General features: G+C 45.0%; 2 protein-coding genes across 2 annotated transcripts in view; both read left to right on the forward strand.

The window, feature by feature from the left end:
• Positions 1–1,799: 1,799 nt before the first annotated feature.
• Positions 1,800–29,516, forward strand: LOC146207491 (uncharacterized). Its single transcript, XM_084576862.1, has 13 exons — positions 1,800–1,921; positions 7,645–7,769; positions 9,874–9,930; positions 11,135–11,272; positions 15,556–15,779; positions 16,304–16,416; positions 18,406–18,520; positions 19,947–20,099; positions 20,767–20,886; positions 22,964–23,081; positions 26,953–27,090; positions 28,391–28,587; positions 29,505–29,516. The coding sequence occupies exons 1-13, from the start codon at positions 1,800–1,802 to the stop codon at positions 29,514–29,516; spliced, it is 1,632 nt and encodes a 543-aa protein (XP_084432988.1).
• A 17,362-nt stretch (positions 29,517–46,878) lies between these two features.
• Positions 46,879–71,862, forward strand: part of LOC146207492 (uncharacterized) — a 61,351-nt gene continuing 36,367 nt past the window's right edge. Inside the window, exons 1-24 of the mRNA XM_084576874.1 lie at positions 46,879–46,985; positions 47,126–47,237; positions 47,578–47,715; positions 48,022–48,135; positions 49,160–49,280; positions 49,774–49,836; positions 49,969–50,001; positions 50,080–50,112; positions 51,369–51,554; positions 52,265–52,464; positions 52,541–52,650; positions 53,228–53,345; positions 55,366–55,506; positions 56,561–56,671; positions 57,514–57,652; positions 58,021–58,053; positions 58,114–58,149; positions 59,052–59,192; positions 60,896–61,253; positions 62,973–63,312; positions 64,205–64,333; positions 65,397–65,526; positions 66,847–66,879; positions 71,038–71,175. Coding sequence (XP_084433000.1) covers positions 46,879–46,985; positions 47,126–47,237; positions 47,578–47,715; positions 48,022–48,135; positions 49,160–49,280; positions 49,774–49,836; positions 49,969–50,001; positions 50,080–50,112; positions 51,369–51,554; positions 52,265–52,464; positions 52,541–52,650; positions 53,228–53,345; positions 55,366–55,506; positions 56,561–56,671; positions 57,514–57,652; positions 58,021–58,053; positions 58,114–58,149; positions 59,052–59,192; positions 60,896–61,253; positions 62,973–63,312; positions 64,205–64,333; positions 65,397–65,526; positions 66,847–66,879; positions 71,038–71,175 — 3,064 coding nt within the window. The remainder of the gene's footprint in view (positions 46,986–47,125; positions 47,238–47,577; positions 47,716–48,021; positions 48,136–49,159; positions 49,281–49,773; positions 49,837–49,968; positions 50,002–50,079; positions 50,113–51,368; positions 51,555–52,264; positions 52,465–52,540; positions 52,651–53,227; positions 53,346–55,365; positions 55,507–56,560; positions 56,672–57,513; positions 57,653–58,020; positions 58,054–58,113; positions 58,150–59,051; positions 59,193–60,895; positions 61,254–62,972; positions 63,313–64,204; positions 64,334–65,396; positions 65,527–66,846; positions 66,880–71,037; positions 71,176–71,862) is intronic.

The following is a 71,862-nucleotide window of genomic DNA, read 5'->3' on the forward strand; positions in this document are numbered from 1 at the left end:
ACGGGAATGCGATTAACGCAGGGAGGCGGAACCCAAGCCGGAAGCGGCCGAGTCCGAAGCCCCGTACAAGCCGCACTCGGTGACGCCACGTGACAAGCGGAGGTGGAGGGCGTTGCGCGCTACGGGGAATCCCATGAAACCCGTGTGCTTGGCTCTGATGGTGCTCTGCGTGCTGCTTCTGGTCGCCGTGCTGGCACGCATGCTGTTCGGGGAGTCCGGATACACTGGGATTGGCGGCGAGCAGCAGGCAGGACCCAACATCACCGCCGATCCACCCGTGACGACGGCAGGGTCACTGCTGACCACATGGCTCTCCACAGCAGCCGCTACTGAAACTAACTCTGTGAGCAGCGGCAACAAGGTCGGCGCCACGAGCAACACTGCGGCTGGCGCGACTTCCAGAAGAGCCGCGACCACCCTCGAAAGTGTCGTCGCTGCGGCTGAATCTATCGTAGAGTAGGAATGTTACCTACCTGGGTACTGTGTGTACTGTCGACGTTCTTGTTTTACGTGAGCTTCACCTATACAGTTCAACTGTAATATTCCTCTGCAACGCGGTCTTGCCCGTTAATTATCTCATTGTGTATGACTGTGCATTCCAATTCGATGGGCGCGCAGTGGCAAATATATACTTGTTTTTATTCTCTCGCTTTCCCTGCTCTTAAAGGAATAAAGATAAACCACAACTGGACAATACATTACTGCTTCTCCCGTAATCGAAAGTAAATGTACGTATGAAACCGTCACTGGTTCCGTGGTGGCCTTGTCACCTTCGTAACGGCCGCATAATCACAGCGTTACCCGCAGGGGCGAGCTGTCTTCTGATGTGGCCTATAACGTGCGATGTGATCGCTTTCCTCAAGATGCTTCCTAATTCTGTTTGGGGTGGCCCAACTAAATTTGCAAGTCGCCACTAAGTGGTCCATTGTGAAATAAGTTGGACACTAATTTTAGTCAAATTCGGAAGAAGTCAAATTTCGGGGGTTCGGGGTGGCCCTCCATGAAGGGCAGTGGCACGGATATATATATATATATATATATATATATATATATATATATATATATATATATATATATATATATATATATATATATATATATATATATATATATATATATATATATATATATGCCCCGCCGGGGTGGCGCAGTGGTTACGGCGCTCGACTACTGTTCCCAAGGACGCGGGATCGAATCCCGGCCTCGGCGGCCGCTTTTCGATGGAGGCGAAAAGCAAGGCGCCCGTGTGCTGTGCGATGTCAGTGCACGTTAAAGAACCCCAGGTGGTCGAAATTTCCGGAGTCCTCCACTACGGCGTCTCTCGTAGCCGGAGTCGCTTTGGGACGTTAAACCCCACAAACCAACCAACCATATATATATAAAAAAAAAAAAAGACATAAAGTACCATCCCCAACGCTTTCTTTGGCCTCGCCGACTGTTGGCTTCTTTCCTTCATGTATTATAACGAGCACCCTCATTTCCCCTTAATTGATCTGCTTATATATATATATATATATATATATATATATCCGTGCCGCACACACACACGTTCCAAAAGTAAATAAGCAGCGAAAACAGACAAAAGCTGATTTTAACGTTGTCTGCATATTCGTGCGCATCTTTCTTAATGTTTTCGTGAAGCTCATTGACAGTCGCAACATTGTCAAAGTTCAGAGTAAACAAAAAAAAAAAAAAAAATAGACACCTTTCAGCTGTAGCTGCGCGATGAGAACGCAAAAACATTTCCGAATCGCTCTAAGCAGTGAAAGCGAGAAGATCGAGGCGGATGACGCGTCGCTATGGCGACGGTGACCGCGGACGACCCTCTTCCGCGTTCGCCCTCGATTCAAGGGCGGCAGCGAGCCCTTGACCGCTCTTTGACACCATTCGCCTTGTGCGACCCGGTCAAGGCCACCACGAAGTGGGTCGCCCCGCAGCCGGGTCGGGGTCAGGACGCGTCCCTCGTCCACGGCCGAGCAGAACTGCTCACGAATGCGTCGCAATGGGAGTACGGAACGGAAGGAAATGGGGGCGCCTTCTTCTTTCACGAACTTCTTTCGTTTCATTATTATTATTTTTTTTTTTGCACTTGACACCTTTCTTGGTTGCGTTGCCTAAAAGCACGAACTACCGTTCGTTTTTAGGCAATAGCAGCAGGGTCTATGACTGAATGTAGGTACAGCCTTCATCAAAAGTGTAGAGCCTAGGGAGTCTGATTTTGCGCCGTGTAGTGGCGCTGATTTAGCATTAGTGGAGGTCCTTCCCTATGGAGAGGGTAGGACAAAAATCTTCTTACCAACGAGAGATTCGGAACACTGAAAATTGGAAATGCATTACAAGCAGCACGAAGTGGCTCAGAAACGGACCAACTGGGCTCTGCACTCTTTGACAAGCTGTTAAGTCTGTTTCCCCCTTGTGTAGAACGCTCTGCCAGTGCTTATCTCGCAACAAAATTCTGTTTACTCAGATAAGTGTTGGTTTATCAGCTTTTTATCCTTCTTATGGTGAATTACCGCCTGAACCGCATAAGCGCAACAAACGGCTACTACTACTGTCGAACACGTGACGGGTTACTAACTACATTTTTTTTATGCGGTAGCTATAGAGCTCGTTCGGGCGAAAAGCTGTAGTAGGTGTCTGCACCGCTTGTCGGATATATTCGGGAGCTGCGTAAAAAAATCGTACTAAGGTAATTTGAGGTTCTGGCAATTCATGATTGATTGGTGTGTGCTAGGCTATGAGGAGTGATTGAATTCATTACAAATAATTGATGAATAAATGAAAAAGAGAATGAAAAATTGCACAAAACGGGTTCAAAGGTGTCAAAATGCTCAGAATAAAAAGCCAATGCTTGATGATGGTAATTAAGAAAATTTAGAGAAATAATTGATCAGTTAATTGATATAACTAAAAAATGAGAACAAAATAAATAAAGGGGGTTCAAAGATGTCAATATGCTCAGAATACGTGCATTGCATAGGACGGACGGAATCCTCCCCCCCCCCCCCCCCCCCCCCCCGGAATGTTTTGTGGATTTACGGAAACCGTGGAGCATATATTCGTGGTGCTCTCTCTATGTGCGAGCGGAATGATAATGCTAGCCATTGCATTCAAGTGTTTCGACATCAGGCCTCTCTCGGAAGATTTACTACTAGGCGCTTGGCCGGACAAATGGAAACCTGTACAGGCAATGCTGACTTTTTGCCGTTTTTTTGAGCGACACGAGACTGGACACGCTCTTGTGAGACAAATTACTGTGCCTGTGTATTTATTTCATACCTCTTCTCACCCCATCGTCACCCACCACGACCCTCCTTCCTCTCCTTTTCCCCTTACCTGGTGCAGATTAGCACGTTATTTACTAACCTTTCCTGCAGACCTCTCTGCTTTTCCGTTCAATAAACACATCTTACCTACATTTTGAGGGGGGACCTCCTATAGATGTAATAACAGCACGTAAAAATTGAAACACCAGCAGTAATTGAGTGAGCTGAATTTTTCGAGGAAATAAAAAGAATTGAATAAAAAGCCATACGTGTAAATCATCAGACCATTAATACCAGAGAAACATTGGCTGGGAACATGGTGATGGTGATTATGGTACTGGCTGTACCCTTAACAGGGAGACTGCGACGTCAAACGCGCACGGTGAAGAAAAAAAAAGCTGTTCGTAAAATTTCAAACGATTAAAGAGTCACATGAGGTCAGACGGGATGAAATGTTCGCAACGAAGCCCCACGCCACCAACGTTCAAGACGGCGCTTCGTCACTACGAGTGTTGTCTCGCTTCTGTCTCAAGCATGGTACGTCTTGAACCCCTTCAAAGCCGATAACTGAACGAATGATGACGATGTTGTGACCGTGGTCATTATTATAGTTTTTTTAAACCATTGTACTATATAGGTTTCTTTGCTGTCTTGACTTCTTAAACTGCACCGAAAATTCAGTACACAGGCGTTCCAACATTTGGTTTGCACCTAAACGCGACCCTTATGGCCGGGATTAAACTCGCCAACTCACGCCACTGAGAATCCAGCGCGGCAGGTGAAAGAGGCAGAAGAAGAAGCAGTGCCGGTGAACGTTGACGCGGGGCTGCTCCGTCGCTCAAGGTTCTCATGGATCCCGCCGATGGACCCCGCGCCGACGGCCCAGGTGCATCTTATATTATTTCCCGCTTGTCGATGTACTGTAACTGCTCGTGGCCGGCAACTGCAGTGATACTTACGAAGCTGATACCATACCGCTAGCACTGAATACTGTGCCATATGTATATATACTAGCAATTAAGAGGAGAACTACAACAACGACGCGGGGCTGCTCCGCCGCCCAAGGTTCTCATGGATCCCGCCGATGGATCCCGAGCCGACGGTCCAGGTGCACCTTATATTATTTCCCGCTTGTCGATGCACTGTAGCTATTCGTGGCCGGGAACTGCAGTGATACTTACGAAGCTGATACCATACCGCTATTGAATACTGTGCCATATGTATATATACTAGCAATTAAGTGTTGCCGCGAACTGCGCGATACTATATTAATGCTAAGACATAGTAGGACGTAAACTGCACGAGAACAAGTGCGAACAAGTGCCGCGGGGGACGCCAGAAAAGGGACGACTTCAGCAGGTAATACCAAGATACTTTGTTGGGCGAGTTGGTACTTATTCATTATTAATATAAACAGCGCGAACACGAAGACAAATGACAAGATAAAAGAAAGCCTTGTACTGTGGCTTTCTTTTATCTTGTCCTTTTCTTCGTGTTCGCGCTGTTTATATTAATAATGAATTCAGCAGGTAATGTCTTTCGTGAACTGGAATGTGCAGTGATTAAGGGATACGATGCGGCCGTTCGATCAAATTTAAAAACCTCTCGTTTCTTTCTTTTTTAACCGATTAGTGCAAAACCGGAAGAGAACTTTAATTCATTTCGCCCTTTCATTTCACGCTTTCAGGTACTCAGCATTTGACTTAGTAGTATGCAAATTAGTGGGATAATCGGGGGTAGCTAGAAATGCTTAATCATTTGTTCCGTACTGCATGACGCTAGCTTTTGATAGTGGAAACATTAGGAGGCGTTTTCCTAGATCATTGAGGGGGGAGTTAGGCTTAATGGTATATCTTGCAGCGATGGAGAGTATGTGTCAATGAACTGACTGTAGCAGTTTGGGAGCTATCCACAGGCGCCTCGCATGAATCCGAATCCGGACATAACCTGGGCCAAATATGCAAGTTTGAAAGTTTCGCGCCACTTGCAGAATCCAAACAAATGGCTTGGAGGCAAAAATAACAACAGAAAAAGTTTCGTCAGAACGCCTTGATTCAGTGCATCGGAACTGGAGAGAATCCCGATATGCAATATTAGCCTCTCTCAACATAAATGGGAATAGGAATGGTTGCAGTGGCCACGTAGACCCAATACCCGCATCAAAAGGAGATTAAAGCATGCATACCTCTCGTGCTCTGTAGAATGACATTCTTAGTGTTTGAATGCTGATATGATATCTTCATGTAAGAAATAATGATTGATGTACAGCTGTCCAAATCGAAATCGATGACCGCCTTTTCGGTGGCCCTGCGCCTTAGAGCGGATTGAACTTGCTGAAAGGTCGGGATTTGCATTTGATTTTCTGCTGTACATGAAGCGTTTTTAAATCGCGCATTTCAATGAAATGTTTCCAAACTACAAGTATTTTCTACAACGTCACTTGAGAAAGACATGCAATTCTTTTAGAAAGTCCTAGTCATTAACTGTTACGACAGATATGTGTTCTACATTAGCATTACACCTTCAGGGACATTAGCGAACGTATAATATTCCATCGGCCTCCGCCGTCAGAAGTGGGCCTGTCGTTATCCTGCAGCTGTTTAGCTTGCATGCATTTGCGAACTTCCTTGAAGCGTTAGAATATAATCAATCCTGGCTCGTCAAAGGCTGAGTATATACGAAACTCCGCTACCACAAAGCAGAGGAAGGTATTTTCCAGCAGAAGGTTCGTGCAGTAGCCCCGTTCACGGAGATTTGGCAGTTCAGTTCTTTTGTAGAAATCCTGTACATATCCGCACTAATGAACGTTGTGTGCTTGTACTGCAAAAAACTTGCGAGGGATTTCAGCGACTATAGTAGTGAAAGGCGAAAGCCTCAGTGCCGCGTTCTGCTACGCAACTGGCACTATTTAGCAATTATTGGTCATAAGAAGTTATTCAGTAATTAAGTATGCAATTAGTTACTGAATAATTATTTAATAATTACTATTCAGTTAATGAAGTATTTAATCAGTCACCAATTAGCAATTAATCACACAATTAGTAATTAATTGGCAATTGATTATTGATTGACATGGCCATAGAAGGCACGCATTCGCCCATACTGTAGTGGTGCTCTGTAATTGGTCGAGACCTCTATGACGTCATCCCGCCTCGGCCAATCAGAGCCGCCGCAAAAGCGGTATACATTTTGTCCACGACAGCGTGAGCCATTAAAGGCTTTCGCCTTAACATAGCGAGACAAGTTGAGAACAGTCGTCCTCGTGTAACTTGTACGCTTTGGAACGGATACTAATTTATTTTTCTCGATTCCGCCTTCAGGAAACGGAGAATGGAAGTAAGTAGAAGCGGACTGCGTATGTTCTACATTTCTCGTGATACGCGCTTTCCCGATTGCAAATGTGTTTTTCGCTTACTTGTACTATTTTGGGGAAACGGATAAAAACATAACCGGGATTATTATTTTTTTTGTTCTATATAGTTAGTAAATAGTTAGACAAGCAGGACTGGAAAATACCCGTTTTTACACTTAGTATACAGTGAAGATAGGCTGACTGTGGCATTTTCCTACAGCTCATAGTACTCCCTCTCATGTCTATAGTCTATAGACTGGCTTCGCGACTTGGCATGTCGTTAAAACAATCAGCTTATGAAGATTTTCTGGACTGGAAGTAATGCACACAGAGATGTTGCCATTCTGCGTTGTGCCAGTATATCCGGCAAAAGAATAAGCTTACAAAAGTGGTTGGTGAAGAGAAATTGTCCGAAGTGCAAGCGTTTGCACTGTATGTCGAGTGACTCTCCTCAAGCGGAGGTCTTTTTTTGATTTGCTATGTGCCATGAAGCCCTTGACACGCACTTGACACGTGTATGTATATGAATTCCTCTCTCTTGTTCCGAAAGCTAAGCGTCCATTTTATAGCGAGCAAAAGAATCGATAAAAAATTCCTTACTGCTTGAGTTATAAATCTAAATTAACATTCGATTGTAGTACATAGCTCAGCTGTTACGCCTTGATTCTAGCGACAAAATTGCGAGAAATGAAGACAGTGAAAACGGAAGATTTGCAGATTTTTATGAAATAGAGTTCGATGTATTATTGTCAGACTTCATAACCATAACTACAAATGGACCATTTAACATATATGCTCATATGTCCAGTACACCGAATTGCTGCATAAAAATGCTCCTTTTGCTTGGCGCTCGTTCAGATAATAGACAAGCTTCATCACCGGGCTACGTATCAGTGTTCCGTTTGAATAATTAGTCCACGTTAATAGAAATTAGCAATGTATTATGAATATTACGTGCTGTATTATACTGGCGTGTATTGCAGCGCGGATATGTGCCCTTTGCATATCCCTGTACTGCCACTGCAGGCGTCCCTTCCGGAGCCCCGTCTCATGCAAAGCATTGACAGCCGTGCTTGGCGTCACCGCCGTGGTGTCATCAATAGCAGCCTTGCAAGCGCTAACTGAGGACGGAAAGAAAAGCGACGGATCCGGTGAGGGTGCTGCCTGCGCTGCAGCTCTGAAGCCTGCGGAGCAACGTACGAGCGTCATAACGCTTCGGATGAATGCGCAATACGCTGGTGCACACCGCGAGCTGTTACGGCTCTTCCTGTACACTTGAGAGTTGCTCTTCCGTGTAGTCCCATGGTCACTCTGGTCAGGTCAGGTCAGGTCAGGTCAGGTTAGGTTAGGTTAGGTTAGGTTAGGTTAGGTTGGTCAGGTCAGCTCAGTTCAGGTCAGGTCAGGTCAGGTTAGGTTTGGTGAAGTTACAATCTCCACTTGTGGATCCTCGTTCGCGTTAAGCCGCTTTACTGGCGTGCACTCTTCTACTCGCTTAATCATTATCGTGCAGTGCGCTCATTAGCATACAGTGAAAGCTACTACATTATGTTAAAGACCACCCAGCATAGATATAATGCTTCGCTTTAGCCAGGACGTGCAAAAGGCCCCGTGCAAGACGTATGGGCTTTGGGGTTGCATGTCTGATCCGGGATGAGTTCCACATATTTCTTTCACCGCAACTCGCTTACTTTATATACTTACATGTCCTAATCATGTTTGAGTCTTGTTTCAACCTTCTAATAAATATTTATTTAAATGTTTATTCATTATTAAAAAATAGGAAGCGCATGTTGGTTAAGAGTGCGCTTACGCTAACGAGGACCCGCAAGAGGCAGCTGACTGGAGCCATTTTCATGTCCTAAAGGCGAAGTTCAAATGTACCCAATTTTTTTACTTATGTGATGGCCGACACTGTAGTCTCAGAACACATGTCCCGCCGTTGAGCATGCGCCCTTGCTGCTCTTCGTACCATCACTACAGTCGGTCGGTTGTTGTCCTCTACTCCCGAGTCGTCATTCAAATCCCGTCGCACAATGATATGAAATCTCTCCCTCATCAGTGTTCGAACGAAGAGCTCCACGTATTTTTCTGTGGCCCAACAATTTTGGAATGGTTACCGCCACCCTTGGCAACCGCTAGGCGCTTCACTACGCTTAAGTGCGGGATTCTCACGGTTGAAGTAATTTAGGCGTACGTTGTTCCCCAGATGGTGCATTGCGTCAGGCTCGAGCACGCAGCCTACAGCCGCGTCTTTAAATAGGTGCCCCGCTGTTATGTAGTCTCCATAAGCAAGCGGAAGACTGCATCGGTGCACACCATCCCCGCTGGCGGGGAAGACGCACGCGCATCGTCTACCGCGACAAGAAACGTCACGTCACAAATAATAGGTTGTTTTAATTTGCTCGCTATTGCACTTCCCGTTACTAAATATTGGCTAGAAAGTGAGCCGAAAGAAAGGTTAGAAGTAGCTAGGAGGTAGCCAGGGTGACAAACTAATTTTCATCGCCAGACAGAGCCGCAAAGTAGCCAGTTTGGCGCAGAGTAGCCAACAACGGCAACCCTGCACAAACGTAACTGTAAGCCAAAGGTAAGCGATATAGGCATCTTTTCTTAATATGACCTTAATATGACTGTGGCTTCGATCAAGTGCCAGGCTGGCAGTGGCTGGGCGATGTCAGGTCACGGTATCACGGCCCACGCCCAATCTTGCCCCTAGCAGGTTCTGCAGTGTGCTGCTTCGGAGACCTTTGTTTATTTTGGGTTGAAAAATTACCGATGGGAAATTAATTCTGCATGCTCCATGCAATTCGGAAAATGGACGTTCGAGACGATGTGCAAAGCCGATTACTTCTTATTAATTTTTTTTTTTTGTCTTGAAGGGGGAGGGGGGATGAACTAGGACCTCCATGGAAGAGCGGTTGCGTCATAATTCTGATACGAAATCACCTGCGTGTAATCGAGTTCTATTCCGTGGATCAGCAAGACAATACATTTCTTTGTTTGTCCCTGACTTCCCATTACAATAAACAACGGCTTTTTCTGCAATACGGGACCCTTACGTTATTTCGTAAAATGACTCGAATGTACACGATGCCTCTAGGTAGCCCCACGTTCATGCGACGATGCGAGTACCAACTACGGAGAATGAAAGTTAGAAAAATCTCTTCCTTTAAGTGCTCCCTGTCACTAAATCAGCGGAGAGGGAAGTCTTATGACTTCGCATTTCCTCTGCCCTAAATCTTTTTTCTTTTTCAGACCCCGCAGCGTCAGCGGCATCGCGACGTGGTTTTGTAAGCCAGGCACAAATGGACTGTAAGTGTTTAAAAGAAGTACCAATTTCGTAATTAACCGATTCTAACGGACAACGCGGTTACTTGCTTCTCTTAATCCGAAAGTATAGGCATAGTAGTAGCAGAGGACTCTACTGAAGGGCAACACTTAGGCGCCTAATACATCGGGGGCCTGCTGGACGAGCAGGCGCGGTTCTTGCTCACCCTCAGCACCAATCCAGTCCAGCCAGGCTCAGATAGTATGGGAGGGGGTGGGAAAGAAACCCGATTGCAATGCAACCGGCCAGAAAAATAGGCAGTGGGAAAGGTTGGCATTAGGGAAAGGGCAATTAGGTCATGGAGGATAGCGGCGGAATTTGTACAGATATAGCCGTACAGATATTATGAGCGTATTCAGCTGCATCTGCCGAAGGACTTGAACCTCCCTCTGTATGGATAAAATAGGATGCGGGTCGGGGTAGAGCTTGCGGGCTAGATAAGCGGCACTAATATTCTCTGATAGTGGCACGATGAGTATCTTTACCTGTCCTCCAAGGACCTGGGCTGGGAGATGAACAGTGCCTGGTTACGAGTTTCAGGGGCGAGCTAGTTAGACGACTTATTGCCATCCATACCCGAGTGTCCAGGGATCGATCAGAAGAAGACCGGGCAGGGCTGTAGCGAAACCAGTGCACCTCGAATTCCGTGGACAGATGAGGTGTGAAGTTTTCAGATTGAATGGCACGGATAGCCGCCTAGGAGTCAGTGTAAATATTATACTGAGGCCCAGGTGGGAGAGAATGGAAAATTTGAACGGCATGAATAATGGAGAGGAGCTCGAGCGAGATAATATCCGGAAGATGGAGAAAGGGGATTTATAGGGTTAGGGACAGGGGTAGATAGAAGAGGATGAAGGAGGATATGGGGATAAAATTACTCTATGACATAGGGCTGCTCATCTCTTGAAAGTGGAAGAATGGTATTCTTGAGTGGACACACATTGTTTCAGTTTGTGACATTGGTATTATATATTAAGAGAAAATTATAGTTAGTGTCACTCTCATCGCTCCATCTTGAATATGCCTTAAAAAGGAGTGGGAAGGAGTAAAGAGTGCATATACGCAACCCACGTCGCTTATGCCAGGGGTTTTAATTCTCCTTCTTTGCCCTCCTTTCTGTTTGGTGTTTGGTGGCTTGCTTCGCACACTTGCGGCATGTGCAGTAAAGAGCATTTCTCTCCTCACCAGTGAACGCGAGGACGTTCCTGTGCGTGTCGTCGCTGAGGACGTCGTACGCTGCTCAGATTCCCACCAACATGTGCACGTACCTGGTCTACACTGACGTCTACTTCAATCAGAGAGCGGACTCATTCACTCCTGTGAACGGTAAGATCTCACACAGAGCAACCATAGACCTCGAGATCTCGAAAAAGAAAACACAGTACAAAGCACCTGACAACTATGACATGATTGACGCCACTCTGTCCAATTAAGGGAGACTGGTTAGCTTACACATAACTCAGTCTAACGTAACAGCTTAGTACATCTCCGGCTGTTGTCCTTTCTCTAAATACCCGCCGTGCCACTCTACCACCAGTAATTGCAAAATTATCCGAAGCCCTACTATCGATTTTCTCATAATCGGCGTTTAAGTGGTCCCGATAGGGGTGGGATGAGTTTTTATCGTCGGGTCGAAAATCGGTTTCTAGGTTCATGTAAACGGCGTCGGGTGAAGTCGTCGAATAAAGTCAACTCTGCTGCAAGGCGTGGGTCAACTCGCTCGACAGCTCGACCCCCTTGCAGAAAGCATGTAAACGCGGTCAAGTTGAGTTGGCTTCATCTCGACGCGAGGCGCCGCCGTAGTCGCCGCCGTAGTCGCCGCACATTGGGTCGGGTTCATGTAAACCCGGTAGCGTCGAGTCCACCAAAATGAAACCCTCGAATCGACCCCCGCACTCGGATCCATGTAGACAGGACTATAGTTTCAATAGCGTCAAGATGTTAAACCCTACAACACGATCAAACCACTTTTGCAAAGATGGGTCAACACAGATTGTTCAGTTACGTTGGAATATCGAGCGTTGACAGATATCACGTTCTGCTTAACAGAACCTTTCGTTGTTTCGGTCTATATGCTCTGTGCACATCGCACATCGCACTCCGAAGAAATATGCACGCCACAAGTGGCCTTTTCTGCGTCCTGGGTGGGATGACACCTCGTTCAAAAGGCATATTTTGAACAAACGTTCAAAAGGCATATTTTACGGTGCATCTATGATGACCATTCGTCAAGGAAAGCCGAAACCCTAGAAGAGGTTGCAAAAGCCTGAGACGTCATTTCAAAGGCGATGTATATTTAAAACAACGCGATAGGTGCCCGTGGGAGTCAGCCTGGCCGCAGCATCTGACGGGAGTTTCAATCGCAGAAACAAAGCATTTAATTTTTCTCGTTTCATTGCGTACACACGTACCGTCTTTGTCAAAAGTAACCAGGCTGCATGGTTTGATTCTCACTTGCATTATAAAGCCAATAAGAATCCCCAGAGGATACCAATTCATTAAGGTGTAAGGAGAGGTGCTCGCCTTTACCTTACAGAGATTTAAAACTTCAGATAGGGTATGAATGCATTACCACACGGCCGAGAAGCAGACCTTGCAGCCTGGTTACTTTTGGCAAAGACGATACGCAGCCCTTCGTTTACAGTTTGCGTATGCTCTGAAAAAGACTGCGACAAAGATGCACCGCAATGTCCAAGCTACTCTTTAAAACGACATTATAGATGTCTACTGGAAAGATTGGTTTGGTTTGTGGGGTTTAACGTCCTATAAAGCGACTCAGGATTTAAAAGACGCCGTAGTGTAGGACTCATGAAATTTCGACCACCTTTGGTTCTTTAACGTGCAATGACATCGCACAGCACACTAGTGCCTTGCTTTTCGCCTCCATCGAAAAGCGCCCGCAGAGGCCGGGATTCGATCCCGCATCCTTGGAAACAGAAGTTGAGCGCAGTAACCACTGCGCCACCCCGGCGGTGTTTACTGAGAGGAAGTTCAGATCCTTACCAGACCCTTGAAAAGACTTGTTGCTTTTCTAGTTGCTAACAGTTCATCTTAGGTAAAAGGTGCGAAAACACTCCCAAACGCAAGTACGGCTACAGGACAGCGCCTGTTAGGATCCCGTTGCCTTTCTTGTGTTCGTGCGTGTTTCCGCTCCTTTTACCTAAGTCGCGTTCTGTAAGATGGTGTTCGTCCGATTAGCGCAGACTTCTCTTAGAGTCCAACATACTGTCACGTGTTGTACACTAGATCAATAATACCGTTGTTGAAACTAAACAGCTTAGAATGCTCTACATGAAAAGGAGTATACTCAAATGACTTGACAAGCGAACAGAAATCAATTGATCGAACCACTCGATAGCCACCAGGAGTAAGTTCTTGTTGCATTCTTCTTTGCGTAATTTTCAGCATAGATGTGTGTTTGTTGTCTTAAAATAAATGTAAAAGGCTGCTTTCTTGTTACATGTGCTGTCTGGGGTGAAAAACTCAGTATAAATGCCCTGTTTGTTTTCTTTTTCCGCGTGTCGTCTGTAGGGGTGTGCGAATAGTACTTTTTCCAAACCGAATCGAATACGAATAATGTAGCTAAAAATCGAATCGAATACGAATCGAATAGTGAAAGCAGCGAATCGAATACGAATCGAATAGTGAAAGTAGCAAATCGAATACGAATCGAGCACTCTAGCACTCATATCATTTGTACGTTGATTACAAAACATTAAAAAGTGTCTGAAATTCAATTTTATTCAAAATGCTGCTTGATATATAGTTCACAACAATGTACAGCTGCGTCAACCTTGACTGCAGGCGAGATAAAGTCTAAATATTTAAATGCAAAAAGATTGCACAGAGCAATAAGCAAAAGAAAATAGCACTCAGTAAAGTCAAGTGGAGTTGGCAGGAGTTAATAAAATTACTAGATGCAACTTGGCTAGAAGTACAGCCTGGCACTACTAGAATGCACAACTAGAAATTGAGTACTGTCAACATGGTATCAGTCAAACAACATCACATCAACTAAGACAAGACTTTCTCAGACTAGTCATCAAAAATTTTAAAAATGCTTGACTAGATTAATGCTCTAACACTGCGGGGAAATCACACAGAAAATGCAGATACATGTCTAGATTAATCTGCAGTTTTTATTTGAACCTTTAATGACTAGGACTGAAACAATTGTTGCAACAGTTATGAGAAACGACCATTCACAAAGATAAAATTTGATATCCCAAAAGGTGGAACATTAGAAGTAGTGCAGATGCAGTGAAACAAAGCGCATTTCACAAAGCGCATTTCTCGGCAGATTAGAGACGTGTGAACTATGCCACGACTACGAGAAGTTGCCTCCGCGATTCGTGATATGTCCAATCTTTAAGATTGTTTCCATGCGAATGGACCGTGTCGCGGCCACGCTGAAGAGTAGGCTCCCTAAAACGGTGATCTCTGCTTCTCGCGTAGGTAATTCGTGCCAGTTACTCGAAAAGTACTCGAAAATTATTCGAAAATTTGTGAAGATATTCGAACAGTTTCGAATAATTTTCAATTTCCACTATTTGATTCGTTTAACGAATCGAATATTATGAAATTCGATTCGATATTCGAAAAGTTCGAATATTCGCACACCCCTAGTCGTTTGTAATTAGCCTGTTGTGACAGACGGTGCCTCTACTTGAATCCCATATTTAGTCACAAGTTACCTCGTCAGGGGACATGGCTGAATCCAAAAATCTGAACGCCTTTAGCTAAGATTTTGCCTCAAAACTTGTCAGGCCTGAAACCGGCCGGAACCCAGCTTCATTTAGAATCATGGGGACTCGTGTACAGACGGCGGAGGAGGCCGGGGTGTCGTCTATGCCATCGTCTGCAATGAAGCGCAGTTTGTTTTCGTTCCTTGACATTTTGTTTTATTTTCACGCAGAACATTTCGAGTGTCCAGTTTAAACGACCGAACTATTAGCCACTGCAAATCACGTGGCAGTACGTTGAACTCAATAAGCTTATAGAATTTGGAGAAAGACCAGTTCATAGGGCGCCTGTTAGGGGTATATCCGGCATCACAATACAAGATTATCGTGTGATTTAAACAACATAGCTCCGAAATGTTGCTGCAAACTTTCTCGTGTTTATCAAAGTACACGACAACTAAGAACTAAGTGCGTCGCGATTCCAGGCCGGATATAAAGACTCCGAGAACGGGAGGTGAGGTGAACAAAGTTGACAAAAGGCCACTCAGTTTTGGTCCCCGCAGACTAAGTGGCCATAGACTATGGGGGCCACTAACTAGGCCATGTTCAGCTTACCATACGCCGAGGCTTTCTCACAGTGCACCACTGCCATGCAGCGCAGCAGCGGGGCTTGCCAAGGGGCGTTTGTCGGAGAGCCTTCACGCCCGGCGCCTGTCGTCGACCGCTGGTGGAGCAGTGCCACCCTCGGCTAATACCCCGATCATAACGGCTGTCTACATGAGTAAACGACGAAACGAGCGTCCGTTTGTAGTGCGATGTCAGTGCACGTTAAGGAACCCTAGCCCTTCACCACGGCGTCTCTCATAGCAAAAGTTGCTTTGGGACTTTAAACCCCATAAACTAAACTAAACTATTCGTGTGGCGCAGAGGCTACCCTGTCGGCGTTCGAGAACGCCTCGCTGAGCGGCGCGCGCGTTCTGGCTGCCGTGGGAAGCCCATCGCTGCCCGAGCTGGCCAAGTCGGCGTCGCTGGTGCGTCGCTTTGGCGAGGCCGCTGTCCGCTGGCTCACCGCCCGGGCGTTTCGCGGACTAGCGTTCGTCAACTTCCGCACCACCACGGACAAGCTCGAGGAACTGGCCGGCATCGTGGAGGTGAACCAAATAACCTGTTTTAAGGGCGCTAGCTCTTAGCAGTTCCATTTGCCAATTTTTCGCCCGTTTCTCCGTCAGTCTCAGATTTCAGATGGCCGCCAAGTCACATGATCATAGCTACAGCACTGTAAATAATTTCTTAGCTACCACGTGACTACCCATGCAATGGGGTCCACCACCTGGTCCACCATGTGTGACGTGATTCCCTAAAACCACGTGACCGAGCCCCTCTAGGTGCCAAGCGATTGCGAACGTGACCTCGTAGAACCTGCAGACCTGCAGAAACATGAACGAGGAGAGATCACAGTTTATTGCCATCTAACGGCAACGCCTGGAGCAGGATACGGCTTACTGGAGATATGTAGAAGGCATCACTGTCCAGCAATCCACGTTGCTTCATTGATGATGATGATAATAATAATCATAGCTCAGCTAAGTTTGTTTCCGCAGTATTGTTTCATGAGCGTTATTAGTGGGCTATTAGTACAGGCATTCACCGCTTTCTATGAATCACCGCCACGCAGGAACTACAAAGCACGCTGAGTGCCTTCAGGCTAGAGATCGCACTCTCCGTGTCGCTGAAGGACTGGCAATCTCCAAGCGCCCTTATAGCTACGAGGCTGTACTCGGTAGCCCAGTAAGTATGCATTTGGATGTGGCCAACGCGAAGCTCCCTTAAAATTCGTACTGAGTGCATATAGATGCTCTGCGAAAATGCACTGTTTTCGTACCTCGTTGGGCTTGCGTACACATGTTTGTGTGTGCTTACGTATAGGTGTATGGTGAAGTATGCGCCAATAAATGGGCTGGAAGAATATGCACTGCTGTTATTGGAATTAGATATCAATGATTTAAAGTTCAAAACCTTACACGTCATATTTATTCACAAACCGTAATATCCTGAGTCATCGCCAACCATCACGCCACCTGAAATTCACAGAAGTAAATGGACTATATCTCGGATACCAAATGAAAACAAATTTGAAGAAAAGCTATAAAATATTTTTTTTTGTTTAAACATGGAGTGGCCTCACACGAGGTGTACTCAACTTTATTTACGGAAGTTGTTTTTCTCGCAAGACTCGAGAAACAATATTTCGTGGTCACTGCTTGCATCGCGTTAGGGCAGCTCAAGAAGAGCTCAGTTCGAAGCCTGAATACATAAGGTAGAACACTTCAAGTATTTTGGCATGATTATTGACTCCGATTTGCGATGGAACAAGCACGTGACACACATTACCTCAAAGGCGCAATCTGCTCTTTACACGATAAGACGTTCCCTTAGATTTGCTCCACCGGAAACAAAACTTTTGGCATACACCTCACTTGTCCGTTCTGTAATAGAATACGGTATTATTAGCTGGATGCCCTACACCATACAACAGATTGATAGATTGAAGAGCGTCTAGGAAAAGCTGCTCGATTTATCTTCAATAAATACAGTCGTCATGACTCACCCACCCTACTTCTGCAAAAAGCCGACCTTCTTACGATCCACACAGGAGCCAGATTGTTGAGGCTCAAGTTTATTTTCCTCCTTTAAAACAATAATGCTAAACTTGATAAGACCAGATATCTACTTGAGCCTAGAACACGTGTCACATGAACTAAACATGCAAATCATCTATCCGAATACAGGTACCATAGTGATACATTCAAATTTTCATTTTTTCCAAATGCGATTCATGAGCGGGATATGTAGCCCCCCGAAATTATAAACCAAGTGTGCCTTGCAACTTTTCTGTCGCAGTTGAAAAGCTATTTTGAATAATTGTAAACACATTGTCACCATGTACGTTTTATTTTCGTTTGTATAAGAGTGAAAAGGTTGCTTCTCTGCTGTGTGAATTTTTTGTTTCCCTACTCTTTCATATGCATGTAAACCCGATCCTGTTACGGTCTCAAAGTGAGGCCAACAGTAATAAATAAATAAATAAATAAATAAATAAATAAATAAATAAATAAATAAATAAATAAATAAATAAATAAATAAATAAATAAATAAATAAATAAATAAATAAATAAATAAATAAATAAATAAATAAATAAATAAATAAATAAATAAATAAATAAATAAATAAATAAATAAATAAATAAATAAATAAATAAATAAATAAATAAATAAATAAATAAATAAATAAATAAATAAATAAATAAATAAATAAATAAATAAATAAATAAATAAATAAATAAATAAATAAATAAATAAATAAATAAATAAATAAATAAATAAATAAATAAATAAATAAATAAATAAATAAATAAATAAATAAATAAATAAATAAATAAATAAATAAATAAATAAATAAATAAATAAATAAATAAATAAATAAATAAATAAATAAATAAATAAATAAATAAATAAATAAATAAATACCCCGTCTCTGAGACAATGGCGTCAACCTTTGCCACGAATTTGCTTTCAACCGCCTTTTATATGCTTGCGTGGTATCGCCGGTCGCTGCAAGACAATTTGCTCAATTTGCGTCGACCTGCTGCACTGATACTTAGTAAGTCGATGCCATTGGTGGACGACGCCATTTGAAGAGATTTTGTTGCTACTTCGTTCAATTGTATCCGAGTTCAGCAGCGGAATTTTACTCATGTCATGTTATGCTGCTTACAGGCACGTGAATCTGCTCGTCCTTCAGACGCACTACTTCATGGAGGAACCGAAATGCAAGACCGGTTTCCCCACCATTTACTCTGCCACCAGGGATGACAATCAGACTGTGCCAATAGTAAGAATGAACGATGTCAAACAAGACGAACACACGTGGCGCGTCGTGTGAAGAGATGCGCCGTCATGTTAAATTTGTACCATGAACACAATGCAGACAAGAGAAGCCGCTGAGGCACATTATATTCTTTCCGAAAGTGTAGCACTTCCTTGATTCTACACGCGTCGGTTTTGTTTTCGTTTCTGAAGCGATAGCTTCACTACGCGAGGTAAAGCCAAGGCCACCGTGTACTTCCGATTATAACTTCAAACAGCTTCGATGTCAAGTTGGAACTTAAGCCACAACCACTTTGGACAGCTATCTTCTCACCAAAGGTCAAAGTCAAATATCAAGGTCATGATCAAGGTAAAAGTTTCAAGGTCAGAGGTCAGCTGACGTGGGAAGTAGCTTAACGATTGAGCAGCTGCGTGACGAGACGCATGATCGTTGATATCAGAGCTATCTCTTCACGCTAGGTTTTACTGAAGCTAAACCGAAGCCAATTTTTTATTTATTATTATTTTTTTTTGCAAAATGCCCAAGACATAACTGAGCACTGTAAAAAACAGTCACGTTTTCATTTCATTTTCTGTTTGGGTATCCTTGCGGTTGATGTCTGACGCGCTGTTAAAATGACAGCGAAAGGTCTGATACACCGTTCCAAATGTATATGACGCCACGCTCCTATACTGACTGCGCCTCACACTCAGAGAATTGGAATGTCAAGACTTCCACCTCCCGAGGCACAGATACCGTTTTCGATGAGGGTGACAGTGTTCACCAAATACGCACCTGCTTACAGAAGCTAGGTTAATAAGTTTTAGGGCATATTTTGGTGGGATTTAAGCAGTGTGAATTCCTGCAGTGGCAGTGCCTCAATAGAAAGTATGGATAAATCTTCGCTGCAAGACGTTGTAAACCTTATGATAAAATCAATTGCAGCTGTAACTGAAGTCCTTGCGAAGCTGGTAGACATCTTTAAGCGCCAGTTGTTCCAGAGAGAGTAAGATTCACTACAGACTCACACTGAGACCTCAATGACCTACTTGCCTGACATGTGCGTGACGAGAACATTAGGCCATGTTTGACAGCGAGGACCATTGTTCTTGCGAAGTTTTCGACATAACGAAGTAGACTGAATTTCTCTTGGGCTGCATGAAATCTTACTGCACCGCGGAAGCAAGTTCAGCAAGAAACAAATCATGATGCATTTCTAGTTTATATCAGCCCCCGGGCAAACCGGTTATAACAATTTCGCATGACGCGGGGCATCGAAGTACAAGCAACCGCCACATCTATGTGGGAGTACCTAGAAAGAATGCAAAGGAAAGAATAAGGGCTGCAGAAGGTATTCTCACAAGTAAAAAGAACATTTCATAACAAATCCTTGAGCGCTACTGCAATTCCACGTTTAAGTTGACAGAGAGGACACCTTTCATGATTCCAGACAAACGCTCTCGGCTGGATCAACGCGCTGAAGGAAGACTTCAGGGTGCGCTCCAACGTCTGCTTCTCCGTCAGCCTGGGCGTATACGTCTTCGCGGGAGCAGCGACGATACCATCGGAGTGCAAGAGCGTTCACGAGAGAGCGTACGACATGGTGCGTGTACATGAAGTAGTCACAAAGCTTATTTTCCCTGTTAGATTCTACCATTTACTGCTGGTCATTTGTGAGTCTTCCGTAACCTTTGAAGCGCGCTTTGAGACGACAACGCACAACGTCACAACTCAAAAGAAGCTGTGTGCAGTCCGCACCTCCGTGCAGAAATCTTTCATGTGTTTGTGGCAGCACAGTAGCTAATCTATATATATATGAATTTAATAGTCCGCTGTGTAAAAAAAAGACACTTCTACGAGCAGAGAATTGTCGTTGAGATTACTGTGTATATGGAATCTGTTGTCGCGATATGAACCAGTATTTCCTTAATCCTGGGTTCATATTAAGTGCCCCCGTGGACGTAGGTAAATGAAACGGGATGGTTGCTTTGTGCCTTTTGTACATCCTACCTGCATATCCTTCTATGCTCACCGTGCTTTTATTAGACAATATAGACGAACTGCATCAGCTCAAAGAATTCAGTGTACTTTGCTGCATACTTGGTTACATCCTGCATCAATATACCGTTCATTCTCGATTCTTCAGTCTAAATAATAGAACGATCGCTGTACTTTGCTGCATACTTGGTTACATCCTGCATCAATATACCGTTCATTCTCGATTCTTCAGTCTAAATAATAGAACGATCGCTTGCTCTGTCATCTTTTAGGTGTGCGATGGCAAGCAATGGAAGAAGATTCTTCCGTTCAGCCCGCACGGCAGCGCCGCCATCAACAGGGCCACTGACGAGTTGCTGTCGTACGAGGACGCCGCCGTCGGGGCCAAAAAGGTATACGCCGTGACGATCATAGGTTCCTAATTGAAATGCGCTGTCAGGCTTATTTCGAACGCAAGTGCCAATATATCAGCGTCCAGTGATTTAAACAAGGGTATAACGCATAATTGTCTCGTAAATTCGAGTTCCTTGTGTGTGTTTTTTATATTATTGTAACGCAGTGAAGTCTTTTTCGCTGCTAATAATGATTTCTTGGCTAATGAGTGACGTGGACAGAGCCTCATCGAACCACTACCCGTCATCAGAGATTCATTGGCCCGGTCATAAAATCACTAAACTATACTATCGCCGCAGCCTGTCACGCCTCGTGACACACCGCCGTCTTCATCAAGTTCCAATATCAAAACAATCTCGCGCTATGCACCCATGCAGTCGCGCTGTGCAGTCCATTTGCGCCGCTCCTTCATTTAGCCTAGGTAAATACGCCATACACATACACCGGCTAGCCGAGTGCTGCCAAGGTTCTTTAGCGTAGTGCCGGGCAAATCTACCAGGTGGCGCGATAGAAGACGCAATGCTAACAGATGGGCAGTAACAGTAACAGATGGGCAGCTAAAGTATTTAAATACCTGTACTTAAAAAGCGTTGACTCACAATGGAGGAAAAGAACTAGGAAACTAACTAGTAAGTATGCTAGTCACAAGGACGGAGAAATAAAGAGCATTAAGCAACAGGTGAAAAACACAGAAGGTAAAAATTGGATAAATTCGATGGAAAAGAAACAGAGTGTCGAATTATACCGAAAGTGGAAAATGCAGATCAGGAAGGAAGATTTCTTTGATAAGTCAAGAGGCAGTGACCTACTTTTTGAAGCTAGATCAGGGTGCCTTAGAACACGCAGCTACAAAAAGAAATTTAACAATGGAGATGACGCATGTGGTAACTCCAGTGAAACAATTGACCATATTATACTCGAATGTAATGGTATCCATCCGGAAGTTGATGCAGGCGCAATCACTGTTCCTGAAGCTCTGGGGTTTAGAGATAACAGTGGCCGGGTGAATAAACCGGCGGTGGAAACAAGCAAAAAACGACTGGAAGGTTGGTGGCTTAAAAGCAGAGAAGTGACATAATGTTAGTAATGTAGGAACAAAAATTTAATAAATAGAATGATGGTTTAGTTAACCATTCTAAATCAATAATTAAGATATAGGGAGAAAAATGAGCATGATAGCTACTGCTACCACCCCGTTTCAAAGGGGACGCTCCTATATTCCATCGATCCATCCATCCATGCTTTCGCATTACTGTACCTAAGCAGACTTATATGCACCCCTGAAAATTTTCCTTGCCTATACATTAGCTAGGCAAGGCAAATGAAGCATCAGAATGTTTCAAACTTCGAAAATAAAATAGTCTGCGCACTCCTATTTCTATTAGTTTAAAATTTATTTCCGTTAATATCCGCTGATCGCCGAAACCTCGAGCGAATTATAAGCATTCATGTTGTGGTATTGCGATGCCACATTAGCGCGTAACATGCCGAACTGCTACAGCACATTCCGTAGTGTGTGCATACCTTAGAGCCACAAGTGACATATATGCATGATCGTTCACTTTCTGCTTGCTCATGTGCATATCAGCATCACATGTTGTGAATGAAGCATACATCTACCGCTGATATGCGCCCATGACCTCTCCGCCACTATCCGTCACTGTATTGCGGCGTCAGCTCATGGCGTTTTCTTCGACGCACGGGGACATCTTTAATGCGCTGCTCCCTTACATTCCTGTTAGGCCAGCGCATCTTTGTGGCCATGTAGGCTTCTGCATCGTTCTATACTTCAATGTCGTCACCGTCACAGCTGCTTAAGCCGAGAAATGAAGCCTTATGAAAAGACAAATAGGAAGCGTCCCGCTTAAAGCGATCGCTTTGCAAGTTATGCGTCACAGCGGAAGACTGCTAGCCCTTGCCGATAGCATGCTATGCTCGTAACTATTTCATGCTCACATCTACTTTCCATTACAGAAGAGTCAGTTTTTTTTTTTTTACTTCGTTTCCTTTAAACTTACTCACGCCTTGAGCTGCGCAGTTGTAGGGCCTGTGCGATGACTCGCATTCCTCTTGCAGGTGAATACCGCAGTCCAGAAGACGCCGTCTGCCTGCGTAGCAGTGTTCGATGTGGACATGGACGACTACGAAGGCGTCTGCGGGCCTCCTTTCGCAAGGCTTCAATCGCTGCTTCGGGGTATGGGCTGAGATCATTTGTGCCCTATCCTTTCTGGTATGAAAAGCGTGGCGTTCAGCGTTGAACTTACTCAGATTATTTATCCCAAACCTCAGCGGAAGCACTCGGTGAATCGGCCGAAGACGAGCACAATCAGAGTAAGTAACTCACTCACTACGACGTGCTTATCGGGTAAACAAATCTGGGTGTTACTTTGGATCTACCGGAGTCTTAAGCCCTGAATATAGGGCTTAGAAAAAACTAAGTAGAAAGTCATAAAGTTCTGCATAACGATCGCAGTGCACATGCGGACTATTTCAGTGCTTACAGGCGAATACATGCAAAGAAAACAGACTAGTTGATGGCAACCTACGTGGTTGCACGGAAATTGTCACCGGAAACATGCAAGATGCGCACGGAGACTGCGGAGAGTAGGCTGCGGCAGCCCTATTTGGGCCTATTGTGCAGTCATGCTTCCGTGCTGTCTCAAAATGGGTGGCGCAAATATCTTGCATTGCGCTTGAAAAAGGTAGAAATCAGGTTTTAAATATTATTTCTGTGCTTCAAAACATCATGAACTTAAATTTTGCCGGAAGAAAGTTCTCCAAGTCTTTGTAACAAATATGTAATATTACCAGTTATAAAAAAAGATGACTGCATTAAAGTCAAAGAAAAATGACACGCGTATTGAAGGGAAGCCTCATTTGGCAATGCAATGTACGTTTCGACAATAGGACTTGCTTTCGTCTTCGACAGGTCTTGTCTAATATTTACTTGTGGACTGAGCCTCCTCCTTAACCTTTCTTTGACATCGGTTATAGTCATAAGGTAGATAAATACTGATCTTGCCTGACCTGCGCATCCTTTAATTAGTTCCCAGTGCAACTTAGGAGCATCGGGGTGCTTCTTCATACTTAGTGCCACTGTGGTCAGGAAGTATGTGGAGAGGATTAGCATATGAATGCGGCCTACGCTTTCGCTTTAGAGTCGACTCATTCCTTGCATCTATAGGCATTCACTGATTGCAGCATGCAATACGAATCCCTTAGTCAATAGAGCTGCACCTTATGTCCTGCTACGCGTACGAATTCCGGCATCTATAGAATATGCTGCGAAAACATCTCATGAGTGACTGAGCGTATCCTTTACAGCTACAACTGCCACCAGACACAATGGAGTGGAATCGCACTCGCCGCCTAGCAGGTGCTCTGCTGGGAAAGGTGAGAGGCACGACTTCGAATCGACTTCGTTTCACCTTACTGAGCAGTTTGGTTTAGTTTAAAAGGTTTAATGTCCCAAAATCACTCAGGGTATGAGGACGCTATATTAGAGGGCTCCAGAAATTTCGCCACCTGGGGCTTCTCAACACACGGGCGCTGTGCTTTTCGCCTCCATAAAAAATGGACCTCCGCAGCCGGGTTTCGATCCCACGTCCGTAGGTTCAGCAGTCGAGTATCGTAACAGTGAGTCACCGTGGCGGGACTCCCATTGAGCAGAAGGGAGAAACGGTAGAAAGGAATACGGTAACTTGAGCCCCTCATTCTGCAGCCAGCACAGCAGACGGCTCTGCTCCATTAGCTAGTGAAGCGATATTGTTATTCAGCCAAAATGTTATTGTGGACCTCACTCAAACCGTGTGCCTTATTAAACTGCTAATTGACGCAAAATGAAGTATCAATCTTTGTCGAAGTGCAGGGAGTGGAGTGCAGAAAAAAACACTCGCATCGAAAACAGAGGTTTTATGATATACAGAAGAATAAATTATGGGGGACACATAAGCTACGCCTCTGCGAGACCCAACAGCGTTAAGCTACCACGCTCACTCAGCTACAGTTCGCAGGTGACCTGTTTCAGGTGTTTTAATTTTCTTACAGGACTCTGATCTGGACTCCAGACGTGACACCAGTCATGATTATTATCTATTTAGTGCGGCTGTGTGCATGCGCCTGATTTGTATACACTCGTTACTATTTAAGTGGTGTTAGGGTGAAGCTAATGTCGGCAGAACCCGCATGGCTAACCTCACCTATGGCCAGCAACAACCTCTACCGACATAAAAAGCCCCACTGTAACCAAGCCGTATGAACGCGTCTGCTGGCATAGGAGATTAGACTGCCTGGCTCGGAGTCCAAGAGGAGTGAAAAGTTGGTGCTTATTCCACCTTGCCACCTCAACTGAGCAACCTGAGTTGACAGCTCCACTCAATTTTCTATCATGTTGTCACGTTAAGTTGCGCAAATCACCGGAGAGTCAGTGCTCGCTGTTCGGTCATATCAGCTGCCAGCTGCCAGCTACCACCTACCAGCGCCATGCCCGTGATGTTTCGTTCACGACGTTAATATTGACGCCGGATTTTCTGCGTAATGCACGTGTCCTTTAACGTTGACGCGGTAAAAGCGAACTACATGTCCCGGCACCACTGTCCGATTTCGCAGGTAAACTATATACAGACGTCGGCGCTAATCTTTATACGTATGCACCGTATCTACACCGTGCCATACCAAACCAAATTATACTTACTTTCATACCATACCATATCACACAATACCATACCGTATCATACCATACCATACCATACCACCACCATACCACGCCATACCACACAGTATCGTGCCGTACCGTGCTAAATAAAAACAGAAACGTAGACAGAAGTTATAAGATCGATTTTTTTTTTTTTACCAGGAAGAAAAATTAAGTGAAAAATTCCTCCTTGCCCCTTTAAACCTTGGAGATAGCGGCAAGAAATTCACCGCTTCAAATGCACTTCCGCCCCGCCGGGGTGGTGCAGTGGTAAGACGCCCGACTACTGTGCCGGAGTTCCCGGGTTCGAACCCGACCACGGCGGCTGCGTTTCGATGGAGGCGAAACGAAGTGGCGTCCGTGTGCTGTGCGATGTCAGCGCACGTTAAAGATCCCCAGGCGGTCGAAATTACTCCGTAGCCCTCCACTACGGCTCCTCTTTCTCTCTTTCCACTTTCACTCCCATCTTCATCCATTCCATTACGGCGCGGTTCAGGTGTCCACATAGCAAGTGTGACAGATACTGCGCCTTTCCCTTCCTGTGAACCAATTATTATTATTCAAATGCACTTCCTGGACAGCGCCTTGGTGGACATAGTGTCAGTCTGTGCTGCTCTACGAACATCTTACTTAGATTTTTTCTAACCGCGGAAATCGTTCAGTTCCTTCCGAAATTCTTGAAGCAACCGCTCACGAATAGCACTCAGGTCTGGATGTTCCCAAAGAAGATGACCAAGCAGCGCAGACGTGTTGAAAGAAAGCATAGTTCGGCATATGCCTCATTATTGCGATAGCGTTGGAGGTCCTGTTACTCAGAAGGTACGGCGTCGGCGTTGTGAGAGAAAAATGACGGGTATGGCTGTGGATACTGATTCTTCCATGTTTTGTATACAGCTTAACGAGAACACATGAGATCAGAAAGTTGGAAGGAGTGCCGAAATACCCGGATTCGATACCGACCGCCGGCGGCTCTTCGGTCCGCTCCGTGGTCCGGCTTTTCGGCTGCTATTTCGCCCCGCCGTGTGAATGCTGTCGCGGGGCGGATCGTGCGCGGTAGACACCACGTGATCGGTCCGCGGCCCAGTCTGTAGTCCGTCACCTGGATAAAGGCTGGGCTTATGTGTCCCCCATAATTTTGTATACGTTGCCTACCTTCATTGGGGCCATGTTTGCATTGGGAAAGAGTGTTGCTCATGAACAAAAAACAATATTGGTACATTTTACAGATGCGGTTTGTTACCGTGCCTGACGTTTTTCGCTGTAGAAAGTTAAATCTTGCGGCGAGACCACGATGTCTCAAACTGATGACATTACTCCTCACAGTAAACAGAGCTTACTACGTATCACCTTCCTTTGTTTATTGCTTTTCCAGAAGATGGGCGTCCGCTGGTGTGCATCCTGTCGGAGCGCACTGACCGGAACCGGACCGTCTCACGGCAGCTGTGCACCCACTTTGTCCTATCACTGCGACACATGGAGTACGCGGCCGCGCTGCGAGTCCTGACCCCGGGTGCGCGAATGGCATTTGAATTATTTGCTCTTGATGTCATTAGAAAAACTATGTCACAGTCCCTAGACCTTTACCACGTGGCATGCGCCTGTGAAAAGAATCGGACCTTAGATGTTATGATTTATTAACCAATCGAAGGGTAGAAGGCATCTCTGTCGAGCATTAGGTCATTAGAGCCGATAAAAGCCAATCCAAAGAATGCGCGCATAAGCATTCGTCAATGGAGTAGACGTCCTGACCTTGTGATTTTCACGGTGATCAGATCGAACAAGCAAAACCACACCCTGAAAGTTCCTCCTCAAAGTCCCATATAGTTCAAGCCCTGCCGATCGCATGATGATCATATGGGCATCATTGTCGGGAGCACCACGTTTTCCGTTTATTTAATTAATGTTCGCAGCAATCAGAACTTGAACGTGTGAGGACTTTTGTTACGCCACGTTACAGCGACAGGACTGTAGCTTTTGCTTCAAATAAAAGTCTCCTATATATCCATTCAAAACCGTATACCATTTTTCAAGCATGTCTAAGCAGTTACCTGCCTCACCGGCATTCTTATTTTAGCCAGTCGCTACGGCCGACGATACGAGGTCACAAGAAATTTGAGATGACCTAAAGCTGCGTCACATTCGCTCGTCGAATTGAATGGTGCATCTTTATGCAGCAGACACGTGAGTGGGTAAGCGATATCTGTAAACCTTGTTATAAAGTCAGGATGAGGGCCAATCGATAGTCGCGCTTTGAGAATTCAGCTCTTGAATAACTGATGATAGTTGTACCTTGCTCAACGCACTTTTTGTCTAAAGAGGGGCTGCGACCGAGTCCAGCTAATTTGAGCTTAACAGACGTTAGCTAAGGTATATAACAAAGCTGGGCGCTATTTTTGTGGGATGTAAAGGAGAAAACATTGATTCCCAAAGGATGAACAAGAAATATACTTGACCAAACCAATGTTTCACTACGGGAAGGGTTAGAATTGGTCCACCGGTCCAAGTTGGGGCTGCCGAAAGGCGAAAGGCGATTTCTTTACTCTGAAACTAATTATATGCTCAAAATAAAAAGTTGCAGCAATTTACAGACGTAACAAGCGCGACGATGTCTCCCATATGCTTACTTGGATTGTGTTTCCCAGGCAGCACAACATCGGCACAATATTGGCACTGTGTTGGCCTTCTCCTGTCTAATATAGGACCAGTGCATTCACAACGTAGTACCAATATTGAGCTGATGGTTTGTGCCGCGTGGGCGTTTAGTTGTCCCCACGTGAAGAGTTTATCCGCGTTGGTTCCTTTCTTTACAGAGGTGCTGGAGGACTTCGCGGGCGTGGGAGCTCCGCTGCTCGTGGCTCTGGACGAGCGCGCACTGGACAGCGTGCCCAGCCATGAGCTGGCGCACCAGACCTCGGCGCAGCTTCGTCGTTACGGGCTACACGGCCTGGCTCTGCTCTACGTGGCGATGCCCCTGGTCAATGCGGCGACCCTGATTCCGGCGCTCGTGGTACGATGATAGCCCGAAGATGTAAAGTAGTGTGTTTCCAGCAGTATTTTCGAGCAGCTAAAAGCCAGGCATGGGCGGCAGCAATACTGTCACGAGGGAAGGCTAACAAGCATTTTATGTTATTAGTCTAAAACTGTACACAAAATAAATGAAGATGCCGGCTCAAACTCAAATTGAAATCGGTAAGTCTCCGCTGTTCTCCTAACGCGTAACCTCGCTTGTATTTAAGGCACAAAAAGGAATGCGGACGCTAAGTAAGGTATAACTGCTAGCAAAACTGAGCCGCTCGACTTATTTATTTTTGCAGGTTCTGCATACAACCTACAAGGAAGACAACTTGTGTCTTCTCTTCAGTGTGCAAGTTCTGGCTGACGCCGATGACACTACTATAAGCTTGCCAAGTATTAAACAAATAGCTCGGTACGGTGACACAATGACGGTCTTAGTCTAATGCGCCCGACTTCTTGTATAATCAACGGCATGATTAATCTAAATGGCAGGAGAAAGAGTCAAATGTCTGGTATCACAATGTCAAGCTATTCAGCAAACAAGAATATGAAGGTGAAATGATTATGAGAAGGAAGTTCTGCACAGAGGAAATTATTAAGAAATGCAAATTTATTGTGGCGGTGGTGATATAAACAGATCAATTATAATGGCATAAATATTTTAGAAGCTAAGTTTCCAAAATGTAGAAGGAAAGACAATTAAATTCTGCCTGTTGAATTCTAACCAACGACGTCTGCACGTTGGGCGCAATGCTCCACTAATTGATCTAGGTCATAGCTTCCTCAATACTCTTGAAGGAATTTATATACTGGTAGTCTCACTTCAACAGTGAGGCTACACGTATATGCAGCGCTCATCCAACCGCTGCAGTGACCTTGGTTGAAAATTGCTGGCTTTTTTTCGTGCAGTATGACGGTTGATGTATTTGATATATGCCTTGTGCCCATTAAATTTACTGGTAAAAGTGATGAGGAAGCATAGGTTGTTGGGCGATTGGATGCATGGTTCTGCGTGAAAAACCAGCGGAAAGGAAACGTTCACAAGGAAAAGTAGATAACAGGACGGCGCTGGATATACTGCTGAAATTTACTTGGTGGACTACAACCGATAGAACAGGGCGCACATTCGCGGCGAGAGTAACCATGAATGCCACCAAAACAAGAACAAAAATATTGATTGCGCGGGAGATGGTAAAACGTGGCAAACTATGCCCAATTCATCAACTTGTACTCTTCTGCCGTGAACCTGGCCGAGAGAGAGAGATAGAGAGAGCTTCTTCTTTTATCTGCGTTTTCCGCGACCGATGATTCTGACAGTGGTTGGAATGTTTTGGCAGATTTGCTGTGTGTTTCCTGGTTGGAGTGAGGTGTGGTGCTGCCTTATACGCTCGTTAACGTATTGGCAAATTTGACCTATGTAGGCCCATTCACAAGACAGCTGGAGCGAGTATACAACATCAGTTGTGCATCTCGCGAACAAGCTATGGTGCTTGACGTTAAATTTATTTTTATGCTGCCATTTTTAGAGATACGGAACAAAGTAACGACAGTTTTGTGGGCACAGAAAAAGGCAACCGTAGCACCGTATTTCATGGCTACCTTTTTAATTTTATGCGAGACTTTATGCAAGCACGGCATTACAACATGTCTACTTTGTTCACCAGGCGTTGCATCTTTTTGAAGTGCATGCCGTCACTTAAACTTGCTAGACAATGTCTCAGCAATAGAAACCAGGGCATCATGAGGATATCCCACTGACCGCAACCGGTCAAGCTACCCTAGAACATTATTATATATACCATTTAAACACGATCTCCATAAGGCAGTACCGAGACAAAAGCTGGAAATACCTCTCTTTACAAGTTTAGAATGTCAAGCTGTAGGGCAGCAGGCTTTTCTTAGCCGCAGGAGAATGACTCTAGCAAACGCGGCTTTCGTCGAAAAAGCTCAGAGTCGAATCTAAAAACATGGTTAAGTCATCAAGTGGCACCTCATGACTAAAACTCAAGTCTGGACAAGTTTCGTTAAAAGAAGGACAAAATGTCATTTGCAGATCCGGACCACGAAAGGGAAATAACTAGATAATAAAAATGTTTACTACCAAATAGTCAGTGAGCTTGACATGCAACAGATTGTCAAAATGCGATAAAAAGTTTTCGAGAACAGTTCTGGCTTATCAGTAAATAAAAAAAAACATATAACTTGCTATCTTTCATACACTGTGCTAAAGAATGAAACCGCAGGTGCTTACAGAAGCAAGGCGTTCCAATAGGCTCGTGTGTGCCTCCTGTTTTGTGCCATTTATTTTTATCCCGTTTTGACATTCTGTTGCATGGCAAGCTCACTGACGTTCGGATAAGTAAAAGATTGTAGGTACGTCGACGATTTCTCAATTTTCTTGAAACTAACTTCCCGTGAGAGCGTCTATTGAATCGGCCGCAATGACAACTTGTCCTTCTTTAACGAAACTATCTCATGCCCTAACACTTATACAGCCAATAAGACACCGATTTCCTTCATCGCGCCTGCCTCACTCTGATTGGTTTGACATAGGAAATTACTGCAGGGAGTGTTCCAGACAAATATTCTTTACATATATGTAAGCCGTATTCTGCTTTCAGATTCACGGACATGCTCGTACTGAACACGCACTACCCGGGCTACATGGGTCCGTGCCGAGTTACGGCCGCGTCGACACTGCGCGAGCGTAGGAAGACCTGCATCCCGAACTTGCCTGTGGTAAATTTACTCTCATTACTGACGACGTGTACAATTTTTTGTGCACTTTTCATGCGCCCTAGAGGTGGTTTTTATCAGTCAGGTGTGTTTAATGGCGAATTTTCAAACAGATAAGACCTTTCAGATATTTTATAGCATGGACTTTGCTCAAGCCCAAAAATCATTCTGGTGCTACAATATGGTGGTACAATCACTCAGTATACAGAAGGGGGTTCCATTGTTATGCAACCGCAAGCGAGATCTTCTACACTGACAAAATGGTGAAAAATAGTAAGGAGCAAATAAAAAACACAACATAAAGTATTATCGGCGGCAAATAAGCAGGAATGCCTTCAAGATCGGTTTAAAACCTGGACGTTAAAATTGACAGACAGATTTTTTTTTTTTTTTCTGAGGGAAGGGGGGGGGGGGGGGGGTCACATGCAAAATATCGCGCCTGTTATTGTCTCCTCGCTACAATTAGTTCGCTTTTATAATTTTAACTTAACGATAAATATGTAATAAGTAGCAGCCAAAATGATTATTGAGGCAAAATCTTGGTTTCTCTTTCAGCGTCGATGTTCTGCCCAGCTACGATGACAGCAAAACTAATTTCCGGTGCCCGCAACAAATGACGATGCTTCCTCTAAGAACAGGGACTCTGCTAGCTGGTTGTTGCACATGAATCGATATGCAGTTATGTTCTACGTCGCAACGGAAAACTTATTTGCATTAGACCCAAAAGTCCTTATTTAGACTCTTATTTTCCTGTAGCAACTTGTAGACCCCGCCAATTTGAAAAAGTCTAAACAGTTCGGCGCCTAAGGTTCTTGAAACTTCGTAAAAAGATTTTTGACCAAATATCACTACCATTTTACTCATCAAATTCGCCTAAAAAAGAAAAAAAGAAAACAACAACTCAGAATTGAACATCACTGTAGCTAATATGGTACCAAAATGCTAGAATTTGCGTTTGCTGAAGTATCCGAGGCTTTATATAAAATTTTAATTTCGAAATTAGTCTCAAACGCTCTGCCACGGCTGCTCCTCGAGCTGGTGGTTACAGACCTGGTGCCCAACGTATCACAACATTGGCGCCTCATCCTTGCTTGCAGGAAACAGCTGTTGAATGGCTGAAACAAGTTGAGGAAAGCAGTCCACAGGGGCCGGCCTTGTTTGTGTCATTGGACATGCGATCTTTCCGGTACCGAGTGTACCAGCGGCCATCGCTCGAAGCATCCTGCAACTTGGAAGAACATGCGGAGTATTCACAGGTGAGCTTGCATGGCGAGTTGTGATTTTATGTTTTAACTGAGGAGTAACCGCAATAAGTCACGCCTGCATAAAATAGCCAAATAAATTGCAAGACGATTTTTAGTCACACACTATACGGATGCAGTCGAGCAATTTGCCTATGAACTCCGTGCAGCCCGTCGAAAAAACTGCAGCCTTCTTTATTTAGCAAGCACTCTAGCAAGAAAAAGAAATGATTGCTGAAATTACGGCTGAGCTCCATGATTCCAGCTTCATTAAAACGCGCAAAAAGTATCTACTTTGTTTTCATGCTCCATCACCCCCCCAGGGGGAAACAAAAAGCAGCTTGTAAGCTTTTCGTTTTACCTAAATGCGTCTTGACAACAGCTTTGAGAAGCTCCGAATGTGTTGAAATAATATTTAGTTATTAAGGCGGTAATACCGTCGTTTTTGAAATAGTGCCTGGACACTATAGAATTTTTGTGCAGCGTTTGCCGCGCGACATTGTTACACCGACATTAATCTTGTGCCGCACAACTATAACTAGCTTATTTCATTTATGATAAATACTGGCCGATCGGAAAGCTAGCAATGAAGACAGGTTTTAATCACTTTGTAATGTTCGCGGGGGCATTTTGCTTTTCTTTCTTTTCTTTTTTTGCGCTCTGGCGCTTTGTTGTACGAGCTTTTAACGTGACCAGTTAAGCGACAACATGCATGGTGCATATGTTTGAATTTCAGGTTTGCAACAACACGGGCTGGAGGCAGCTCCAAGGGCGCTCGACAGCAGCCGCCGTGAAGGTCAAGGGCAATGAAGTTGTCTCTTATGAGACGCCGGAGTCTGTCAAGGTTACGGTAAGATCGGTCTCCTTGTATCGTCATATTTCCTACGTTGCCGCACAAGACGCGCTGAAGCGAAAGACAGCAGTGCACGACAAAACGATCGCTCTTCACGGCTTTCCCTACCCCATTTGTGACGATAACTGGTCTGAGTCATACTGTAGAATCCCGACACATATAACCGCAATACGGATTTTCCTTTAGCAATAGCAATGGCGATGTCAGTATCTTGAAACAAGAGTTCGTAATGACGAACAAGTGACGTCATAGCACCGGCTACATTCGTGTGCTGCACCATCTGTGGTCGTCTTGACGAAAACAAAGCTGAATAAGCTGAGACGCTCGTCATGGTAGCAACCGACGAAGCGATTACGATAATTTGTGCCATATTTCAGAACCGATTTTGTCGCGTGCAGACAATTTATGTCCTCATTTTCGACTAGGTGCTCACGCACATCAGAATGAACTCCGCTGTGATCTTACATCTTATCCAGTTGAGCGAAAAATTGTCATGCGTGCCCCGCCGGGGTGGTGCAGTGGTAAGACGCCCGACTACTGTGCCGGAGTTCCCGGGTTCGAACCCGACCGCGGCGGCTGCGTTTCAATGGAGGCGAAACGAAGTGGCGTCCGTGTGCTGTGCGATGTCTAGCGCACGTTAAAGATCCCCAGGTGGTCGAAATTACTCCGTAGACCTCCACTACGGCTCCCACTTCTTTCTGTCCACTTTCACTCCCACCCTCTTCCCTTCCCTTACGGCGCGGTTCGGGTGTCCACAGAGCAAGTGTGACAGTTACTGCGCCTTTCCCTTCCTGTGAACCAATTTAAATTTTTCACGCTCTCCCGCGTAACGCGCTGAACTGAAGCTGTCCCTGTTTTGATATTTCTGTTTTGGTAATGCCGAGGAATTGCACCATAACGCCTAATCCCTATATGCGACGTGCCAGCCTGGTCTGCCACAACGATCGTAATGGGCGCAGCAGTTGTGTTTCTGGCGTTGGTGGCGTGGAAATACGTGAGTGGTCACGTAGCCCAGTGTTGACGGTCTGCGTGAATAAATCCTTCATATATGGGTTTTCGATGAAGACAAGGCATCTTTTCTCATTTACGCATACTGCACCCGTCATCTGACAATGCTATTGGCTGGAACGTGAATGATATACTAAAGAAAAATGGTTGTGGTTTATGGGGTTTAGCTCTCAAAGCGACTCAGGCTATGAGAGACGCCGTACTGGAGGGCTGCGAAAATTTCGACACACAGTAGTTGAGCGCCCTGAATAGTGCTTCACTACGGCGCGCTGGACAATTCTCTCTCTCTCTCTCTCTCTCTATATATATATATATATATATATATATATATATATATATATATATTGTGAGCACTGTGGGGCGCTTCATCTTCCACACTGCTGAACGTGCTGCTTCATCTTCATCCTGCTCCCTCTTGTAGATACCCATCGTCATCGCGGAGTGTGTCTGGCTGCAGTGAGCGACCAAGGCTTCAGGTCTGTAATAAAGCCTGATTCCCCAAGTCCGACCTTCGCGTTACCTTACACGTGGTGGAGGTGCGCCTTGATTTCCCCGCTGCTTCGTCACCTGCATCCACCTGGAGCTTCGTTCTGGCCGCCGTTTGATCCCGACCACCATCGTCATGACACAAGAGGGCCACTCCGCTATTCCGGCTGCTACCAACACGACTCCAGCTCCCCTTGCCACTTGGACTGTCAGTAGCCGTCAGCGCGACCCGCAGATGTTCGCCGGTCTCCGCGGCGACGACGCTGATGACTGGCTCGACAGCTACGACCGGGTCAGTGCTTTCAACCGATGGGACGATTCTCTTAAATTAATTAATGTGTCCTTTTATTTGACGGATGTGGCCAAAACGTGGTTTCTAAATCATGAGTCGACGATTCCGGATTGGGCTACCTTTAAACAAAAGTTACGCCAGATTTTCTGCGCTCCTACTGTTCGCACGGAGTCCGCCAAGAAGAAGCTAGAAGCCCGACTTCAGCGGTCCAATGAGACCTATACCTCTTATATCGAAGACGTTCTCGCACTTTGTCGGCGCATAAATGACACCATGCCAGAGGCCGAGCGGGTTCGGCACGTCCTTAAAGGTATTGGTCCACTCGCCTATAACGCCCTGGCCGTGCAGAACCCAACCACAATTGACGCCATCATATCGACTTGTCAACGCCTTGACGAACTACAGTCAATACGCCTGCAGCCTGATCCCACTTCATTTGGTTTCACTGCTGAAGCTGACCTCCGTGTGCTTATCCGCGAATTAATTCGTGAAGAGCTCTCGGCTCAAGGTAATTTGTGCCGCCCTGCATCTGAGCCACATAATTCAAGTGCCGGCCTGCGTAGCATTGTTAAAGAAGAGCTGGCCTCAATGACCTATTCCCCGCCAACATCGGTCGCTCCTACCATCTGTCAGGTGCCAACGTACGCCCAGATCACGTCCTTGCCGCCCGCAGTTGGAGCGCCTACGCCACCGGCGCCTACCACTGCTCATGTCGCTGCATTGGCACCACCTGCCGCGGCGCCGACATACCACCCCAACTGGCGCCCAGCCCGCCCTGTGTGTTATTACTGCGGGTACCGAGGCCATATTTCCCGCTTCTGTCGTCGCAGGCTCCAGAATGAACGCCGCGGCTACGAATCATTTGAAGCAGACTACCCTCCTCGCTTTTCCGGCTCTAACCGCCGTTCATTCCCTGATTATCCCCGACGTTCATCACCCCCGCCAGAAAGCCCCGCTCCGCCTGCTGGTTACAGGCCTTCAAGACGCCGTTCTCTTTCGCCTTTTCGCCGCTCAACCTCGCCTCTCCGTCAAGCTTCTCTGACGACCTCCCGCCTGTCGGAAAACTGACCACTGCAGTTTTAGGAGGGAAAACTGCACTCTTCGGCCATCCCAAAAATCCTCCGGAACGTCCCTGGAATATTATTTTAGTGCGGGTTGAAGGATTATCTGTTGAGGCTTTGGTTGACACGGGCGCCGCTGTTTCTGTGATACACACTGATTTGTGCTCCCGCTTGCGAAAAGTGAAAACGCCTTATGATGGACCTGAACTCCGTGGAGCTAATGGTGCAATAATTCGGCCTTCTGCAAAGTGTACTGTGCGAGTTTTTGTTGATGGTGTCCGCCACCATGTACAATTTGCCGTGATGTCACCGTGCGCTCACCCAATTATTTTAGGCTGGGATTTTCTGTCTGCCGCATCAGCCAGCATTTCGTGTCGCGACAGGGTCATTTACATGAACGAGAGCGATCCGTCTTCTGAACCTCCCGAGCCCCGTTATCGCCTGCTTGCCGCTACTAACTCAGTGTTGCCCCCTGGATGCGAACAACTTGTCGCGCTTACTTCTACTGACATTGATAACGGAGATGTGCTAATCGGGCCTTCTGATCGCCATCTGACCCGCGGAATCGCGCTACCACCAAGTCTTGTTCGGTTTGAGCATGGCACAGCGCTTGTCGCTGCTTCGAACACTTCCCCAGAGCCCATTGTGCTGACTAAAGGGACATGTTTTCCTTGTGTCCTGGACATTCACCCGGTGTCCCTCACCACCCTTACCGCCCCCTCTTCCTCACCAGCAGCTTATTCCGATGCTTCTCTCTGTGTTCTCTTTGGCACCATCAATCCTGACCTTCCTGCGACTCACCGCCAAGCTTTGCAGGAATTACTTCGAAAACACCAAGCCTCCTTTGATGTCACTTCTCCGACCTTGGGCCGAACGTCTTCTGCACAGCACCGCATTATTACAGAAGGTACTTCTATTGTTAGCCGCCGCCCTTACCGTGTTTCCTTATCAGAGCGTAAAATCATAGAAGATAATGTGAATGATATGCTCCGGCGAGACATTATTCGGCCATCAGCTAGCCCCTGGTCATCTCCGGTCGTCTTGGTCAAAAAAAAGGATGGGTCCGTGCGTTTTTGCGTTGATTACCGCGCACTTAACAAAGTCACTCGAAAAGATGTTTACCCTATGCCACGAATTGACGACTCCCTCGACTGTCTTCAGGGCGCCGAATATTTCTCCACTTTGGATTTGCGTTCCGGTTACTGGCAGATACCGATGCACGAAGCCGACAAAGAAAAAACCGCATTCGCTACTCCCGATGGGCTTTACGAATTCAATGTCATGCCTTTTGGACTTTGTAATGCCCCCGCTACGTTTGAGCGCATGATTGACACTGTTCTTAGAGGACTTAAGTGGAAAACATGCTTGTGCTACCTGGACGACATAGTTATTTTCTCTGCGACTTTTTCTGATCATTTATGCCGCCTTGATCAAGTATTAACGTGCTTGGCATCCGCCGGTCTCCAGCTGAACACAAAAAAAGTGTAATTTCGCCAAGAAAGAAATCAAGATCCTGGGCCACCTCGTCAGCCGCGATGGCATTCGACCCGACCCTGACAAGCTTGCTGCAGTTTTGAACTTTGCACGCCCTCAGCGGACTAAGGAACTACGCAGTTTCCTTGGCCTGTCTTCGTACTTTCGCCGTTTCATTCGAAATTTCGCTACTATTGCTGCACCGCTCCACCGCCTCCTTACAGACCGTACTACTTTCAATTGGTCCGAAGAATGCGAAAAAGCTTTCCAAACCCTAAAGAATGCCCTCACTTCGGACCCTGTTCTCGCTCACTTCGACGACACTGCTGCCACCATTCTTCACACCGATGCCAGCAGCCTCGGTATCGGCGCCGTACTTCTGCAACGTGACACCGCTTCTCGGGAAAAGGTAATTGCGTTTGCCAGTCGAACTCTAACACTAGCGGAACGCAACTACACCATCACTGAGCAAGAGTGCCTAGCCGTCGTTTGGGCAGTTCAGAAATTCCGCCCCTACCTCTACGGCCGCCATTTCACGATCGTTACCGATCATCACGCTCTGTGCTGGTTATCAACCCTCAAAAATTTGACTGGACGCCTGGGCCGTTGGATTCTGCGTTTGCAGGAGTACCACTTTGATGTCATATTCAAATCGGGACGCAAACATCGAGATGCCGATGCTCTTTCCCGCTGCCCGCTATCAGAATCACCACCTAGTGCTTCCTCGAGCCTTCCTGCGTGCACCCTCGACGTCCCAATGTCGTCCAGAGCCCCAACCTTAACCTGTGCTACTCTTGCCGCTGCTCCAGATCGCTACGCCATTATTTCAAACCAGCGAGCAGATCCCTACTGTATTTCCCTAATCAACCTTCTCACCGGTGCTTCTCACCCTCCTACCGCTAGGATGCGCAGGCAACTCCAAAAGTTCAAACTTGACAACGGCGTGCTCTCCCGTTATATTTATTGCTCCGAAGGCACCCGTTGGGTCCCCGTTATTCCGAGAGCCCTTCGCACCCGTATCCTGGCGGCTTTCCACGATGATGCTACAGCCGGTCACTTAGGCTTTCATAAAACTTACCACCGCGTGAAAGCCCGTTTCTTCTGGCCAGGCCTCGCCTCAAGTGTGGCAAAATACGTCGCCTCTTGTCTGCCATGTCAGCGCCGCAAACGGCCCACTTCTCCTCCTGCTGGCCTACTACAGCCGCTACCTTGCCCTGCTACTCCTTTTGCCGTTGTTGGCATAGACTTATACGGGCCACTTCCATTGTCCGCACGAGGTAATCGCTGGATCGTCACCGCCGTCGACCACCTAACACGCTACGCTGAGACCGCTTCCCTGCCTAATGGCTCGGCACATGAGGTCGCGACCTTCTTTTTGGAATCGCTCGTACTGCGCCATGGGGCCCCTCAAGTGCTTCTCAGCGATCGTGGTCGGACATTTCTGTCGAAGATTGTAGCCGAAGTTATTGAGGCCTCAACCACACATCACAAATTGACCTCCAGCTATCACCCGCAGACCAATGGGTTGACTGAGCGGTTCCACCGCACGCTTTCTGACATGTTGTCTATGTATGTCGACCAGGACCACCGAAACTGGGACGTAATACTTCCTTTTATGACGTTCGCCTACAATACGGCTGTACAGCGGACCACAGGTTACACCCCATTTTTCCTCGTTTACGGCCGTTCTCCCGCTACCTTTCTTGACGCCTCTTTTCTTTCTACACATGCCAGTTCCTCATCCTCTCTTCCTGACCAGTTCCTCTCCCGAGTGGCCAAATCACGCCGGCTTGCTCGCGTCAACACGGAAGCTAGCCAGGAAGACCGCAAGTACCGCTATGATGCAACCCATCGCCAAGTTTCGTTCCGTCCCGGCGACGAGGTGTTACTTTGGACCCCATTACGCACTCCTGGCCTTTGTGACAAGTTACAGCACCGTTACATTGGTCCTTACACAGTTCTTGCAAAAACCTCCCCGGTCAACTATCGCGTCTCCCCTGTTTACCCTCCTCCGGACTGTCGTTACCGTGGCACTGAAGTTGTCCACGTTTCACGTATGAAACCTTTTATTCAGCGCAATCCTGCGGACTAATTGCGGCCAGGCTGGCCGCTTGAACTGCGCGGGCGAAATAGTGTGAGCACTGTGGGGCGCTTCATCTTCCACACTGCTGAACGTGCTGCTTCATCTTCATCCTGCTCCCTCTTGTAGATACCCATCGTCATCGCGGAGTGTGTCTGGCTGCAGTGAGCGACCAAGGCTTCAGGTCTGTAATAAAGCCTGATTCCCCAAGTCCGACCTTCGCGTTACCTTACAATATATATATATATATATATATATATATATATATATATATATATATATATATATATATATATATATATATATATATATATATATATATATATATATATATATATATATATATATGTGTGTGTGTATATATATGTGTGTGTGTGTGTGTGTGTGTGTGTGTGTGTGTGTGTGTGTGTGTGTGTGTGTGTGTGTGTGTGTGTGTGTGTGTGTGTGTGTGTGTGTGTGTGTGTGTGTGTGTGTGTGTGTGTGTGTGTGTGTGTGTGTGTGTGTGTGTGTGTGTGTGTGTGTGTGTGTGTGTGTGTGTGCGTGCGTGCGTGCGTGCGTGCGTGCGTGCGTGCGTGCGTGCGTGCGTGCGTGCGTGCGCGCGCGCGCGCGCTCCAACTGCATAGTCCCACATCGTGATTTCAGAAGATATCGTGACCGCTAGTTGTCCCAAAGCCCGACTTATCACTTCTTGACTCAGCCAGAGGTTGCGCAAAAGAGGCCTAACCATGAAGCTTTGTGGTTAGCCCCATGAATTCACTGGTGTCATTGGCCACACGAGTGACGAAAGAACCAGGCAAGCCTACAAATATACTGGCGTCTGTCCCAGGCCCTGATGGTTCGGAGAGCTATTCGACACGGCTCCGTGGCCGTTTTCAATGCGGACTTCGAAGATTGGAGGGGAAGCTGCCTGGAGAAGCCCTACCCGCGCCTGACGGCGCTCAGAGAAGCCTTAGGTGAGAAAGACGCTTACCGTTCATTCAAAGCTCCACAGTGTCATCATTCAATCTCTCTCTTAGGAAGATTCCAATGTGAGACGGTTGCTGCGTCTTTATTTCTTTTTTTTTTTCATATGCATCTTCATATGTCACATAAGCCATTTCAACACGGAAGGGACCAGCTTTCCTGTGTGAGATGATATCGCTGATATATATGACTTTGAACTCAATACTTCTTTGTCTTTTAACGGTACACTAGGGCTGGATATTTTATAATCTACATTTTTCAGATTTACGTCGTGTAAAAAAAAAGAAAAAATGATCAATGATTGTTTCGCAGCTAACTACAAACTAAAGCATGTTATTCTTTTAAATGTATATACAGGGCGTTTCAAGGGAAACTTTAGGTTAGTTTAAAAATATATGGGCTCAAGAGGGAAAAAAATATTTGCAGGAAGGAACTCTCTGCGGCGGCGGACACAACATGCCGCAAAACTCATGTATATATTGAGCTAATAACTAAATCCATTAATTAACCTTTTATTTATCGCAGTTGGGTGATTAGCCTCTAAGGAGACTAAGGGCTATACGATGCCCTTAGTCGATGCCGATATAAACAAGACGATGCCATATTACTTTTTGAAGAACGAAAAACTCATTTTTAAAGTCTTCCAGTGTGAGGATATCTGGTGCAGTTTTTCTGTATGAAACCGAAGCTGACCACGATACATGGACAGGATGCTCAGTACAGAAACGATTTCCGGTGTTGACGTCAGCAGTGGCAACGATGCTTATTAAGGCGAAAGCCTTTAATGGTTCATGCTGTCGTGGACAAAATACGTCCCGCTTTTGCGGCGGCTGTGATTGGCCGAGGCGGGATGACGTCATAGAAGTCTCAACCAATTACAGAGCACCACCACAGTATGCGCGAATGCGTGCCTTATATGGCCATATAGCAATGAAGATCAATGACTAATTAATGGTTATTAAATAAGTATTACTTCATAATTTCATTAGCGTATTTTTTTCTTTTTCTCTTCAGATAGCACCGAAATTAGTCCACCGGTCACTGCCGAGCCGAACGTCGGTAAGAGCTCACAAATTTGTCATAACCACACCTAATCTCAAAATAATCCATAAATGGGGATACCCGATTAAAAAGTGCCGACAGCATGTTGTAAACTGAACTGCTGAACATGGCAGGGAGCGCTTTACTTGCGTTATCAAAGAGTAACGCCATGATACATTTCTTAAAGATGCGCCTGTGTACTGTGCGATGACAGTGCACATTAAGGAGCATCAGGTTTTCAGAATTTCCGAAGCCCTCCACTAAAATTCATCTCATAGCCTTAGTCGCTTTGGGACGTTAAACACTGTAAAGCAAATCAAAACCAAACTAAACTTCGCTGTGTCTAAACACTTTTTTAAACTTCGCCGTGTTTAAACACTTTTTGCGAAAAAAAGAAAGCGCCAAGAAAGTCCATCGTCTGCCCTTTAAAATATTCGCCGTAATAAAACCTGCACGATTCTTTCTTATACTGGTTGATGTTATACATCAATAAGATAAATAATACACCCAATCGCGGTCTTGTAGTGCTTTCATAAATGCTGCACAAGCTGTCGAAGCAGATTACCCGATTAGTTTGATATTTGTCTTTCAGTGGCGAGCGGCGAAGTATTTGGCTATTTTGTAATACGACTTTAAGCGATCACATTTTGACTCCGTGGTGTGCAGTGTGTAAAATACGCCGTTTGTACTTCGAAATATGCCCTTGTATGCGTGACCTCCAGCATTTGCTAATGCCTCACTTTAGACGGTGTACACACGTGCTTCCTATAAACCTAGTAAAAGCGATAATTTTCTCATTTTGCGTAATGTCTTTATGTGCAGGAAACAGGAGTCGTGACCTAGTTCCTGAAGAGGACGACACAGGTAAGCTCCACACTGTCCATAAAACGACCGGCCTCGCGGAGAATGCGCACAGACCAAGTCTGGTCTCAACAAAAAACTCTGAAAATGTGGCAGGATCTGGAGCTTTCGAACAGTCGGAAGATCTATAGGGAAGTTCTGCCAGGCTTAGCCAGATTTTCGAGTGCCAAGCGTTTTCCTTTGCCTGCACTCCCAAATACTCGGCAAGTGGGCAGATCAGCTATACCAGAATCAGTAAATAATTTGAGTAAAAAAACCCCGACTCTACATGAATTTAATGGGCTTGCAGTTCTGTATGGGCAAACGTGGCTTGCACCTAGTTTTACATGTCTTGCATAACATCTTAATGCAATCTTCCGTGCACGAGAAAATACCTAACAGGTATAATATTTCACTGCGACTTTATCCACAGGTTCCAATGCCTGAGGAGCCATACTAAACAAAATAAGGCGGAGACGACTTGTATATCAAGCTAAAGGTTGTTTATTGTATTCGTCCGTTTCAGGTGCCCGCGAACTTTGAACAAAATAAATTTTGCCGTAACGTGACAAACGCTTAAATGGCCCATGAACAGCCATTTGTTGTAACTAGAAAACGCGCACGAGCAATAGGTATTACATCAGTCCTCTCCGCAACGGAATTGTTTAAAATCCAGATTAATTAGCACTGATCTTATTGGCGATCATCCTCCTCCTCTCCCCATTCAACTCAGCTCACGCTGGTGCGCAGCAAAAATATTAAAAATCTCGATGCCGCCCCCCGTCCTTTCCGCGTAACTTTCTAATTGATTGCGAGTGGTCGTCAAGAGCACTTTTCACAAATTATTAATTAATTACAAACTCCGTAATTATAGGCTTTTCAATTTGACTTTAATACTCGCAAAGACCATCTCAATGGATTTCTTGCAATAGAATATTATCGCAATTACCTTTTCAGGGTCCCTTGAAGTATGCAGCTGAACGTATAGCTCTCATGATTCGCGATATTTTCTGCGCTTCTTCGCAGCGATTGGCAGACCACTGTTGTGCGTGGTGTCTGGGAAGTTGTACGACGACAGTCAAGTGCCTGACCGTCTCTGCACGCACATTGTTCACCCTGGATTGTCTATCGACCTGAACGAGAGGACAGTGTTCCTCTCCGGTGAGCCTTTGCAGCTCTGAAGTGGTCCATTTATGACATTTTCTTCTCGCATTGCGAAACAAGAGCTTACCACTTCATTGGTTTGGCGGTGAATACATCTACTTAATAATTTATCAGGTGCTATTTTCAGGGCGCTGGCTTTTCGTAGAAAAGTTCTCAACCAGTCACGTATTTCCTGAACAGTAACTATACACCGTTCAATGAACCGTTTATATGACAGGCCGTTTGAAACCAAAGTGTTTTGAGGACCACCCTTGCTCTAAGCAGGGTGTCTAACCGGAACCGAACCGAACTCTAATTTTTCCGCCATCTTGGAATTGAACTCGAACCCGAACAAATCGAAGGGACCGTTCCGAAGCGGTTCGCGATACAGTTCCGACCCACGTTTGCTGGTAATTTACTTTATTTTTTCTTTTATCGCTGCTTGTAAAGTGCTCTCCTCGCTTGTTTCTAACCTCACACCTCAAGCATCACCTCAAGCATCACAACCATCTTGAAAAATCGTCGTTTACAAAAAGATGACAAGAACAAAGAAAAATATATTGCCACACTGATAGCACCAATCCCTGACGGTTGTGCATGTAGTAGTAGAGGTTTCTCTCGAAAAGAAAATTCGTGTGAAATTTTGAGAACCCGAAAAGCGCAGCAGGAAACACTTTGTTTTAACTTTCTTTCGGTGCTTGACACCTTTAATTGGTTATGTGCCAAAGAAAATATTCATTATTTTCCCGCCATCCTGCTCAAATCGTCGGTCACTCATTATAAACATTTTTCTGGGGTGTGTACAACCAAGTGGAGTCCGTCACACCTGAAGACAAAAACAATAGGTGGACTACTGTATGAATTTTCAGCTTTTATTATGTAATGGAACAGGAAGGAAAACTCAGTATTCAATAAGTGGAGTAAAAACTACACCATAAGTTTTCTTTTTTTTTTTTTTTTCTGAACCCATTTGAATCGGGTTGAACTGGTTCGAACTGGAACGTAATGTGTGTCTGGAGCTGGAACCGAACCCGAAAGGCGTAAACCCGAATCGGTTCGACACCCTGGCTCTAAGGCACCTCGGACTGAAACAAAAGAAAGTAAGAAACGTTCCGGTGAAAATTATAAACTATTTGTTCTTTGAAACAGAAAAGGCGCTAAATAAAATTTCTTTGCTTTGCTAAAGAGCAATTTTTCCTCAAAGGCGTCTCAAAATGCAACCGAAAGAAAAAAACAACTCACCTCAAAAAATGTGCAATGAATTCCGTGCCGTATATATTAGAAAAAAAAAAAAGAGTTAGAAAGTAGAAGTACAAGCAAAAGTGGGATTCGAGCAGCTATAATACGCATCTAAAAGCAGAGCACTAGCCTATTGCTTCACCGAGATAAAATTGTTTGTGGCTACTAATTTTGTTCTTACTCTTTCACAGAAATATTCAACTTTCCGTAAGGTGGCGCAGTTGACCTCTCGCACTGTATCGGTTACCAATCAAAATACGCTTGCTTTATAAGGCATACGGTTTTACAGTATACGGTATGATTGAGGTATACGGCTGTCGTCAGTAGATCACGAGGAAACAGCCCCTGAAACATCTTCACGCGTTGGAACTACACAATTCGCCGCCGTTTTGGTTACTGTATTCCGGGTCGCAATCGCTTATCTCAGTGAGCATTATCGTGAATCTCTTAAGTCACGGGCAAGAGCAGTTTGCAATCTACTCTGCATGTGAGCTTTCGTGAAGACAAGTACCTCTTATCTTCACGAAGGCTCACTCGCAGAGTAGATTGCAAACTGTAATATAAAGTTAGAATAGGTATCACTGTCTCTGGGTATGTGTATTCTTACGCGCCTCTCTGGTTCCCCCGAGTGCAGAGCATTCCCTGCGGCTGGCCTGGTCACGCAAACATGCGCGACACCTGGCGGCTCTTGCCGGAGGAGGCTCGTCGGCGCTGGTCACCAACCTAGAGCGTTCTGGCCAGAGCTCGGCAGCCTACGTGGCGCTGCAGGCGGCCGGCTTTCTGCGTCGACACGCGCTGCACGGTCTTGCCCTGTTACACCTCGATCGCACCACCAGACAACTGGTCAAGTTCGCCCAAGTCATTCACGTGAGGAAGCCTCCAACGGCTTTGCTTCTTTCCATAAAATGCTCCTCGCTATTCAACCTATTTACACGATATATCATCTGCACAATCTATCATGTTGTCCCTGTTTGCCTCTCTCATCTCGTCTATTCTTTTCGTGTCATGGTATAGTTCAGGCGCCCACCATTACACGAGACAGGTATGGTCCGTGCGGCCATCTACTATTAATGCGTTAGCATTGCTGCTTCTGATATCAAAAAGGGTGTGGCGTTGGCGGCGGTGTGAATACTCGGAGGAAAGGAGGCAAAGTGGAAAGGAAGAATCCTGCTCTCCTCTTTAAAGGAGAGAAGGGTGATGAGGAAAATGGTGGGGACGACAGGGGGAGAGAGGGAAGTCGCGGTGGCCAGTCAAAGTCAAAAAACGAGAAAAGAGAAAAGAAAGTATGGTGTGTAGAACAGCTACTATTGGGCTTGACCTGGCCATACACTCGCACGGTTCAAACCTTTTAGCGGAAGCGGCTGCTCCACCCGGGCAGAACACGAATACTTATTAAGCAAAAGCGAAGCCTTAATAACCCATAAGGCTGCAAGTTAAAGCCGCTTGTGGCTTAGAAAATGAACTCATTCCTGGTAACGTAGGAATTCTCAGCGTTAAAGCAAAGTGATGGCTCAGAACCGACAGGTGGCTAAGAAAATTAACTAATTCCTTATAACATTGTAGGAATTTTTAATGTTGAAACAAAATGATAGTTTTGCCCCGACAGCGTTGCTTGCGATTAGCATAGAACAAAAGACTACTAGTTCAAAACCGTTGACTCACTGTATATAGTTCCCAAGAATGATCGACACCACTGCAAGTCCCCTTTCGAGCCTGTTAATGTTGCCAGCCCGATTGTAGGCTTCTGATTCTCATAGTCACTCAAAATATGCTGCGAATATTTTGTAACCTTTAATTATCCTAAATTTTTGTTCTCTTTTACAGGCTATGCGAACTGTCTTTCAGCCAGACCTGCAGATAATTCTGAGCGTCGAAATAGTGGACATACACGTGCCTCCGAAACTTCTCGCGAATCGTCTTCAGGATCTTGTCAAGTAAGCAGTACTGCGCGTGCCAAGCTACATCTCTTCTGAATGACGGGCACGCCTAAAAAAAAAAAAAAAAAGTTGAAAAAAAAAAAAGCGAAGTAGAACCTAATGCTCTGTACTCCTTTTTCTTTCTCTGTTTCTGACAGGGAAGTGGACATACTTGTTTTCGAGACTCACTTCTACCACAGTCGAGGGTACTGCCAAAAAGAAGCACCCTCCAGCTACGAAGCGCAAAGAAAAACCTTCACAGTTTCAATGGTCAGTGACGTCATCACTTTGATAACGCCGTTGAAATAAGACTAAGCTGGAGAACTCAGGACAACTTAAAACACTCTTCATGACTGGTACATCATAACACAAAAGCAAAATGTAAAAACAGGGCCGAGTTTGTAAAGAGACAAAATTAATGCGTATGACATCAAAACACACAGCTTTCAATGTTCAGAACTTATATTACGTGTAGCTATAAAAGGCAGACTTTTTTAAGTTTATCTCGGTGACCGCGGGAGCGACAAGCGGGCAAAGAATAAATATTGTTCGCCTTGTAATTCACGCCCTCGTCTAAACTCTAGGCCCTGTTTGCGTTATGTTCCTGCAGAGGACGGCTTTGTCGTGGGTGGAAGCCCTCAACCAGAATCAAAGCGTTTGCCTCTCTGTCAACCTGGCCGTGTTGCAGTTCACCTCCCCCAACGATCGACTTTCGTGCGAGCGGAGGAGTGACGTGAGCTACAGCGAGGTAACGTCCCATCCTAATTTTATTGCTGTTTACGGCCCTAATTCCGCATAGTTGACACCATTAAAACAAAGTTGTGGTGCATGGCGGCTGTTGTACAAAAATAAAACTTGCACCAATTAAAATAATCATTTGAAGTTTAGTTATCACCCTTTCCATTTTTTAATTTCAAATCTGCGTTCACGAGGAAATTCTAATCTTGGCAAAAACCAGCTGATCCGACTGTGCATACTAACTGTTGCCTTAATTTTCGTTTTCAGTTAGTTGCTAATACACCCACATAACACCAAAGGGTTCTGTTATTTTCAGACTTGCGACAGCAGAGATTGGAAGATCATGCTGTCCAACTTGTCGGACTCGATGGTACGTCGAAAGGAAACCATTTGGCAGCTTTACGAGGAGCCCAGACTTCTGAAGGATAAGGTATGCAATGTATATAAGTTCTGTGTAAGCCCGCGATTCCATTATCAAGACATGCTGAATTATTCGCGTTTTTTGAAAGGTCTCAATGATCCCATGTATTAGACGAAGCCGTTGCTAGTTGTTACCTTCATTATTCAGAATGAAATTTTCAACAGCACAGACGAGAAGCTCCAATAAGATTTTGAGACTTTATGTGTATTTTTCCCGGAATCTCTAAAACGATGAGTATCTTGCTGATAGGATCGAGTGAAATAATCAGACGCAAGAGCACTTTTTTTTTTTACAAATGTTGATATAAATGCTCACTGAACAAGAATCGAGTGGAATAATCAGGCGCAAGAGCACTTTTTTGATCGATGCAGATATAAATGTTCACTGAACTAGAATCGAGTGAAATAATCAGGCGCAAGAGCACTTTTTTGACCAATGCAGATATAAATGTTCACTGAACTAGAATCGAGTGAAATATTCAGGCGCAGGAACACTTTTTGTTTTGACAAATGCATATATAAATGCTCACTGAACTAGAATCGAGTGAAATAATCAGGCGCAAGAGCACTTTTTTGACCAATGCAGATATAAAGGCTCACTGAACCAGGGGACAAGAAAGCGAATTAGATCGGCATGCCCAAATTTTACAGTATCGGGATGCAGTTTCTTTGTATTGCCACGCACACATTGCGCCCGTATCCCAGTACGTACTTAGACTCCTGCAGGAGTGGATGGGCCTTTACATTCAAGGAGGACTTTTACGATTGTTGCTGTCCTTTTCGCGCTCCCGCGTTTCTGCTAGCGTCGACCAGAAGGCTGCGGTGAATTATATTAATCTTTTCTTTCTGAGTCAGTCTGTTCGTAACCCATAAATCAGAATGATGGAATTGAAAACAACTGCATTCAGAAATCTGCTGAAACATATTCGACGCTCAGCTGCATACATAAACGTGAACTACTGGCTTTGGACTGTTGTATGCAATAGTTCTTCAGGCGCGCTCATTTTGATCGGCTTCCCGTCTGACGCCAACAGGTTTCCAAGGTGATAGCTCGTCAGCGAGGGGCATGTATGGCTGTGTTCAACATAGACTACGATGACTACAGACCGGCCTGCGGAAATGCTAGTTTTCCTCGGCTTGCAGCGATCGAAGAAGGTGAGCTTTTGATCCTTTATCCATGCATCTACCTACAGTGTCTCAGGCGTACCAAAATGTTTGATGTGAGCAGACGCTAGATTTATCCCGCTGGCAGCGGGAATCAAAATGTCGCTCTACAAAGTCTCCGCGCTAATATCCGTGTGTGAGATTAGCAAGCAATACATACACCTGAGTGAGTGTCATGATTTGGGGCCGGGCCTCAAATTTGAAATGCACCGTGACGAAGATAGTGACGGAAGATGTAGTGAAAGGTGGTAGAGAGAATGATGTGGCGTATTGAAGCTTCATAATAATTTCGACGAGCTCGGGTTCATTACCGTAGTCTCACCTCAGACAGCATTACGCCTTCACCAAAATGCTGTCGCCGCGGTCGGGACTTGATCCCGCGACCAGACGCTCAGCAGCAGAACGACATGGCCACTGAGCCACCAGGATAGTCAAGAAGATAGGTATTGATATTTTTTTGTTTTTCATTCCGGCCATTTTTCAGCCTACAACCAGGCGGACGGGAACGCCAGCGATGTGCGAGTCTTGCGGAACAGCCTGCATGACGGTTAGTTAAGTTTGTTATGCTAATGGAATGGGCTTCTTCTCTTTTTTTTTTTTATGGAAAATCGTTTGTGTTAATTCGAATGGGTTATTGTTAATGGTAATTATTTAATTTATTTTTGTACTATCAATACAGACAACGCCATACAAGACATATTCCGCATGACAGGTTAAGTATACGCGCAATATCAATGAATGGCTGCAGTTATTCGGTTGTCTTAATGCCAATATTACGCTTTTTATTCAGGATTTTTGAACTACAGAAGGCGACGACCATTTGGTAATGTATTTTCATATTCCTTGTCTTTGTTTTAACATTGCAGTGTATAGGTGCATTATTTAAAACATGCGCAAAAAAAAAATAAAAAAAAAATAACGCAGGAAAAATGAACACCCACAGAGGAACACACACAAAACACACAAAAGCAGGCTAATGAAACTTTATTTCACATCGGCGATAATTTGTACAGAAAAAACAGAACAACCGAAAGAAGAGAATCGATCAACAAATCATTTCGACACTTTTTTCTACTTGTCGCATAATGAAACTGAAGGCTGGCTTGTACGTTTTCTTTATGTATGTTCTTCTGTGAGTGTTGCGTTTATTTTTCTCATTTATCTACGCCTACACCATTCGCTCGATGAGCAACTATGCTACTAAGCATTGCCAACATTTACTATATGGCACGGCTGCTTATTAGCCATTTTTGACGCATCATGTGAGGCATTTATTGGCGTATACACCTGGATATTGTTCAGTTAAACTTAGACCACTATGCCTCGCTTTTTATTGTTATTGATGTAAATTTCTTTTCGCCAAACTTTGAGGCATCGTCTCCAGACTCATTTTTTTTTCAGGCCAGTCAGGGTTCAGCTTTCCAGTTGCTTCGGGGAGTAAAATAAGAAATTCGGAGACTCAGTGTTGCATCATTACCTTTCACTTTATTATTATTAGGTAAAAGAAGAGTAGGGCATATTTTTCCTCGATCACAATGCCTGCTTTGCCAAAAGGACGCCAACCCAAATGAAGTCGTGTCTTTCTAAACTCGATCGACTTTTTCAAAAAGTGTGAACGACCCAAGCTACCGTTACCGAGCAGCCTTGAGCGTTGGATCTTGTAGGACACACTGCTATTGCTTGGAAAATATTACGGCTGTAGTCTCTTCGAATTTTTTATTGACTCCATGAACGTGCGTTGCCTTAGCGTGTCTGTACTTCTGATCGGCTTCATCATCTGTCCTCTGGCGCCCCGAAGAAGCGGTAAAGCGTCTGGGGCAGCCGCACTGAAGCCCGCGGTCTTCTAGTTATCCTTTATTCTACTCCACTTATCATTCATGCTTGCTCTTCTTTTTTGGGGCCTTTTTGTTGTTTTACATGGAGGGTCGCAGGCATGCATATGACGTGGAGCTAGACCCGCAAACCGCGCATTGCCTCTTACAAAGTAAAAGTACCGTGTCAGGCATCTTTCAAATCCGACTTAGCTAAAAGTACTACGTCACTGATCGACTACAGTTAGGCTGTCTATTTTCTACGCAGGCGTCAAGCAAATCCTCGGGCATGACAAGCCTGAAGATCATAACGGCAACAAAACGAACGTCACGCACCGGCCGTTCATCTGCTTCTTGAGCTCCTCCTGGTCGCAGCTTCATGCGCTGCCGCGCCGGCACTGCACTCATTACGTCTTTGACCCCGAAGGCGCGGATGCCCCTAAAACACCATCAGGTGAACTGGCTCGCCCGATTTCAATTATTATCGCTTTCATTTATTGGCCTTAACTCATGAAATATTACTGTCGGGCAATTTTGGCATTCCTTCGGACGTAACTGCTTTGGAACCACCTGCTCAGAAACCTTGAGTATTTTTGCCCTGTCACGACTAAATACCGGAGACTCGGGTTGACATCTTGTTTTGCTCAGGCGACTTCCTGGCATTCAGTCAGCCGGTTGTGTGGCGGGGGCGAGAAGCTCGAACTAACGCTATGCTAACAGGGGGGTGTAACAGGCGTATAAGGTAGCGGATCGTAATAAACAGCGAGGCTCCTTTTACTACAGTCTGAAGCACTCCCTATTGTCTCTACAAGAGCAATATGCTATAGCACCAATCATAGTGCAGCCATGGCTGTAGCTGGCCAAGGCAACCCATTTATTAATGAGCTTAGTTTTTAGTTTGGCTGTGGTGTTTAACGTCCCAAAGAGACTGAGGCTATCGAAGACGCCGTAGAGGGATCCGGTAATTTCGATCACCTGGGGTTCTTTAACGTGCACGGATATCGAACAGCACACGGGCGCCTAGTTTTTCGCCTCCATCGAAAAGCGGCCACCGAGGCCGGGATTCGGTCCCGCATTCTTGGTCATAGTAGTCGAGTGTCCTAACTAATGTGCCACCTCGGCGAGTTTTATGAATGAGCTGGCCACATTAATTTTTCCTTGCAGCGCTGAACGTGTCAGACATCAAGCAATACGTTGGCCCCAGAAGGAAGTTCCTCATGCGCGTTCATCCTTCCTTCGACGCGAGCGAAGAAACCTTCATAGGAATTGCGAAGCGCCTCACAGCCCTTGGCCTCGATGGCGTGGCGATCGTTGAGCAGAAGCTTCTCTCGACGGAGTTTTCTAGTCTTGGGGTATTCGTAAAGGTGAGTGGAAAGTCATCGCTTTGACGCTTGCCAGAAAAAATGAACCCCCCCTTCCAATTTTATTTTCTCTTTTCAGCTCATGGAGAGAAAACTGCCGACAAACAGTTCAATAGTCCTGGGTGTGGAAATCCAGGATTACGACGACGATCAGGCGGTCATCGTGCAGCGATTGGGGCCGCTCTTCGAGTAAGGCTTAACGCTTGTCGACTGAATTGTTCTGGTGGCCGTAGGGAAAACCTACGACTTTTTCGTAACTAAGTCTTTTCGTAACTAAGAATGAGCCTGGAGACAACGTATTAACTTCAGTGGTCGTAGAAAATGAATAGTGGTGAGAGTCATTGTGCTGTGGGCGCATCAATACTGATTGATGACTAATAATTTGCATAGAATTCTAGCTGATTTTTTTAAAGATATGAAGCGTTACGTACGGGGAAAGCTCCGTAGAGCAAGAAAATCTGTTCCTGTTAGTAAGAGTGAAGACGATTTTGCTCACTTTCTAATATGTGCTCGAGACTTCGAAAGAATAATAAGCCAGCCTAGCAGCAAATTAAACAGTAGCTTGGTGCAACGTTGTATGCGCCAGCGCTAAAAGCGTCTGATTGAGCAGAATTTCTCAGATAACTTTTATTTTCCACCTCTATCATACCAGTGTTGGAAGCCTGCTGCGAATTCTTATGCAGTGCCCACTGTGCGATTTTTCGTTCCCGATAGCAAACTTTCGAATGCTAGTCTCAGCTTGGATAACGTTCCCTTGCTTTTCCAGGCTTTCCGAAATAATCATCCTAGAGACTCACTTCACGCGATCCTGGGCATTCTGTAAAACTGCCTACCCTTCAGTCTACTCGGACATGGGTGACGGCTGCAGTCAGACTGTCCCTATGGTAAGAGGGGTTAAACGGGTACATCTCAAACTCTGCCTAATATGCTGATATGCAGTCTCATATAAGAGTTTCTCAGCATTATTGCTTCTTTGATCTCTCACCGATGCAAATGAGTATTCTGACGCCATATACAAGGCTGATTCAGAAAAGGGCCTTTATATCGCATTTTAGGAAACGTAGCGCAAAGAAGACAAGGACAAAAAAGAAGAAAACACACACGAGCGCTTTATATCGCAATTCGCTCGGAATGGCTCAACTGTCGCAACTTAAAACGCATTGAGTCCATTGTGATAACAATGCGAAAAGTACGATTAAGGCTCTGCCTAAATTCCGGCGACAAAACGCACGAATAGACGAACTGAGAGAGGAGATTGTAAGTGAAGAGAGAACGAGCAACGAATACCCCCCTTCCCCCGGCCATACACACAAGCACCAAAAATTTCCCGATCACGTCGCTACGTTTTAAGAAACGGGGCTTTGGATGTATAAGCCATGCCTGGGCAGCTTTCCTGAATTTAACCATACTCGTAGGTATGTCTGCCCCTCCAGTACACGCTTCATGCTTTGGGGACCTTGTGTCCGCAAATGCCAGGCCTGACGGAACGAAACCACCCTGTTTTTACAATGCCCGTCAAAGGTCGCTTCTCTGCATACAGAGTCATATTGCGGTGTAGCGTACTTTACAAATTGCGTCGTAACGGCGCTGCGAGGCATTTTACTACCACGGCGTTTCCAAAACTCTCTTACAGCTATTGCCAATGTAATCCACGATTTACCTAAAAACATCTAGAGGTCGTATTGAGTGCGCCGAAGGCTTCATAGAATGTTCTACAAACAAGTCTCGCTCCCGAATTGTATTAGTCGGACAAACGACCTTTTTCACTTCTTGCCCATAACGTAGTATAAGCTTAAAAATTTTAGGCCATAGCTCTTTCGTAAAATGTGCTTTTCCAGTTTTAGGTTATGCTCTGGTACTAACAGCCTCGCCACGAAATGGTTAGAGCAAAACGCTGTTTCAGTGAGCGGCAGTTTCGGCATTTTTAGACCACGACAGTTCGTCGTGACACAAATTCAGTACGTCACAGTTCGTCGTATTTACAGAGTTTCAGAGAGTTTTGAACTCGGTTCTCGGAAATGGTTAGCTTGTTTTGACTCTTAAAGAAACAGTACCTCAATAAGTGACTGTTAGTCGTAACGAAGACATTTACACCTGGTAACGTCAGCTCTCAATGTTCTATATCCTGTTTCAGCGTTCTGTATCAAACTCGTGATGAAAAGAACAATATGCGTGGTTCTGGTCGCAGGAAGAACTATACTGATGCTGACTAAGCTTCACACAGCATCGGTTGATACCGCAGAAATGAATAATCTACTTAACCCGCACTGCCTGAATCATGGATGCCACTATTAGTGTAAGGACGTAAGAGATCACGCACTGACTATACGGTAATTCTAAACACCAATCGCAAACTTATATGCAACATTTCCGTCCAAACACTACATTACAATGGGGTCGCTAGATGCTGGACCCATGGTGCATATAAACTGAGCTTGAATGTCGTTTTCGCATTTAGCTCAGTAGCAGGAATTGTAAGTCTTGTGCTTGCTAGGCGGCAGAGTTTCACTTCTAATTCGGCACAACAGACTGGCGATTTTTATTGTTTATAGACGGCGAGCTTTCATCGGGCAGCATCGGATGACGTCACAGTAATAGCCACGTTTAGAACAAGAACAGCTCTTCTTAGGCTTCTCTTCGCATCCAGCAAAAACCAGCTATGGTAACTGTCGCATTGATCACTTTTTAGTTTTCGCAACATTATTATGGTGCTATTGATCGTTATTATAGCATCTCTCCATTTCTATCACACTGAATAACTACGCGAAAATCTTTGAGTATGCCTCGAAGGTGTAAAGAAACACAATAAAGAAAGCATTAGCTTTGTTCTGAACGCTCTTCGAACTCCTGTTACAAAAGCCTGAAGATGTCTGCTAACTTGTTTCTCCTGTGTCGTATCCCCAGAAAACAGCGCTTCGTTGGGTCCAGGCAGCGACCGAGCGAGGGGTTGCCTGCATTTCTGTCACCATGGCGACGCTAGGCTTCCGAGTGCCGGGACCGAGGCCCGTTGGAACAACTTGCCTAACATCAACTGAAAAGCGTCCGGTGGGAGTCATTTCCAGAGGCTGAGAAAATTTACGCATTTTTAGTGACATGTTTTCAGGACACGCTTTCTTTTTTTTTCCCACACGCTGGCGCGCAGTTCGTACGCCTAAAATGGCAAGCACATTTATTGCGCGTAAATTCTAAAAATGAGAACCTATGATACTTCACACTATTTATTTCTCAGATTTCAGTAAAATTCACTATTTTACAGCGTATTCCTCCCTTCTCGTGGCAGGTGGTATAATTTTGCACCTATCTAGGCTACAAAAGCTTATGTCAGTCAGATTTTGTGCATGAACTTTCTACTCCATTTTCTTGTTTGTTTCTTTTTCTCTGCATTATTGGTCACCACCTTGAAATCGTAATCACTATTTTCGCGACAAATATAATTTCAGTATTGGTATATTGTATAGAAGCTAGGCTAATTCACATTACTTAGTAAGGCAACGTAACTTAAACAAAACGTAACAGTACCTCCCCGCTCATTCCTACAATTTTCTACGAATGTGCCAGACATATAAAGTCCTTTCCTAGTTTCTCTGCACATTTTTCGGCCAATAACGTTATTAAGGATCAACAGCTCTTGCTTTGCAGCTAAGGATCGTGCTATAAATATTACATTTCTTGAGCGTACACTAGTGCATACTTGATGCAAAACAACAGCATGGGATGATGTTCTGAAACTTACTCTAAAATATCAATGCTCGCAAATATCAATGCGCGTGAATAATTTGGAGCGCGAAATTTGTTTCACGGGTTATTGATTTCGTAGCAGACACTATTATGTGGCAAATCTTGGGGCATTCACTCTTAAAATGGTCCTCTCAATTGCAGTCGCTTAACAACGAAAAATTAAAACTTACAGCTTCACGAAACTTAACTCCGCCTTAATACACGCCACGTGCATTAGTGCTTGAAAAAAATAAGTTGAAGTTCTGAGAACTTTTCGTTAGCCGTCTTGGTTTGTACTAAAAGCAACGAGCGCGTTCTGCGCTACAGCTTGATATGCAGCATCTTTGCGTGCCAGGCACCACTGATGAAATTTGTTTTACAGGCTTGCGGTAAAAGTGGCTCGGAGACGCAAGACGACCGCTACGGCGCAGCGTACCGTTACGTCGACGAGGAGTGGCTGTCTTATGAAACCGAGCACCTACTCTCCGCGAAGGTAGTTCCGAGCTTATCGATTCAACAACGACCGTGTCAGTCAACAAACCTCTACGCACGACTGTCACGACTGTATTTGATTACTTTGACCCTTTGGCAGGCGTTAGTAATCGCAAATTTAATGCTTTTATTATTTAGTAACCTGTTTGTGCCAGCCTGTCCTTTTTGACGTTAGGTACAAAAGAAAGAAATATCCACGCATTCTGAAAAAGTAGTGCGGCTGCAAGCTTACATTAAAAGCCGAGTAATCGCTTTCAGCGCGTCTTTCGCAAGCCTCTATTTGGTCAAACCGATGCGCACATGTGAAAGGGATCAACACCAGAAAGTGCGGTGAAAGGTAAAGTTTTTAATATGTAAGTCGAACAGTGCCACATACTGAAGTGTACTTACGCTTAGTGCTACAGAGCCAGCAACGTCATTGGAATCGCCAGCTCGAAAAGAGTTTTAAGCGGTGCAGAGTAGAGCACAAAAAGTAATTGTGCCCGATTGACGTATCGGTGCGCTTCCCGTGCTACCTAGACCATTACAAGACAGAAGAATGGCGCTCAGAAAAGCAACCCCCCCCCCCCCCCTCTCCCATGCACCCACTCACCCAAAATAGAAAAGGAAAAGCAGCATGGTGTACCCCAATAACAACAACAACAACAACAACAAAAGAAAAAGGCCGACTATCAAAGAGCAGTAGACGGCAACATTTTCAATACTGTAATTTCATATGGCCAATCGCTTAAACAATCAACTTGTCAGTTTCACACGTTTTCAATGATGCAAAATGGCTTTGCAAGAAACGTTTTAAGGCTTATCGTGTGGAATGTTTTGTCAACCCCTTTCTTGTTTTTTCAGATGCGGACGGCGAGAAGATCACACCCGTCGTTCTGCGTCGCTGTGTTCAATGCCGACTACGACGTTCCGGAAGTTAACTGTTCCAAGAAGCGGGCATCTCCGCCGTTCAGTCGCTTGGAGGCTATCGCCAACGGAGCAGGTGCGCGACTCGAGGGCTTCCACCAGGGCCAACAGCTAGACGACTGCGCTTATGTGACTGTAACGTACAATAACTAATAGCCGTCACTGTTCAATTTGTCGCACTGTCGAAAATTGTGGGCCGCCTTCTTTAATTTGGATGTGCATCTGTGGAAGTTTTTTGGAGGCCAGAAACGTTGTTCACTTTAGAAGATGCGTCACGCTAAGCGAAAGTCAGATAATTATCAAAACATTGACTATCACCGACTACTAGAGAAGCTATACTTATCAGTAATCATATTTTGCTGTAGCGTTTACCGCTTTGTAGGCCGTTCAAATCTTTCTATTAAATGAAAGGAAAGACTGTTGTGTTAAGGTGCTTTTATGCAGGTTACAAGAAGCCGAAAGAGGACGAAAAGAGAGGTGAGTGCTTTGAAGGAGGATGCTGGTGGAGAGATAAATTGACATGTTCGATTGTTACAGCGCCTGATGAGAAGTTCATCGATGTCGACGATGGCAGTAAGTAGGCATGCAGCAGATCTAGAATTTAACACTCGGTGCTATAGGTTTGACCTTTACTTTTGTAAAAGAGCCGCGGTAATAGATGTGCTAGCACATTTTGACGTCTGGGAAAAAGTTTTTATGTTAAAGACTACTGCTAACTCGGCCAAAGACAGTGCGAAATGTAGAGCGTAAACTTTAGAATGGAGTGCAGGAAGAGAAATGGTTCGGCAGTATTTTATCTCTAAACTGTACTCAGACAGCTTTTTCTCACGACTGGTTCACAGCCACGCGAAACTGCTTAACCTCGGCCAGTGTACCTAACGCTACAAAAATATCTGCGCCTGCTAAACTTACTACTGAGAGAATTTATACATATGTTACATTTGGAGGTACTTCCTGCTCTCTAACCTCAACTAGCGAGCCAAGGACATGATTCCCGGTGCTCCTAGTTTGACGCAACACCGTACCGCTCTGATTTATCAGCGTGCAGTAACATCAAGCACAATGTCGCTGCAAAGCATCATGGCAACGTATCTCGCTGAGTGGTCTGAATGCAGTGATATCACGTGCAACTGCACAGTGGCATGCACTATACCAAAAATAAATATAAAACCCAACTTTATAGCCACTACCATTGAGATCTGCAGATAAAACTTAAGTTACAAGTTGTTACCTGAACTTTCTCCTTATTAACGATTCAACAAGTGCATTTTACTTTTTTATTATTGTTCTTACTTCCGTGGTCCAGTTATGATCGTTATTATTCTTTTTGGTACATTTAAATACGTTCACACTTTTTGCTGGCCTGCATGATGTGCCTGAAAGAAACGCACCATCGAATCCGCAAGAGCACGCATGTTCATGTAGTCTTCCTTTGTCGTGCGGACTAATCATGTAGCTGCGTCCGCATTTTGTAGGGGAGCCTCCCACGCTCGTCTGCGTAGTGTCGGATGACAGACTCGAGGTTCCGTTCCTGCCGGAAGAAGGCTGCGACTTCTTGGTCTACCAGAGCATCGTCTACAAGAACAACGACACATTCGTGCCTCGGTCCAATAAGAGTGAGTGCGAAACAGTTTTTCGCTGTGCCAGCGATAACAATGCACCTTTAGTTCTTAGTATTAGTAGATACTCGCTGTGAGCTGTGATACTCACTGCGAGCGCCAGTCAGCCTCTGCATTTTATGGATTCGCAACCGCTGCTTTCGGAATAATGCAAAAAAAAAAAAAAACAAAAAGAAAAACACGTCTTAACCTTCCTGTCTGTTCCTCCTTGCAAACTCAGGCTTACGTTGTTCTTTTTAAACTCCCGCAGTGCGATTGAGTTCATGATATCGTGGCCATTTATCGCAAAAGCCAGGAGTGTAGCTATGAATTTATGTACTGAGCATGCAGAAGACACACATTGATCTGTCTCTGCAGTGACTTCGTTGGTAGTAGCAGCCGTCCCTCATATCTCTTTTCCTGATTACTTCTAGCATTCTGTGCATACAACGGGAAACAACAGCTACGGAAACAAATGAATGCATTGAGGAATTCTTAAAATATGAAAAAGTAATGTAAATCATGGGGATACACGATTAGAAAGAAGAAGAAAAAAAACCATAGGAAAAAGCAGTCATATCTACTGGACACAAAATTCAGGGGTCGTGGGTTCGGATCCCAGCGACAGTATGTTTTTTTTCTTCTACTTTCGAATTGTTTATCCGTGTGAATACATTATTATTTCACACTGCCGAACACACGCGCCCGCACGCACGCACGCATACACACCTTCCCTACGCTTTCCTTTTTGTCAGTAGCTGTTGGCTCCCTTTGTGTGAATCTCATAACGAGTTCTTTCTGCCCCCTGCGTTTGTTTGCCAATTAGCATCCTCTTCAGTAATTTCTGACGTCCTGTTCTGATTTTGGATGTAGCCCACAGGTTCTTCTCAGTGAGTCTTTTTTTGCACTTTTGTTTTTCTCAGCTCGTTCCTCAGTCACGCTTCGTCGTTGGCGTCCCTGCTGCGGTTGGCAGATGTTAAGGTGTAGAGAGGTAAATTATCCTGATCGCTTTCAGGGAAAAGAGATGGAGAAGTGGGAGAGGAAGTGCAAGAGAAGAGAGTGGAATGTCCGGGTGGTCGACAAGCTTGGGAAGTTTATAATGAGAGGGGAGGAATGCGCGGCCAGAAGGGGATCGCCACGGGAAGAAGTAGGACGGTGGTTACCGCGGGAGGAGGAGGAGGAGGTGGTGGTGGTAGAGGTTGTGGCGAGAGCGGAGGAAGGCGAAGGACAGGCTAACCAGCGTATCCATGCAGTAGCACAGGTGAACTCGCAGTGCTGTATACGATGTTTCAAAATTGTTCACTTCACAGCGTCGTTGCAACCCTGAGTCACTTCGAATGTATGACTTTGTAAAAAAATAATGTAAATCATGGGGATACACAATTAGAAAGTAGAATAAAAAAAAAACATAGGAAAAAGCAGTCATATCTACTGGACACGAAATTCAGGGGTCGTGGGTTCGGATCCCAGCGGCAGCATGTTTTTTTTTTTCTTCTACTTATGTTCAAGTATTCGCGTTAGATACTCGTAATCGTCTTGTGTTCGTCTTTTTTTTTTTTCTATTGTAAAGCGCACAAAATCAGCAGACGACTTCTCCTTGTAAATAACCTTCGCACTTGTTCGTTTGTCAAGAAAAAAAAAATACTCCTTCCTGTGAGGTGCGTTTCATCTGTCTTTATGGGATAGATGCGGTAACTGCGGTACTGCACCTAACACTGCAGCAAATTTCTTCAAGCGCTTCGCATCTACGAGCACCCGGGACGAGGACGTCAAGTACCTGGTCGCCCTGGATGCCGGCGAGTTCAAACGTCACTACGCCAGCGACGTGCAGAGCGAGGAGTGGTTTGCACGCTTCGTCGGCCGTCTGGTCCTCTTTCTAGAGGAGAACAGCCTGGACGGTATGGCTGTAGTCGAGTTGCCACTCTCCCTCGAGGAGGTGGACCACGTGACGTCCTCCCTGGCAAAAATTAGGCGCTACACGGCACACTTTGGCTACGCCTACCTGCTGGGCGTGACGCTTCGCGAATCCGGGAACATCACCATCACCGCCACGCTGCCCCGCCTTACCGCACTCGCCAGGTTGGTGATTGAGAACCTACAAATGGGTGAAGTTCACGTAGAGCGGCATTTAAGACAACAAAAAAATTCTGCGTGTTAAAGGCTTTCCTTCTTACACGTTTCTGTATTCAATTTTGTTCTCAGCAAATATCTTTGTTTTGTTGCTCTTTCTGAGTATGTTTTGATGTTTTCCCAACTAAAAAAGAGGCGTTTTTTTTTAGAAAACTTCTTTTAAGCCCTCTCCTTCCTACGCGCAATAAATGTGATGTACGGAACCGAACAACATTTGTCGCGTCACAAAAAGAAAGCAATGACTCATGGACCTGACAAAATAAATTTAACGAACGTTACGCTTGTGAAGTTTTTTGCCTGTTTCCTTCGAGAAGATCCTGCAGAAACAGTCTTTTCATTATTGCTACCGCAGCTCTGGGCATTCATTTTTGTGCGAATTTTTGTGCGCCGTTTCATCCACAATATATTGTATGTAAAATATTTCGAAACTCTGGAATCTCCAGCAGTTCTTCGACGATAAAATCTACTGCGTTTCTTTGCCAGATTTGGTATGATAACATGCTGAGGCTGCAACCATGAACCGATGTTTTAGAGACTCTTCTAAATAGAAGAAATTTCGTTCAGTTCTTCAGTATAGGCAGCATGCGATTAAAGTATCTAGGGGGCATGCTGAGTAGCTTGTGCTGTTGCGTTGTTGGGTTTGATCGAATATTTAGGGGAATACCTCAAGGTGGAGTAGATTTGTAATAAGGGAGTATTTACTCATTGACATCCATCGTTGGATCAGGACGAATTTTTCTTTAACTCTAGTTTCTGAGAAAGCTGTATAGGTTTCCTTTGTAGCCGTATGGTTGGGTTTGAAGTGTTCAAACTAGAGCAGGTTGTGACAACAGGTAAATTATACGTTATGAGATGAACAACAAACAGCCGTCTGCGCGAATGTGATGTCACGGCAGTTTCTCGACTATCAATTTTATCGACCAATAGGTTCCTAGACGTGCTTGAGTATACCGCTTATCGCTTGAAATGACAGTATACCAGTCCCTGCTTGCAAGAATAAAAGGCCGCAACATTTTACAACTGCTCACTATACGTACTGACCGTAGGCTGGTCGAAATGTTTCTTGCGGTGAAGAGCAATACACAGGTGCTCGCCTTTACGAAGTCTTTGCCACCTCAATTGACAGCTGCTCCTCCGATATGCGGAATGTAGATCTATTGGCACCTGCCGAATTTTGATGGGATGAGAGAGAAAAATATTTAGTATGAGCAGGCGTGAAATATTCAGCCCTAGGTTGGCAGTTTTCTCAGTCCAGGAAGCCGTGGACCCGAGCCATCTCCTGAGTCCGGCTGACCAGACTACGCTGATCCTCCAGGCTGGGGCTTGACAGCAGAGTCTCCCACTGCTCTTTGGTTATGGCCATGGTGTTTATAGTACCAGTTGGTCCCTCGCATCCCCACACCATATGTTGTAGGGTGATTGGTACGTTGCAAAATGCGCATTCATATCTGTAGGTGGTGGGCGAGATTCTGTGTAGTAAGGTGCCGTGGTGATATTAATACACAGGTTTGTGCTAATGCTATGTCTGGACATTTCGTCTATTCTGTCAACCGTAGGCCGGTATACATGATAGTTCTCGCCGCGAGATGAAGGGTAATACCCGTGCTGTAGCCTGCACAGAATCCACTGCCGCGGCAGTTTGCAAACATCGCTCCTGCCGCCTCGCAGGATGGTTGATGTGCTGATACTGGAGAGTCATCTGGTGACCACCTCTATGCGCGGAGATGATGGCAGCTGCGCGGTCCGCTTCCCCAGCTCGGCGAATGCCACCACCCTGAGCGGCGTGCGCGGCCTGTCTCTGGACGAGGCTGCGCGCTTCTTGAGGCGTCTCGAGCACGCGTTGGCCATTTCCTCTCCCTCTTCGGCAGATGGCGACGAGGAACACGAAGACATCGAGGTGCAGCTCTGCTTCTCGGTCAGCCTGGCTGCCTTCAGGTTCCGCGTGGACGGTACCGTGAGCGGCACAGGGCTGGCTTGCAAGAGCGTCGAAATGGTGCCATTCCAGGAGGTGCGCTGATGGGTTGAACGAATATATTTAAACAATTTCAGACACATGAGGCCCTCGTGCAGGCGCGAGGCAGTGATTCCTAGCATTATGCCAACCCGGCTAAACGCCAATACCCTTTCACTGATTTCGCTAACGACGAAAGCAAGCAGCAATACGACTCCGAAAACTTATCACTGTAGCCCTAAAATGCCTTCTTTTCTCTCTCTTACCCACACACGCATGCACACAAAACAAACAAAAATTGAAAACAAAATTCACATGCGAATCTAACCCCCTCCTCCCTCTTGTTTTTAAGGTAGAGCGCTGCCCAAGGTCGCCAAGCACGTTTTATCACTCTGTCGTAGAGCCGGAGTCACTTTAGGCGTGACCTCCGGCTTCACGTGTTGTTGTGTTTCGAAATTACATTACAGATGGCGGCACAGTACGCCGAAAACCGACTGAAAGCGACACCGATAACTATATCAACGTGTTAAGTGTGCCTGGTACCGGGTGTGCTCGGCAGATTTCTCTCGCACCATGGGCGCGCGTTGCTTGCGAGGGTGTCAATTGAGAAATGTAAGGAAGGTCGGATGGAGTTTGTAGTGGGCTGAATACAGCTTGAAGTTTAGGCGAACTGTAATCGTATTTGTCGAAAAAGTTTACGAATTTTGTTAGCCAGTATAAAGTACCTCCTTCGCCTGTCTAGTTGTGACATTACCGCCAAAAACAGGGGAAGGGTGCGAGGGAGGGCTCAGTTAAGATTTTTCGATAAGCCCCCCCCACCCCCCCCCTCCTTAACTTTGGGAATCACGATCGTAAAAAAAGAAGGGGTTCTTAGAATCAAGTAAAACTGTATTTATCGTGCCTTTACTTGTTTTCTATCTCATCTTCTTTTTTTTTTTTTTTTTTTCAGACTTGCATGCCCTCCAAGAACGTTAGCTGGTCTGCGGTGAAGATCTCGGAGGCAGAGCGTTCGTCGTACCGAGTGGCGCCCGGCACTGTGTTAACGTTCGACACGGTCAACGACATTGAACACAAGCTGGTTGGTTTAGTTTAGTTTGGTATACGGGGTTTCGTGTTCCAAAGCGGTTCAGGCTATGAAAGGCGCCGTAGTGATGGATTCCGAAAACTTCAATTTTTGGGAGCTCCGAAAAATTCAACCACAGAGCCACTGCGGCGGGTACAACCTAACTGGTTCCCACAGCAGTCATGAAAGTCGGGCTCAGGTTTAAAAGGGCAGCTAACGTTCAAAGCACATAGATAACTAGGATTCTTTATCGTGAGTTATGAAGTAACGCTGCGGGTTATATACGTGGCGTAAGGCTAGTCAAGGCTGTTGAATAATCGTAGTCCACGCAGAATGTAGCAGCAAGACTTATTAACTTTGAAATAAAATTGGGTTTCAAAATTTCACCTGGTCATGACATGCTAAATGCTGTAAATCTGGCCTGGCTGCTTACAATAAGTCAGGAAACAAGTTATGCTGTTTGTTCACACTGCTGTGCTTTATAAATAATGTACGGCATAGAACCCTTCGGTCCTTTCTTGGTAACCTTCGGCGCTGCTTTCGGCATTCCTAATGCAGACTTCTTTAAAAAAAGAAAGAAAAAAAAACAGCAGTGTCTTCTCGTATTAAATTTTTGACACAAGCGTCCTCCAATTTATCCCATCATTTCAGGTAAACTTCTGTCCAATAGAACTCCAGCTTGATGTCCTCTGCCACATGTTCGCGCGTCGCGTTCTCTACCGTCTACACCCCACCTGACCTATGAGCCCTCGTTGCGTTCCCTCCTACACGGTTCTCACGTGTGGTCGCTTGCGAAAAAAAATACCGTAATACGAGGTACAAATTGCCCAATGATAATTATGACCCACGTCGAGCGATGAGAAACACATGAAGAAGCATTTAAGGTGATGGGCTTATCAAATGCGTTATCAAAGTTCACATACTGAACTACGGCTAAAAAAGTTATGATATTTGCATATCCTAAAGACAATGCATTTGTTTCAAATGTCATCAACTGTAGATATGTTCACGTATTCATACTTGTTCCAAGCTGTAGAAGCGGCAGTGGTAAGAAAAGACGCGTTGTTCTCTTGAACAGGTGGGCACCGTGCGCGGGCTGAGTTGCGGAGCAGTGTACGCTGTCAATTTCGACGAACCGGAGTCCGTATGTACAGTTTCGGCCGGAATCAAGACTTTTCCCCGGTTCCAAGCAGTCATCAACAGCATAGGTACGCATCCCTGTTTTTAGTGTCTAGCACTACTAGCCGCAATCACGGATTTCACTGATGTCTGTCCGAAGCCGCTCACTCTTTCTCTTCGTGAACTTGAAGTGGAGAAAGAGAAGGTGGCGACACGCGCGTCGCGCGGCTCAGCATTGAGGAGGCGGAGCGGCCGCACAACTGTTGTAGAAGCCGCTCTCTCTCTCTCTCTGTCCATCCGCCTCTCCGTGAACTTGAAGAGGATGAAGGGAAAGTGGCAACGCCCGCATCACGCGACTTAACACTGAGGGTGCGGAGCGACCGCATGATGCTCCCAGTTAGAGAGTAATACACTGAGGGAGGGGCGTGTCTGTTCGCGGGCGTCTGTTTTCTTCACACGCTATCGTCTCAGGTTTTTCTGCTGAACGGGAGCACTGTAAACGAAAACACACTTTTAAGGTTGCATTTCCGTGTTTATAACTCATCCTCTAAAAAGGGTGCGTTGAGCTACTGATACACTTTTTTATTGGGGGCAGGGCTGCTTGCTGCACCCATCAAAAGGGCGCATCAGTATCTCAATGCAATATTTCTGGAGAGGGTAATATACACTGAGTGGGTTCGACTTTGTTGTCGCGTTGAAATTCAGTATTATATCTTGACGGCTGACTGACGTCTGCGTTGACATGCTGTGTCACGCGTCGATAAGGAAAGCCTTCACGCACATCCCTATTCCGCGCTTGCAACCTTAGGCTACGATGGTGTTTTTGCAAAGATACATAGCTCTCGTTTCATGCCATTTCTTCTATTTTTAGTGCAGAGTGACAAACTTTCCTATCAATCCTCAGATTCATGAAACGAAGTGCAAATGCGTTGAAATATACATTCAGCGCGTGCTATATGCGGTCAGGAACACGGAGACAAGACGAAGCATTAAACGCTCTATATCCTGGCTAGGGTTAGAACTGATACTTGGGAACTCTGAAGCCGTTCATTGCAAGGTCGAATTACATGAATTTAGAAAAAAAGAAAAAGAGTGTCGCGGTTGCTGTAGTGTGTCATATCTTCACTATTTAACATTCATTACTTCACCTTGCAGCAAACACTTTTCCAAGACGGCCTCAAAACAATGTTCAGTGGCTAGCTTAGAAGCACATTTCACCCCTTATTCCAGAAAATAGTGTGAATAGTAATGCCAGAAATTACACATAAACTGCTGATGCTAAAGAACGAGCGACAACAGTTGTACTGTGCCAGAAATGATTTAGTATTTTTTTTTGTAGCGATCCTATTTAGAAAGAACTGCTTTTATGACCGAACTTCTGACGCTGAAACACGCCATTATTTTTTCAGCCGTCGCATCGGCAGCAGGGGAAGGCGATGCGGGTAAGTTTACTCAGAGTCGAAATTTTATCCATTCGAGACGTGCTGTAGAACTGAATGTTTCTGCAGACAGTGCTGTCCTAGTGATTCAGCTTCATTTTTGGTTTCAGATCTACATGAAGGAGAAACAGGTTCGTGAAAAACCTCTTGTCCGCACCGCGATAGTCTAACGATCTTGTCTCAAACGCTTTTGCATAAGGCTGGTATTAATTAGCAGAGTCATCCGCGCGACAGGCCTGTGGTGGACAAAGTAACAACAAAAGGAAATATTGTTGTATTATTGTAATAGGGGTTGTGAAATCTTACCTGTATTCACTACTGTTCGTGCTACAGTGCCTGGGCCCTTAAAAGGACACCTCAGGGATTTTTTTTTCTTCATCCGCGTTATCGTTTTGTCCTGCAGTGGCCATTAATAGCTACCCACCCCCCTCCCATTTTATTTACTAACAAATATGGCTTCTGACCTAATGAATACAAATTTGCTCTTGAAGCCACTATTTGCTTTTTTTTTTTTTCTAAATAGAGATATGGACATGAAGTTTTGCTTGCAATCATTAAACATATAAAAGAAAACTTCGCATGGCATATGAGGATTCTTTCAACACTTGTATTTTCGGAACATATGATATCATGCTATTGTTAAAAAGCATGCCGCGCGTATGCTGCGCGATATCAGTGCACGCTAAAGAACCCTAAGTGTTAAAAATTTTTGGAGCCCTCCACTACGGTGTCTCTTATAGCCTAAGTCGCATTGAGACGTCAAACCCCATAAACCAGATATTAGGCAATTGATGTGCCGCAAATCTTCTGTCAAATGAATAATAACTAAATAGTTCAACTCGCCAATCTGAAAAATAATGAATTCACTCGTCACAACCGAAATGATGAAACGGGAAATGTGCTTACACAGGTGCATGTGCTCACACATGCACTCTCCCTTCTTTATTACCTCGGTTGCAGTAAACATCATTTCATCCATACTGTAAACTGAACTCTGGCATTAAAATGTTTGCACCATATTTGCGTATGTGAATTAAGTAATATACGTTAATGCCCCCGTCGTGTTCAATATTCGGTTTCCATTGTTCAATAATATTAGTGCGTTTAATTTTAACACCTATTGTACGCTCGGTTATAATTGAAACCACCGTTTGTAATCCTTCTGTTTTCCTAAGCTGCGAAGCAGTTACACGATAGCCGTATCTCTGTGACTGCCAATTCGTAAGGGGCCAGGACCCATATGAAGCCCGTTGTCATGTGATTTCTTTATCCTGTATCCTCCTGTCAAAACTGAAATAAAAATTGAACCAAAATTAATGTCAATTGAATATACCATATTAGAGCACATATCAATAAAAATGTAAAAGACAGTAAGTGATACGTGCGTTCATTTCATTGGTACTCTAATGATTCCTTCTGACGCACCTTTTAAGTATGAAATGTTTTTAGCTCCTTTTCTCACCATGTTCATCCGAAAATCGTTTAGGAATAGCAAAAAATATGACGTCGAACTTGAAGCCACGCTATTTCGAAAATTCTGTACGAATGGCATCCAACAGAAAGAAGAAGAAGAAAAAAAACTTAGTCTTAAGATGGACAATTAATCCAGCTTCGATGTAAAAAAAAAAAACAAGAAAAAAAGCTTGTTTTACAAATGCCATTAGCTCATTGGGCCCGTCGCAGCAGGCTAAGCTTCTAGCGCTGCGCTTTCAATACCGTCGTCTTCCTATCTTTCATTGCTTCCTGCTTGGTTGAGAGAAGTTGCTTTTGATTGGTTGGTTTGTGGGGTTTAACTTTCCAAAGCGACTCAGGCTATGAGAGACGCCGTAGTGGAAGGCTCCGGAAATTTCGACCACCTAGGGCTCTTTAACCCCAGAAGTTGCTTTTGAGAAAAGGAAATGCATGCGCAGTATGCAATTTTTCCACCTTTCTGCGGACATCTAAACAAAGCCTTGAGGAGAAACGCGTGACAAATAAGTGTAGACTACACCAGCACGCAGTACTCGGCCGAGACGAAGGTCCCTACGTTTGTATTCACACTAGAAGCAGGCTACGAAAACGAGCGGGTTTTTCAGACTTGAGGGCAGATAATTATAAATAAGACGGCCCGGGACGCGCTGCGCCTTTTTTGAAACGTACTCATGTTTAAATCTACGTTTGGCAACGAGATCGACTCTCAGTCTTTTGTCCTCTTTTGCTCCGTGTGCAAAGCGCTTTTAAGGGCAGTGCCATGGTCACTTCGCGCGAACAGTTTTGTTACAGCTTTATTTCTCAACCGCGTTCACGGCGAATAGCTAATGTTATAGTTAATGTGGTATGATCTCAGTTGGTCCTCCAGCTTCGCCCGCCGTACTCGTAAATGCAAGAGGAGCCAGCGGAACGACGACGATGACGACCGGAAGCGAAACAACACACAAACCATCGTCAAAGCCTGTCACGGCGGAAGGTAAACGGCTTAACTAAACTTGTGGTCGCAGAACATTCCGACATACACGTGGACTAAACAATTACGTGTCTTATAAAAATTTACTTCATTGCACTACGTCCGATAAAATCCAGTTGGCTTTAGAACCGCCACGAGTAAGGCGTCGCCTGCACAAGGCTTAACTTTGTTTTATTTTATGCGCGTGCTCTTGACCGGTTTTTTACCTGATTTATTGCAGCCATATGAATACTTCTCGCTTTAAAAGTTATTTGTAACAATAATTCGTGCTTAATAAATATCCCGTACTTACTTTTACAATTCGCTTGTTTAGTACTTTGTGCCTGATATACGTTCTTGGTTTCCAGTTAATGTGAATTTCGCTTTACAAGGTCGACTGTGGGCGGCGTCAGGAATGAAGAGCTGTGTTTTGGCTGTAGGCTTTCATAGTTATCTCTGTAAGGCAGATTAGAAGTAAACCACCACTAACAAAAGTGTAAGAGAATCTCTTTGGGCCACGTAGCGATTCTTTTGAAGCCTTAGTGTTTTATAATTGGAATCATCAATTTGTCGTTTAACATCGTATGGTTTGGCTTAAAGAAACTTTGAAGGGCACTTAAAATCACCTTAAAAATATTACCCGATAGCTTTAGACGGAGACATTAATTATCGCCGGTAAGTAGCGACAATAATTAGCTATACATTACTGCAGTGAAATGGCCTAGACAGAAAAAGTAGAAAGGTGGGCTTTAAAATCAATATGCAGAAGACTAAGGTAATGTTCTACAGCCTCGGGAAGGAACAGCAGTTTACGATAGGTAGCGAAGCACTGGAATTAGTAGGCCAATATGTCTACTTAGGACAGGTAGTAACCGCAGATCCGGATCATGAAAGGGAAATAACAAGAAGAATAAGATTGGGATGAAGCGCATTTGGCAAGCACTCGCAGATTATGACTAGTAGCTTACCAGCATCTCTCAAGAGGAAAGTATACAGCATTTGCATCATATCTGTAGTCACCTATAGGGCTGAAACGCAGAAACTAATGACGAGGCTTCTAATTAAGTTGAGGACAACGCAGAGGGCTATGGAACGAAAAATGGTAAGGGTAACGTTAAGAGATAGGGAGCGTGCAGAGTGGGTCAGAGAGATAACTCAAGTCACTGACATTCTAGTGGAAATCAGGAAGAAGGAATGGACATGGGCAGGACATGTAGTGCGAAGAGAGGATACCCGATGGTCGCTTAGGGTAACAAACTGGATTCCAAGAGAAGGAAAATGTAGCAGGGGCGGCAGAAAGGTAGGTGGGCGGATGAGGTTAAGAAGTTGCAGGGGTCAAGTGGATGCAGCTAGCACAGGACCGGGTTAATTGGAAGAATATGGGAGAGGCCTTCGCCCTGCAGTGGGTATAGTCAGGCTGATTATGAGGATAATGATGATATGATGGCTACACACTGTGTGAGGCGAAATGCTCGTACAAGGCATTCGTTCTTTCTCACTGACCAAGCCGAGTAAACGCTATCACTATGTCACACCGCTCTTGATCAATGAGACTTATACTTGTGACGGACAACGCTGACTCGACTCCCACTACGAGGCATCTGATGCCATGGCGTTAATGCACTTCGCCACGAATGAGACCAGGACTTGATCGCAAAAACCGTTTCTCAGTAAATTACACATTGATGAAAAGCTCATGAAAGACAGTGATTAAAGTGAGGCCGTACATTCGGTCCCAGCTCCAGAGAAGAGACTCATCTGCACGGTGTCTAACGGGACGAACGCGGTCCTGTCCGACGTGAAGAAAGCTTGCAGTCACCTGGTGTTCTCGTCTCTCGTCTACGACAAGAACTCGTCTGTCCTCGTTCCCAAAGATGGCAAGTTCTTTCGCTGTCGACTCAGATTCGATTACAGCGAACCAGATATGTATTCAAAAATATCGTGTAACACGCAAAATGGCCAACAAAGCTAAGTTCACGAGTTCATGGCCCATGTAAATTACAAGGACCAATACGAGCTGTAAAGTAATTTCAAACTCGGTTCTTCTTTATGAGCAGAAACTATATTTTTTGCAAAACGGCTGCCGAAACAGTTTGAGTCAAAATTATCGCATGCAGTCATAAGAAAACATATCAGTATATACCTGTCGTTCAGTGAGTCAGAAACCCAACTTCCTTCTGACATGCTGCAACGGTCATACTTTTCCTCTTGGCTGCATGCTACAAATTTCACTCAAATTGTTTTGGCAGCAGCGAGGCTATTGCTGATACTTACTACTACTGATACTTATATGTTCAAAAAGTATAGATACTCTAATTCCACTGTTCTAAGAAATTTAATGGAAGAAAGGGCGTAAAATTCAATTTCCCTGCTGTTTCCTTGTTACATTAAATTTCCTAAAACTGTGGCAACAAAAATCTTGACCCACCGTGCTTAGGGATTTCTATGCTTGAATAAAACTTCAAGGCTAAAGGAGCATATACGTCTTTTTAGCTTTGCAAGTAAATATACATGCTACTATTATGTAAGACTCTTGGGATCAGGCCTTTAAACATTCAAACAGA

The sequence above is a fragment of the Amblyomma maculatum genome, chromosome 1 (genome assembly GCF_055883805.1).
Source record: "Amblyomma maculatum isolate TAMU_Amacu chromosome 1, ASM5588380v1, whole genome shotgun sequence".
NCBI classification, from domain to species: domain Eukaryota; kingdom Metazoa; phylum Arthropoda; class Arachnida; order Ixodida; family Ixodidae; genus Amblyomma; species Amblyomma maculatum.

Excerpts from the sequence above, each read along its gene's own strand:
- LOC146207491 (XM_084576862.1), top strand. The coding sequence starts at position 1,800 with ATGGCGACGGTGACCGCGGACGACCCTCTTCCGCGTTCGCCCTCGATT. Across the intron at positions 7,770-9,873 it reads AAAGAAAAGCGACGGATCCG|ACCCCGCAGCGTCAGCGGCA; the intron begins GTGAGGGTGCTG and ends TTTCTTTTTCAG. Across the intron at positions 11,273-15,555 it reads CTCATTCACTCCTGTGAACG|AGGCTACCCTGTCGGCGTTC; the intron begins GTAAGATCTCAC and ends CGTGTGGCGCAG.